At 44.2% G+C, this 64,237-nt stretch overlaps 2 protein-coding genes across 4 annotated transcripts in view; one reads left to right on the top strand and one right to left on the bottom strand.

The window, feature by feature from the left end:
- Nucleotides 1–6,958: 6,958 nt before the first annotated feature.
- TBC1D23 (TBC1 domain family member 23) lies at nt 6,959–43,758 on the bottom strand. 2 transcript variants are annotated; one of them, XM_075263666.1, is made up of 19 exons: nt 43,590–43,758; nt 26,747–26,858; nt 22,593–22,698; nt 21,014–21,218; nt 20,664–20,787; nt 19,561–19,685; nt 19,426–19,472; nt 18,158–18,261; nt 17,954–18,070; nt 15,254–15,346; nt 15,001–15,171; nt 13,429–13,471; nt 12,914–13,023; nt 12,608–12,750; nt 12,047–12,091; nt 9,398–9,486; nt 9,056–9,191; nt 8,751–8,945; nt 6,959–8,160 (listed from the first exon to the last, which is right to left on the bottom strand). In XM_075263666.1, the coding sequence occupies exons 1-19, from the start codon at nt 43,679–43,681 to the stop codon at nt 8,079–8,081; spliced, it is 2,139 nt and encodes a 712-aa protein (XP_075119767.1). In that variant the 5' UTR covers nt 43,682–43,758; the 3' UTR covers nt 6,959–8,078. The 2 variants fall into 2 exon arrangements, with proteins under 2 accessions (XP_075119767.1, XP_075119768.1); XM_075263667.1 differs by lacking the exon at nt 12,047–12,091.
- An 18,354-nt stretch (nt 43,759–62,112) lies between these two features.
- NIT2 (nitrilase family member 2) overlaps nt 62,113–64,237 on the top strand; it is a 21,636-nt gene continuing 19,511 nt past the window's right edge. For both annotated transcript variants that reach the window (XR_012715037.1, XM_075263688.1), the window contains exon 1: nt 62,113–62,182. Coding sequence is in view for 1 of the 2 variants with exons in the window: in XM_075263688.1 (XP_075119789.1) it covers nt 62,158–62,182 (25 nt within the window). In the remaining variant the exon portion in view is untranslated. The remainder of the gene's footprint in view (nt 62,183–64,237) is intronic.

The following is a 64,237-nucleotide window of genomic DNA, read 5'->3' as shown; positions in this document are numbered from 1 at the left end:
ACTGGTCCTATAACTTGCCTATTATTTTCAGGCTACGTGTGGGCCCGTTGTCGCGGGTGCAGAGGTCCTCCACCTGTGGAGCCCTCTCCCAGAGATATGATGGCATGGGTCAAGGAGATGGTGAGTTTGGGCATCGCTTGGGTAAATAGTTTTTCCCTTGCTTGTACTCTCCTTTTTGTTTTGCAGGATGATTCCCTCAAAGGGATCCATTGCACCTTGTCTCAGCTCACCAGGAGACCATGCTCTGAGCTCCGTTCCTCGTCTCTCCCCCCCCCCTTGTAACACCTGCGGGTGGCAGAGGATGATTCCTCCGAGGACGACTCAGTTATTCCAGCAGAACTGCGTTCCATTATGAACAAACGGGCAGGCTGCTGAAGTCCATCCGGTCTACAGTGGGCCGAGATGTTGACGGGGAAGCCTCCACGTCTGCCTCTGGGGGACATATTGCCTTCCATGCGGACGCCACGCTGACCGACCTTATGGTGCAGCAGTGGAAACAGCCAGAGAAAGGACATTCGCTTTCCAGGATCTTCAAGTGGGATTCCTGGGGGCCTCCCCCGAAGGTGGATTTGGCCGTAGCAAAGCTGTCCCGCAGAACCTGGTGCCCTTGGAAGATGGTTCAAATCTTCAGGGGCAGGTAACCATCCGGACCGCCATGAGAGTCCTGGGCCTGATGTCATCCTCGGCCAGGGCGGTGCCTTGGGCTTTATGGCATTTGCGTCCCCTGCAGATGGAAATGTTGAGAACCTGGAACAGGTCTCCACGGGGATTGCACAAGAAGATCTGCCTTTCTCCCGCTACCCGTCTTTCCCTCAGATGGTGGATACACCTGAAAGACGGAAGGTCCACGGTCCCGACAGTGTGGACCCTGTTGACAACAGATGCATCCCAGTGGGGATGGGGAGCCCATTGTCAAGACAAAACTGTACAAGGACGATGGAGATGTCCGGTGCTGGGGTCATCCAATCTCAAGGAACTCAGAGCAGTGTACCTGGCCCTAGTACACTTTGCCCCAGAATTGAAAGGCAAGTCTGTCAAAAACCGGTCAGACAATATGACGGTGGTAGTCTATATAAACAAACAAGGGGGCACCAGGTCACCAACCTTGCTGAGAGATGAATCTCATATTTGCCTGGGCGGAGAAGAATCTGGTCCAGTTATCCGCTGTTCACATAAAGGGCTCCCTGAACATAGTAGCGGATCAGCTGAGTCAGGGTATTACCGTATCAGGAGAATGGTCTCTCAATCCAGACGTATTTCAACAGATCGTCCAGAGATGGGGTCTCCCGGAGGTCGATCTTATGGCTACCCGACTCAACGCCAAGGTGGGGACCTTCTGCTCTCTGTACCAGGAGGACAATCCCTTGGCGGTGGATGCCCTGTCCATCCCATGGAGGTTCAGGCTGTTTTACATATTCCCTCCAATTCCAATCATACCGAAGGTATTGATAAAAATAAGACAGGACCAAGCCTCGGGAATAGCCATAATCCCGTTCTGGCCAAAAAGGGCTTGGTTTGCTCAGCTCATACAAATGAGTCAGGGCATATATTGGTGGCTTCCCCCACTCCCAGACCTGGTAACCCAAGGAGAGCTGAGATGCCAGGATCTGAGGAGACTCAACCTGACAGCCTGGAGGTTGACCAGTCCCTATTGAGGAATAGAGGACTGTCACAAGCCGTCTTGAAGACCCTATCCAGCGCCAGAGCAGATTCGACTAACAGGAACTACCGTCGAATAAGTAACATCTTTAATGCCTGGTGTCTGCAGCATCAAGTGGACTCCACCGATCCCCCTACGGAGGCGATCCTGGACTTCCTTCACGACGGACTAGACAGAGGTCTTGCTGTGGCCACACTCAAAGTACACGTAGCGGCCCTGTCCGCCTATCTGGGGAGGCGTTTGTCTCAAGATTCCTTAGTGAGCACCTTTATTAAAGGGGCAACTAGGCTGAGACCGGTGGTAAACACCCCCGTCCACCAATGGGACCTTATTCCGGTCCTGAACGCCCTATGTGGCCAGCCATTTGAACCTCTGGAAGAGGTCTCCCTCAAGTCGCTAACCGGCAAAATGGCGCTGCTATTGGCAGTCACACCTGCCAAACGCGTTAGTGAACTACAAGCTTTGTCCACTGAGGAGCCATATACCACCTTTTTCTCTGACCATGTACAGCTTAGGTTCCTCCCTGGGTTTCGTCCCAAGGTGCCATCTGCTGTAAACAGGAACCAACTGATTTCCCTTCCAGTATTTTTTTCCTTTCCCTTCTTCTGCTGAAGAAGAAAGATGGCACAAGCTGGATGTGGTTAGATGCTTGCAGATCTACTTGCAGCGCACTCGCCCCTTTAGGTGGACTGAAAACCTGTTGGTCAGCTACACGGGGAAAAACAAGGGCGCCAAAGCCGCCAAAGCTACAATATCACGGTGGGTTACCGAGACTATTAGAGTCGCCTATACCGCCCAAGGGCTGTCGGCTCCATCTTTCCTTCATGCCCATTCAACCAGGGCAGTGTCCACTTCACGGGCAGAAAGAAGTGCTTTGTCTGTGGACCAAATATATGCAGCTGCCTCTTGGGCATCTGAATCCACCTTCATTCGGCATTACCGCCTGAAGGACCAAGTGGCAGATTCCACTGCCTTTGCCCAGACCAGTTTAAGTTCGGTCATGGGTTTGTCCCACCCATCTTGGGGACCTGCTTGCTATATCCCCACATTGTGCCGCTGTTGAGGACGACAGGGAACGAGTGATTATGAAGATAATCTTGTTTCCCTTAGTCCTAACAGCGGCACAAGATTTCCCACCCTGGGAATCATATCTTATGTATAAAACTGTATATAAATGTAATGGAGGTACTTTTGTATTTACACGCAGAGGGGAGGTTCTTGTGCCCTCTTATAGGGCCAGCCACGCATTTGATTGGCTAATTAAATATCCGCCTGTCCTACCAGCACACAGGGGCAGAAATACCCCACATTGTGCCGCTGTTAGGACTAAGGGAAACAAGATTATCTTCATAATCACTCGTTGTAGTAGTAGAAGGAGCTGCCCAGTTTGCCATGAGTAAAGTAAAGTAAAGTGGCTGAAAGAGTGTTCAGTGCTGCCGGCGGTGTTGTAACATCCAGGCGGACCAAACTGTCCAGCACTAGCATAGAAATTTTATTTTTTTTAATTAAAATAATTGAAGTATGGATCTCATCCAGCCGGACGTCATCTCCTGCAGCCCAGTCCACACGTTATTCCAAACCACACTGTCACTCGTGCTACCACCACTCAGCCAGGCATCTCCTGTGGCCTGACCCATCACATTGTACAGTACTATACCACAAATTGATGGTGGAATAAAAAAAGCAGTTAAATTAAAACATGTTCCTACGTCGAAAAAAACCCCAAAACTGTACCATTGTATCTTTCAAATCCAACACGATTTTGATGTTACATCAGCTCCATGTTTGAAAACCCAATTCATCAATTTTCAACTTGGCTCACAGCCATAAATGTTTTTTTCATGAAAAAGGCCAAATTTTAGATAAAATATATGCTTTATGCAATATAACCGCCATATGTGTATTTTAAAAAAACAAACAAAAAAACGGGCAAGTAACTTTCTCTGAAAAAAGGGCCATTTTTGGAGTTTTAAATGTTAAATTCGTAAAAGTGAGTGTCAGCGCAGTGTATGGTTAAATTCGGAGTTTGTATCCACTGCTTACCATCCGTTTTTCCATAGACAGAAACGTCATATTCATGTTGATACAACCTTGTCTGGGTTTGCCTTCGGCTGCTTTCACACAGTCAGGGCTCGTTCACATCTGCGCCCCGGTCTCCGCTTTCAGGTTTCTGTTTCCTGCCCGAAACTGGACAGGAGACGGAAACCTGCAGGCATTTTTCAAACCCATTCAAATGAAAGGATTTGAAAAGTGTCCAACCATGAGCGCCGTTGAGCATTTTATGCTCTCTGCAGCGAAAGTTTTTTATTAACTGGACACAAAGTCAGACACGCAGGACTTTGTGTCTGGTTTAAAAAAAAACGGTTTAGCCGCAGAGAACATAAAACGCTCACCGGCGCTCACGGTCTGACAGGTTTCTGTCTTCTGACTGCAGAAGATGGAAACCTGAGAACAGAGACCGGACGGACGCTGGTGTGAACCCAGCGTCAGTGATTGTTATCAGTAATTGGGTGTCAAAACTAGGAGTTGGTTAAAAACACAGAGCAGGTACAAATATTTCTATTATACCCAATTCACTGACGAAACACTAACCGTGTGAAAGCAGCCTTAGGGTGAATTCACACTACGTAAACGGCAGCTTATTCTGAACGTAAAACACGTTCAGAATCAGCGGCGTATAAAGCAGTTCCATTCATTTCTATGGGAGCCGGCATACAAGCGCTCCCCATAGAAATGAATGGGCTGCTTTTTTCACTACGAGCAGTCCCATTGAAGTGAATGGAAAGTGCCGGCGTGTACGGCTAGCTCTGCTCATGCGCTCGCATGCCGGCTCCCATAGAAATGAATGGGAACTGCTTTATACGCCGCTGATTCTGAACGTGTTTTACGTTCAGAATAAGCTGCCGTTTACGTAGTGTGAATTCACGGTTAGAGAGCTAGAAATTGGATGGAGATGTTCCTAGGAGCCCTGACACTGTTCTACACTATGTTATATAGATAGGTTCCTAGAATATCTGACAGTGTTCTACACTATGTTTTATTGATAGGTTCCTAAGAGCCCTGACAGTGTTCTACACTATGCTTTATAGATAGGTTCCTAGGAGCCCTGACAGTAATCTACACTATGTTTTATAGATAGGGTCCTAGGAGCCCTGACAGTGTTCTACACTATGTTTTATATATAGGTTCCTAGGAGCCATGACACTGTTCTACACTATGTTATATAGATAGGTTCCTAGGAGCCCTGACAGTGTTCTACACTATGTTTTATTGATAGGTTCCTAAGAGCCCTGACAGTAATCTACACTATGTTTTATAGATAGGTTCCTAGGAGCCCTGACAGTAATCTACACTATGTTTTATAGATAGGTTCCTAGGAGCCCTGACAGTGTTCTACACTATGTTTTATAGATAGATTCCTAGGAGCCCTGACAGTGTTCTACACTATGTTATATAGATAGGTTCCTAGAATATCTGACAGTGTTCTACGCTATGTTTTATAGATAGGCTCCTGATATCCTTGACAGTGTTCTACACTATGTTTTATTGATAGGTTCCTAGGAGCCCTGACAGTAATCTACACTGTTTTATAGATAGGTTCCTAGGAGCCCTGACACTGTTCTACACTATGTTTTATAGATAGGTTCCTAGAATATCTGACAGTGTTCTACACTATGTTTTTATAGATAGGCTCCTGATATCCCTGACAGTGTTATACACTATGTTTTATAGATAGGTTCCTAGGAGCCCTGACAGTGGTCTACACTATGTTTTATAGATAGGTTCCTAGGAGCCCTGACAGTGGTCTACACTATGTTTTATAGATAGGTTCCTAGCAGCCCTGACAGTGTTCTACAGTATGTTTTATAGATAGGTTCCTAGAATATCTGACAGTGTTATACACTCAGTGGTGTAACTAAATTGCAGTTATCAAGAATATGGTGAGTGAGCAGCACAGTACCTGGCATGTAGAGAATACTGAGACAGTGGTAATATGCTCCACAATGGCTTCACACAGTATTTTATGCTCCAGAGAGGCACCCAAACAGCATTATATGCTCCACAGTGGCATCCCATACAGTATAATATGCTCCACAGTGCACCTCCCCCCCCCCTCTTACCCAGAGCCATTGCTATTATTATACACTGGGGTCTCCCACTTTCTGCATTTTTGTTTCATTCTTCTGAATGCAGTCGTCAGGAATTCATGTGCTCGATGCAGAAAGAACCGCACAAAATTATTAATGTGTGAATATACTCTTATATGTGAAGATATTGGATTCATTTTACTCCACCCTAATGGGGATACAGTAACATCTTTACACAGTGCCGACCACTGAGCCACAATGCTGACCACTGAGCCACCGTACTGACCACTGAGCCACCGTGCTGACCACCGAGACACCGTGCTGACCACTGAGCCACCGTGCTGCCCTGGATTAACAATAACCCAAAAAACTGAGAAGGTAAATTGGGTACAAGAAAAGCAAGACTGAAAAAGCAACATGATCTGAAGGAAGGAATGGAGGAAAGAAAGCTCTATGTGCTATGGGTAATGCTCTGGGGCAGGGGTGGGCAATTAATTTTCCCATGGGGCCACATGAGAAATAGTAATGGTTCTAGAGGGCCATGTGCGCCATGGCAAATTTAGCTCCACCCACTTCTCGGCGCATTGTCAATCATTTTTCCATGTGCCCCACAAAGTAAAATCCTCCTACAGTCACCCTAACATTATACACCCCCACTTTATAACGTTTCCCTCCAAATGTCCCACAATAAGTCCCTCTCCTGGTGCCCCAGTATAAACTAGCAGAAACTAGAGGGGACATTAAAGGTTTAATATCCTCCTCCAGTTTAATGTCACCCTCCATCTGCCCCATAGTTTAATGACCCCCTCCATGTGCATTCAGCGTAACTGCCCCCTCTACATCTGCCCCTAGTCCCCCCCTCTTGCTCACACATGCTGTCTCTTCTCATCCAGCAGCCTCCATTGCCAGCAGCAAGCACACAGTCCCGTGTAGCTCCGCCCACTAACGAGTCATAGCCTATCCTGGTGATAGGCTGTGATGACATCATCACAGGTCCTTGAAAAAACTTCCACTAGCTATGCAGGCCGCAGCTAGAAGGGCAGATTTCCAATGATCACATGACTGATGACTGTCCTCCACAATTCTTTAGCTCTCAAATTTTCACTTTAGCAATTATAGTAAGAGACAAAAGCATAAAAATACTAGACAATGTATATATGAGAGGGATCTCAAAACCCTTAATAAAAGCGACAGACTCTACAATGCAGGATTTAGAGGTTTTCCTTAAAATGTTTTATTATTCGGTCACCGATTAAGATTTTGTTAAAAGCAGAATGTACACAGACAAGATTTGTTATCATTCAATACGAGGACTCTGTACTTATAGATGTAGCATCGGTCCTGATGCAACCTCGAATTTCAACGTCTGGATCATGTGATTAATAAAAAAAAAAAAAAAAAAAAAAGATATTTTTTCACCAGCCATCCAGGGAAGATGCAGGAGGCTCCCGTGTGCTTAATAATACAGATGCTTGACCATGCTCGCTGCTTCCACTTATTCCCTCCTTATAGTCTTTAAAGGGATTGTCCATGATTAGAAAAACATGGCTGCTGTCTTTCAGAAAAAGCACGATACTTGTCTATAGGCTGTGTCTTGTTGTGCAGATCACCTTACTGATGTGACTGGAGCTGAGCTGCAATACTGCACACAACCTGGAACAAGGGTGGCGCTGTTTCTGCAACATGATCCTGGACGACCCCTTTAAATGATCATTTTCAATCGGTTTGTCCCAAAGCACATTGCACATGTTCCCCACTATAACTTGCTTATATAATGACTATAATAAATTGAACAGACACAGATAACTCGGTATACAGCGCTAGCCCTGTGTAAGATACAAACAGTTTGTTTTATGTAGAAAATGGTGCTTAGTACAGCTCATAGGACACATTGTTAGTGCACTGCGGTCAAGAGGAATTTGGTTTAGATGAGATTCGGCTTCTGGTGTGTAACACAGTCCTCTCTGGACACCGTCAGCTCGAAATACTGGTGCAGGCCGCGCTCTCTGTGCTTACCATGGCAGGTATGCTATCCTGAGTGTTATCCCCTAAGCATTGCAACACTTGTCTCGCATGTCATAAGTCCTGTTTCTGAACCTGTAGCCGATGCAGTCGTCTGTGTTTCACCTTCTCTCCTCTGCAAACAGTCGTCTTCAGTACAGTAATGTTCATTGGTCAGAATTAATCTTATACCAAAAAAATAATAATAATGCAAAAGGAGTGTTATATGAAAGAGAATCCGGAGAAAAATTAAATAAACTATTTTATTATCTTGCCAACAAATAGAAAATGTCTTTTCTCTTCCAGGCGTCTGTCACAGTGGGAAGGTGTTAACTCTCCAGGGCGTCGAGGACTTTAATGATCTGTTGCTTAATGGCTTTGGTTGCATCTCCTGCATTTGGAATTAAATACCTGGGAGGGAAGATCAGAAATAAGTCAGCGGGTAAAGCCAAGCTGGCCATACATGTTAGGGAACCATTGTCTGGCTCGCCTGTGTTAGAAGTCTAAGACCCTCTCCGACCCCGAGAATGAAGGGGCCCTTTCACTGTTCCTCTTCACCCAATGGTACCTCAGCTATCAGCTGGGCAGGGATCTGCAGTAGAAACCCATTAACTGGAATACGGCTCTGCTGCAGGTCGCCAACATAGCTAGCGGCTGGGACCACTATGCAGGGGAAAACTGTGAAGGGGTTGCAGTTCTCTCTCAGGATCAAAGGTGTTCCCCTAGGTGGAACATAATGTGAAAATATATCCAATCCATATGCAATGACTTCATAAAGTAGGGTAAGGTTAAGGTTCCCATACAAATCTAATGAATGTCAGCCCAACCATGTAATGTGCAAGAAGCTGTTCCAACAGATGTGGAGGAGACAAAGGTTGGGCATGTGGAATATCAACATGCCGAATGTGGTGTGCTCCTATAGGATAGGGCGCCACCAGAGAACACATGCACGCTTGTACAAGAGGAAGCAATCATCCATTAGTAAATAATTTAGCACTTACCTCTCTACCGCTAATATTTCCACCCCTGAGGCACTGCTATTCCCAAACTTAAACGTAATCAGCTCAGGATGCTTCTTTTTTGACGTAATCTTGACTACAGAGCTGAGCGCCTGTCGCGACTGTATATAAGCAAATCCCTTCCTAGACGGGATCTCCCGCAAACAATACATATGGGTGGCAGTGACCAGGAGGTGACTGTAAAGGAATAGTGGAAAAAGTTATTACGTTACCATATTGCAGAGAAATGATCTATTCTGATACCATAAATGCTACGGCAGATAAAGATAGAAGGCTTAACGGCAGACCTAGGAAACATATGGCCATTTTCTTTAACTTCGTGGCAGGGAAAATGATGTTTGATGTCAGGTTTGTTAATCCAGGTCTGAATGTTAACAATTTCCTTGCGGTCATCGTCGGACATGGAGGAGCTGTCAATCTCGTCTGGAAGAATGGAATGATAAATGATCTATCTACGGTATCTCTATTTATATATATACCGTACATATATATATACCATATATATATATATATATATATATATATATATATATATACACACGCACATACGGTATACATTGTATACACATACATATATTATGCACACACAAATAAATCCCACACCAAAAATCTACTTAAATGTTACATACCTGTGTCATACTCTTCTTCATCCCCGATACTAAACACTGGTTTTACACCCCGGTACGGCTTCCCTACTCTGTCGCTGCTGCTGACATGTCTGCAGGATTCATAGAAGGAAACAATATGGAACAGATTTAATATAACAATAAAAGAACCTGGATCTGAGCATTCCTGGTGATGAGCGAGGCATCGTGTAGAAGTTATTTGTTAGGAAGCAGTCATATAAGCGTTAACCGGTTATGTCACTTGAAAGTCCATGCAAGCACAGTTGCATGCCTGACCGATACAAGCAAAAGCAATACATTTCAGTTGGTAAGTAAGATGGTTACCTGTTGTAGTCTGAGGAGATCCCAATGGCGAACCCAGTACTGGATTTTATGTCCCTTGTATATAATCGCAATATTATAAAGGCAAGAAAGTAATAACAATAGGGTTTCTGCAGAGCCGGGTTCTCCAGGGATGGAGCAACATTTTGTTCCTTCCTGGACAAGCAGATATACAGGAGGCAACTGAGCAGAATTACTGTACCAGCATGTCTGACCAAGGCAAATACAGAATCTATCAGTTATGGCCACTTGTATATAGTGGAAAGGACAGTGAGCGGAGCAGCAATGCTTGCTCCAGAAGAATGACATTCAATAGGTTTCATTTATTTGTGCATGGTCTTTAATCCATTATGCACCTATATTATAGTACAGGATTTGCTGGAAGCTCAGCTTATATAATATGCAAAAGGAGCCATACAACCCAAATCATTCCATGGCATATGTGTAACACGTACCATACATGTATGTGCGTGTGTGGTCTAAACATTGGGCCCTCCAACAATTCTACGAACAAGGGACTGGTCTACTGATGTTGGAATCAGGGACAACCTGCCTATGAGGGGAATCTGTGGATGTCTTGTCTCTTGATTTCAGCCAATTCTACTCTCACAAATCCATAACATGGCTTAAAGAGTTTACAAAAAGATTCCCTGTTTTCTTCCAGAAACTCTGCCAATCTTGTTCACATGATGTGCCTCGAATAGCAGATCAGACCCTGTTACTTTAATGGTAATGAACAACCTCCCTGTTCCTGGGAAAATTCCCCTTTGTCTGACCCAGTACAACCACAATAAAGAAGTATTCCTCTATTATACACCAATGGTATATTCAAAGGATATAGCATAAGTGTCTGATGGCTTTCATATTTATGTCCAGAATGGGGGTACTATGACCCCTTGTCCACAAAATGTCGCCTTTCACTTCTTTCTGAATTCCAAAAAACAAAACCCTTGCTTGATTGTTTCTAATAGAAGTGTATGGAGAGAGCTGTACATGTGCGGCCATCTCTCCATTCTCAGCAGCTGTGGCCCCAGGTTGGACAGGAGGTCAGGGGATACTATATGACTTGAGTTTTTTAGGCTTTGCCTCTAATTTTTACTTCTCTTTGAGATGGTGGTGGAGACTAGTTGCTATGATGGCTGACAAACTGCACTCAGAAAGTAGAGGAGAATCTGCTCATCTAACTCATTCTGGAGACAGGTGTCCTAATGGGACATTTTTATATCTATTGTGGTTAACCCATCAATGTCGGAGATGGGAATACTCCTTTAAAGGGGATTTCCAGCCTTTACAGTTAATGATTACCTAGCCTTAGGATAGGTCATCAATTAAAGATAGGCAGGGGTTCGACACCCAGGTCCCCGGCCGATCAGCTGTTTGAAGTGGCTGAAGCATTTGGGTGAGCGCTGCCCCTCTTCATTACTTACCGAGTACAGCAGCATACATTTGAATTGAACTGAGCTGTGATCAGACCATGTGATCAATGAATGTTATGTCACAAGATCTGTGAAATGAGAATGGCGATCAGAAAGCACCACTGCTGAATCAAACATCTGATCAGCGGGGGTCCCGTGTGTCGGACCCTAGGGATCTTCAAGTGATGACCTATCCTAAGGTCCCAAAAAAGCCCTTTAAGATTCTTTTCACAACCCAGATACCTAACAGCTGATGACCATGTAACAAACCTCTGCAAACAATGCTCTGTAAGAGAAAATTCTAGAACAAGATGACTTCTTATGAGGACAACATACATCAGCAAACAACATGGCTATCCATAAATGTACCGTAAGTGATGTAACTATAGCAAGCAAATGCGTACAAAATATTTATATAAATGGTGAATATCAAATATTTTGTAGCTTCAAATGGGGGAAAGAACAGTAATCTGTCTAATGTCCATGCCTACCGGAGGGGTGTGCGGGGAAATGGCGTCTATCAACATCTATAATTTACTATTCCAGAGTGAAATGTTATGGACAGAGAGCAGATCAGCTGCAGATGGAGGAGAACATTAGTGCTTTGTGCAGTTAGGAGAAAAGTGGCAAGTAAGTTCCTCTACTCTTCAGTAATGGAGAGAAGCATCAGTGACACTGACCGGCCACAAGGGGGCAGGATATATTCCACAAAGATGACATGACTACAACGCAAAATTACTAAATTTGTTTATGGATATCTGTGCAACTTTAGATTGTAGACTAATGTACAGCAATGGAATCAAGATGGCGGAGAAGAAGGCGTGGCTTGTGGCACGTGTCAGCGTGACTGATGCTTGCATAGTGTGAGACACTGTGCTTAGAAGAAGTGGTGGAATCACAGCTCACTACGGCTTACCGCTCCAAACTCGCCCTCTCTGGCCAGGGAAGATTGAAAGTCATTCTACAGTAAATTGAGGCACAGGACACAAACCGAAAAGGGTTACATTAACAAGAGTCATGTGACACATTAGCCGACAGTTCAATATGGCTGGCGATCAAAACTAATCAGTAAATAGCAGATAGGGCAGCAGGCCTAATTGGATACGTTTATTTTCAATGTATATAGTATATTCCACTTCTGGAGAAGACGGATATCATCCTCTATACAGAATACATATGGACAGTCACTTATCTCATAGCCATATATAAGAAACCAATATGAGAAAACCAATATAGGTAGAAAAGCATATACCAATATAATGTATTATGTGGAGGCTATTGTTCCAGTCTATAAGCTGGATGTCCTTACAAAACTTTTTTTTACCAACAACTTATCTATTTCCCCACTGTGGGACTATTAAAGGATTATCTTATCTTATAATATTAGTTACATTTTATATGAATGATGAGAAAAATCCTAAAAAAAATCATTATACAATGCAGGAACCATGAGCGGTAACAGAAATCGACAACTCACCTATCTACTGGGGTTGATGTATTCTCAATGAAGCTGATCACTTTCTCCTTTACATTCACAGACTTGGTTTTTAATGCCACTGTCATTTTATTATAAAAAGACTTCACCCCCTTCCCATCACCAAATCCATTGGAGGCATCGCCCTGAAAAATCAATCCAGCCAGTGGTTAAGGCGCTCAATCTGAAGATATAGTCACCAATTCATCACAATGTTACAAGGCTACTGTCCACTATACAGAATATAAGGAGAGTGAAGAGGTCATGAAAAAGTTTAGTAAGAAATTGTATGATGACAGTTGTACTTACATCTGTATAGGGGCTCAAAGTGCTCCGTGACCCCGACGTACTAACAATCCAATGTCCATAGCCGGTATCTGGTCCTTCTACATTAATGTCTGCCAGATGCTGCTGTAACACTGTATAAAGAGCAAAGATACCAAGCTAAAGTATACTCCAAATTAAGGCTGGATTCACACTAGCGCCGCCGTCCGCCCCAGGGTTTCCGTCCTAAACCTGGGGAAACTGGACAGGGGACGGCTTGCTGGCAGTCAGCTTTTAAACCCAATCATTTGAATGGGTTTTTAAACGTGACCTCTGGTGTCCGTATATGGCCTCTCCACCTGGAAACTGTTTTTTGCAGGGACACAAAGTCCTACGTGCAGGACTTTGTGTCCGTGAAAAAAAAAAACCCCAAACCAAACAAATTCCAGGCACAGAGGCCCCATACGGACACCTTCACTGTATGACGGAATCTAGGTGGACACCTAAACAGTTACATGTACATTTTTCACCACAGACGGCTATGCTACATAGTAACTTACCCATAAATCCTCCTTTGGCAATACTTATATACTCCTTGTTTTTCTATTAAAATATAAGCAGACAATATAAATAATATTAAATTTTATCCATCAGCACAAAAAGTGTTCAGGTCGCCATAATAAAGTACATTTCAGAGCCAGAAAAGGGAAGCAACAAACCTTTTCTTCATATAAGACAGTAAAAGTTTCTTATAATCGCCTGCACTTTCTGCGAGTCAGTGACCATCCAAAGAGTAACTGTTTATATACAGATCTCTGCTTCTCAGCAAAGCGTACTATACCAAATATGGGGTTCTTAGTATTGTAAGCCGATGGCTGGTCAGGTAATGGAGGGGGTGTACAGCTCACCCAGACTACTCAGGTGGGTGAGATGAGAAATCCCCAGGAGTGTTTGTTCTCAGCAGACAACTTTCGTCTGCTGAGCATTTTGGTAAATGCTAAGTATTGGGCTGGATTTTTAGGAATGACAGGTAGGTTGGTAGTGGGACCTGTCATTCCACCCCCCTCCAGTCCACACTTTGGGGATGTTCCGGCAGCGACTCAGCTGCAGAGAGTCTCCTCGTCAAGGAGGCTTAAGAAGTTGCTCCAGCAGCAACACTTTGGCTGGAGAGATGACAGAGAGGTCATATTTTTGGAGCTGTGTCCTGACTGATTCTACTGGCTTTTGGATTTCTGTTATCCTAGGTGAGGTAACCTATTCTATGTTTAGTTAGAGCCTAGCCGGGCAGGTATTTATTTTTGTATTGTTTCCTTTTGTTGCTGCACTACCTTTTTGAGCGAAAATAAACTCTACCTTTGTTTTGGACTAAAAGAATCTGGACTTGTGTGTCTATGCCACCCCACCTAGCAGCCCCAGACCCTGACAGTATATATACTGATTAAAGTGTATACGCCCACTAGCCACTTCATAGTGAGCACTGTATAAGGGTACCTACTCTATTGTGGGTGGCGCTGCATGGCGACTACCAGTATTGCAGCTCAGCACAATCAGTGACCACACTAATCTAGTTATATGTTCTTCTGGATTACTGTGTTACACTAGGTTAACAGTAGCAACATGAGAGCCAGACCACAAAAACAGCAATTACATGGAGACCTAAGACCCCATGGACTATAATGGGGTCCGCAAAGTGTTCACCGTTTCAAAACTGAAAGCGGTGGCGGAATACAGTCCTCCATACAGGACTTCTCTGACTGACAAGGTCTGTAGAGTGCTGTGGAATATGATGGTGCTATACAAGTAAGCAAAATAATGAATATTCCTCCAATTATCCAATGGAGACTCCAAGGTAGGTGTGAACCTTTTGTTTTTTCTTACGGAGTTCAAGCAAACTGATATTCACTATTAGCCACTCCACTTAAAGTCTATCCATAGGATACTTAGACTGAGCACCAAATGGGAGCATATAACTTCCAAATATGCAATCTACAAATCCACATAGTAAATAGCGGATCAACAATGAACAGATGACCTATATACCACTATGGATAATGTGCTTATGCAATGTAACCCCTAAACATCACATGCTCCATTAGATTACAGTCTACACAGAGAAGACAAAGAGAGCAAACCTGTAAGAAATGGGCAAGAACCATATTCATGTACATGTCTTCTTCTTCCCTGCCGCTGCCCATGAAACATAAGTGTTCTCCTCCAGCCACCGAGCCGGACTCAATGGATTGCTTCTGTGCTTCAAGAAGAGACTTCACCGACAGCGCAAACTCTCCGGGATTCTGTAACATCTACAGAACATATCAGAGGTCACAACATGGCTACATAGACTGCAATAGTAACAGCAACTGGTAATCTGTGTTTTCTGCATACCAAGTCAGAGTCCAAGTGAAACGCTGTAGAGAGATGTCCAGAATTGTACTGCTCTGCAGGCCGGCAGTCTACCACAAAGAACCGCACCCCATCCTAAAGGAGCAAGAGAACAAGTGATGAAGAAGGGTCCAGTAGGACCTGCGATACATTCACCTGTAACTCCTTATTATTTAGGTTTTACCATCTACCGTACTGTTAGGGCTCTTTCACACGGGCAAAATGGTCAGGATTTTGATGCGGAATCCGCATCAAAATCCTGCCGCCTCCCATTGAAATCAATGGGAGCTCGTCATTTCCTTTTTCCACGAATGGTTTGTTCCCACTCGCGGAAAAAAAGAAGCGAGCTGCCCTTTCTTTAGGTGGATTCCGCGGCTGATTCAGCCGCGGCGTCTGCCACGCAACACCACCCTGCGGACTAGGCTCATTCATTTGGGCCTAATCTGGAGCAGAAAGACGCAATGGGATGCCAGTGTATTGTACCGGCATCCCGTTGCGGCAGCCACGACGGAATGTGTATGTGTGGAATCTTGTGTGAACTAGCCCTTACATGCATTTAAAATACATTCCTAAACATCTTTCACACTGACACTCAGGCTCTTATTTTACAATGCATTGGTGTCAGACTTGATGATGGGTGTCAGAGATGCGGTTTGGAGCTGCTGATCTCATTCACATGCTATGGGATTGCTCCCAGCTAAATGTGTATTGAACTTAGGCCTTAGGAAGGTGTTCTCGATGCACTTACCAATGGACCCTAAGCTATGCCTGCTGGGATATACTAACAATGTGATACCGGACACACGGTAAATTGGCCAGTGGCTGACTTATATGTTGCATATGAATGGACTGTGCTTCAATGGATCCAACTCTCTCACCTATAAAGTAAGATTTTATAAAGTGAACGTGCTAGTAATGGAAAGGCAGTCTTCCAAAAGAGAAGAGCCTATGCCAGATTTTAAAAGCTGTGGGCACCCTGGCTCAGTACAACAGAATGTTTAGTGTTCAGTAGACTGCTTCCTCTATATTGTGCGAGTAGTTCTATACAGGTGCAGACTCCCTGGACTTCTTGTCATTCTCCTATGTGCCATAGCGGTCATGTATTAATGTATCTCTATTGGAAGCCCCTATGCCAGATGCCACTTCCGTGCCCTGCACGACAGATATATTTATATGAATCACCTTCTAACAGTTAGTACAGAGTGAGGGTTGGGGTAGAGAGAGTTTGTGTTACAGTTTTTTTTGCAACACATATGAAAGTGTGCCTTCAATTCTAAACCAATGTTTGATAAATTAATAATACAGGAGAATATAAGAAACTTTGTAATACAATTTATTAAAGAAATCTGTTTTCTTCTCCCTTTGTCAGGCAGAGTTAATGGTTTTTACATATTAGTCTATGGAGAGGGGAGGAGGCAGTATTCTCAGTTCTCCAGAGCATTGTGTAGTTGACTACACCAAAATGGTGCTCAGACATGCACAGTACCGCTCTGAACGGAGCAGAACTGCGCATGCACGAGATTTGAACTGCAAGAGCGCGATCTGGGCGGCAGAATATCCAGGGAGCAGGCGGAGCACACGCAGTGGAGGGGGATGAAAGATGTCAAGTGGTGGTGGTGGGGTGCTCGGAGGCCCTGGGAAACGCCCAGGGTGCTATGTAGGGTTCATCTGCATACGCTATTATAGCGATTTATGAAGAAACAGTGGTGTCAATTGAATATGTAAAGGCAGTAGTAGAATAGCGTTTTTAAAGGCTATTCAGACATGTGTTTAGGTAAAATTGAATTTTCTCAATGATAGACTCCCTTTAATTTAAGACTCATTCACATGACTGTAGTTTTTATCTGCAATTGCAGAATGAAAGTATGGACCAATTCATTCCTATGGGCCCATACACACGACGGCAATTTTTGCAGCCAGGTGTTTTTTTTCTCTGCTGTATTTAAGGACTGCAAATTTTTAACTAGGTCCTATTTTTGGCTGCATCTGCGGAACATACAAAAGTAGGTAATCATACACGTGTTCTTGCAGATCAGTGATTGCGGATGGCATATGGACATGTTTTGTGTGTCAGTAAAAACCACTACAGTAGTGTGCAGGAGGCCTTACTGAGCAAGACTGGTCCAAGTAGTATCAGACAGTAAAGACAGTGGGTGACCCAGTAAGCACCACAATTGCACAATTGGGGGATTGCTGTTGCAAGTAGTTGCTGCTTTTTTTTTTTTTTGAATAAAAAAAAACTTTTTTAGCCCTTATTTTTTAAAATGTATCCCAATGCGAATCCCTTTGTCTCATGAGAAATATTCTTTAAATACACACCTCCCATTTACAGATATCAGGAGCTTCACCAGTTCATGCACTGGGGACTAGTACAAGCTAATCGTACACAAGGCGAGGAGCTTTGTACTTTGTCCCTCTCGCTCGCCACTAGTACACAATGAAGTAACAACTTGCAATCTAGTGTAGATCAATACAGTTATAAACAAGGATGGCCCTAAACGGAGAGCGAAACTGCCCACTGCACCGGAGGAACAGAGGACAAGCTGTCTCAAGCTGGAATCTTAAAGAGAGGCCTGTTACCAAAGACAGGCCTCTCCTTACAACATTCTGCTGAAGACTGCCAGGATCACTTTAACTTTCTTCTGCTTGTGGCCTACACCGCAGACGTACGCTCCAGTTACCGGATCAATAGCACTTACTCACCTCTTGCTGATTCGCTTGAAGTATTTCTGATACAGAAATCGCCAAGCAAAGAGCCTGACTGAGATCGGAGTCGTCTTTAAGAGCGATCAGGCTGCTGCCAAACAGACTCTGGTTGTCCTACAATATTAAGATACACGAGCAGGTAAAAGACAAGTATTTCACAGACTGAAGCTTAATAATTATTTCACAGTCCATGTCATTTACCTTACGGAAGGATGCCGGAGTCTTGATATAGTAATGATGAGCTAAACTGAACAGATCTTCTATGTCCGCAACCTCTAGGTTTGTAGGTGGGCTTTCCAGGAACTCTAAAATAAAAGTCACAAAAGGCATTTTCGTTGCGATTCTATTCACATGTATGGTTATGCATTTCTGCTTTGATCTATTGAGGATTATGATTGTGGTGATAGTAGTTAGTTCGAGCCCATAGACCACCCACCACCAATACTACATATCTCTATTACAGCCTACTAAACCAGCTATTGAAGCCGAAATATTCTGCTTGACAAATTCAATGTCAACTTCCTCCGTGTGACCCATGGTGAAATGTTCACACGGCAGAAAACGAAGCGGAATTCCTCTTTATTTTCGCCCGCAGTTGGATGCTGATGCAGTTCATTGGCATTTCGTCGTGGCTTCCCGCTGCTGACTAGGCCCAGATGAAAGAGTCTCGAGCTACGGACTCCGTGGCCGAATCAGACGCAGAGTCTACGGCAAGATCGAACACGACGCTTCTTTTTTCTGTGTCCAGCAGTGATCTATGCCTCCCGATGAAAACAACGGGAAGCAGATTCTGGGCAGAATCTGTGCTGGACTCGGGGGTGAAATCCACAGCAAATTCTGCTGTGAGCACAAAGGAAAGGTTCATATCTGCGTCATAGACTCCATCACTCAGTCTGCCAAAAATAGTCAGAAAAAAATAAAAATGAAAAAAAAAACCTTCATTGAAGACTTTTTCTCTCTGCTGCTTTAAGCTTCAAAAGACCATAGAGCCCTGCGGTAGTTCCCCTGGGCAGCAAAAAGGTCGGGGGGCATGGCTACACATGGAAAGACTAAAGATCATAAATAGAGATGAGCGAGTACTGTTCGGATCAGCCGATCCGAACAGCACGCTCCATAGAAATGAATGGATGCACCTGGTACTTCCGCTTTGACGGCGGCCGGCTGCTTAATCCCCCGCGTGTCGGCTACGTCCATTCATTTCTATGCGAGCGTGCTGTTCGGATCGGCTGATCCAAACAGTACTCACTCATCTCTAATCATAAACCAATGCTACAGCCCCTTCATTCTTTGGATCAGTAAAGATCCCAGAGAATAAATTCCACCACCCCCATACGTGCCATCACATTACATAGGAATACCTATTTAACCCCGTAACATTTAATATACCCTTTACATTTGTTGCAATTCAGGATTATAAACCCTAAATCCACAAAATAAAGAAATCCTCCATAGCAAGCTCACAATCTTACTTATAAGTTCTTCTTTAGACTTCATTTCTTCTGCCAAAACAATCTCTCTGAAAATACAGATAAAAGCCATTAGTGTAGGATCAATAGCGATAGCGCGCTGTGGCAGTGCGGCTCACACCTCCCCCATGTACTCACTTTACATTGACAAGCATGATCAGCATCAAGAAGTACATGAAGAATGGATCTGCCTGCTGTAAATAACCATCCCAAATGGCCTGGGTGACTTCTACCGAGCAGTGATATGCAAAGAGGCTTCCAAACTGAAAAACCACAAAACGTACAGGCCATTAGCCACGGATCAAGGTGTATGAGGAGTCGATGCTCATTCCTGAGCAGGGTACAGTCACTATCCTATATATAGGTTGCACCATAAGCTATGGCGACAATAGGAAACAAGACCCCTTTACATTAATACCGTCATCAGACACATATACTGTATACTGTGGTGCAATTCAACACAATGTTGGTAGGTTTTCTTAAAGCACACTAACTACATGCATTAATCAATAGTAACACTACTCCTGGACATCACATGACTTGTATCCTGCATTTTTTGCCTTTAATCTTTAATTCCCCCTCACCTGTTGTGAGGAGACTTGTGATACCTTGTATACAGTGCATACAGACAGTAGAGGAGAATCTGCTTCCTAACTCACTCAAAATGATTTTGTTTATCTATCACCATCATATTCCACATCACTTTACAAATCAGAGGGTACATGAAAAGACTATATCCGGCATTACAGTGTAACTCCCATTGTATGGTATAGTCATTATTTTGTGAGGGCCCTGGTCGCAAGAGTTTACAATCACTACAGAGAAGTACTATGAATAAAGCAATTGGGGCGAAACGGAAACTTCCTATTTATCGTCAGCAGCCCCTGTCTGTGCCTCTCCTTCTCCACCACTCGGATCCTGTTCACTCTTTCCCTGCAGGGTATAATGTAAAGCTGTAATTCGACCAAGTAAGGGTGAGTGCAGATTAGGGACTATTAGCCAAGTAGGTGGTAACACCACACAACAAACAGCATACGCTGTATCGGAAGAAACCACTTGGCACATAGTGTTTATGCAAATTAGGGTCTAACAGGAATTTTATCTATTAAATAGTTGAATGGATTTGGAAAACAAAATACCAAAATGCTCGGGGTGATAACACCGATCAGATTGTGTATGACTTTGGGCTTTTCAGACCTGGAGATGGATCTTTAAATACATGTGTAAAAACAAAAACTTACCCAATTAAGTGCATAAAGATCTGGAGTGATTTTCTTTGTGTCTAGGAAAGAACACAGTTCTGGTTCGTGATACTGGAGGAGAAGTCGGAATAGGTGGAATGGTTTTCCTTTTTTGTAACAATCCCTAAATCAGAAAGTAATATATAACTATAAGATTATTTCGTTACTGCAGTAGGACAAACGTCACAGGTAATATACATTCATCTTCTACAAACACACCATCCTAGTATATAGTATAAAAGGTCCATGATATACTGATATAGAATAATTGTTTTATTACTTGACACCATTCCATTGTTTCCTAGGCCCTGCGTCAAAATTATACCGTATCTAAAAACGGATCTACATACCTTGGAATATATTTATTCATGATTGCATAGAAGCAATTATAGAGGTCACTCCGTGACATGTTCAGGTCCACCAGCGGTTTCAGTAGGTACAGCCAGCTGAAGTTCTCATGATACTTGACATTGCGAGATTTACAATAAAAAGTAACTACAGATTCCATGTCCTGAAGAATGATAGGTTTCCTCTCTTCGGGTACTGTGAGCTGCTCTGGAATAGTAAAATGGTAATGAATGAAGTTTAACAACCATTTCCTCTACACTGTCTACCAATAAGTATTTGAACACCTGTGGTCCGAGCGGCAATTACAGCCTCAACCCTCCGGGGCTTTCCACAAGTCCTTGTATGACGGCTCGTGGTATTTTACTCCATTAGGCTTGGAGAAGACAGGTAAGTTCTTTCACCGATTTTGGACGGCCCCTTAATTCAGCGATCCAACTCGATAGCGTTCAAGTCTGGGCTCTGGGTGGGTAGGCCAGTCCATTCGGATAACCTGATTGACACTGTACCAAGCCATGATAGACCTGGCTACATGACAGCTGGCATTGTCATCCTGGAAGTAACATTGGTCCGTCCCATAGAACCGCCATAATCTAGGAAGAACACCGTTATCTAAGATAAGTGCAATAGGCGTTGGCGTAGAGTTTACCATGTACTGGGACCAAGGATCCAAGTCCATACCAGGAGAAACACCCCCAGACCATAACGCCACCTCTGCAGAACTTTACTGGGTGTCCAAATACTTATTGATAGACAGTGTAGTACAGAAAAAAGAAACAAAAATTAAAGTGTAACTAAAGTTTTATATTTTTGGGCAGTATTTATGTCATTAATACATTTGGTAATATACTTTATTGACACATTTTGGCTGTGAAATCCTGCATTTTTTCTCCCTTTGCCATGCTCTTCTATTGAGATTTGTTCTCTGCTTCTGACTGTATACGATGTAGAGGGCTGTGTAAAATGAAGAGAAAATAAGTGTACGGAAGGGTCCTTTGAATGGCTATATCTTGGGGATTATATAATTGAAAACATATGAAAGAGTAAATTGAGAATTCATTCTACCTGTATGATTTCCACAGATATCACTGGTTGAAAACACAGTCGGAATTGGGATATGTATACCTCTAGCTGCATATACTGTATATAGCCCAATCCTGACTGTGATATCTCTGGAAATCTTACAGGTAGAACTACATCCTTAGTGTCATATGAAAGATGAGAATCTCCTCTTTCATATGACACCAAAAGTTTCTACACAGCCCCTTACTCTATACACACGGAGTAACAGGAGCCAGTTCTCACTAGAGACAGTAAGAAGCAAGGGAAAGAGTGAAAAAATGCAAGATTTCACAGAAAGGAGACAAAAGTCTATTATAAAATGTACTAATGACACAAATACTGCCAGAGAATCAAAAGTTGTCTGAAACTATAATTATGCTTTAAAAGAACATCTTAGTTGACAATTCAAGTCTAAAAATCTCTCTATGACCTTTAACCCTGTCAGGAGCAAAGTCCTTATCTCGCATCTGTCACCTCATCCAGCCAATTTTTTTTTTTCCTTCACCCAAACACAGGTCTTACCTATAAGATTTTGACAATCCTGATGGATGACAGACTGTTCTGGAAGATCTAAAGACCCGTCCCATGCTGCCAAGCTGTCGCCTTTTCCTGCAACATTTAACGCGATCTGAAATAAAGAAGAAATAAAACTATGAACGTTCTCTTTCTGACACAGTTTGGGGCAGATTCAGGAACATCAGCATTTTCAATGTCAGTCTTCATATCCCTAACATCAGCAGAGGGTGCAGTTTAAGATTCATCATAAACCAAGTGACCCTCTATTGGGCATAGTGCCTGCACAGAAACCTATGTATTTAAGGAACCATTTACAGCCATCTACCAGCCCATAAAATACCTTCTGCTAGGAAAGTGGAAATAAGGGGGTGCAAAAGTGATTAAAAAAAAAAAAGCAATGATTTGCACACATTTGCTACAAAGGAATGTGATTGGACCTCAGGAGTGACGCATAAACGCGAGCATCACGACACCGTGTGACCCACAGTCTGTCCTCCACATTAGGCCTCATCGGTTCCTTGGTGTCATTCAGAAGGCTGGAATAGGCCTGAAGAGGACAAGATCCAGCACTGGGGCACAGGGGAAGTCAACAACACAGTTTTTTTTTATATTTGCTCACTCCCATCTGTTAATTATATTCTGGGGTCTGAAGAAACTCCAAAATATAATAATAGCAGCTCCGGTTTGGACATGTTCGATCCAAACCAAACCGCCACGCAGACTTCACAAGATGCTATTGGGCCCCGGCCTGCAACCTATTTCTTGCTTATTATAAGCAGACCTGTGGACTTGGCTTTTTAACCCCTTCCCGCCGATGGCACTTTTTGACTTCCTGACCAAGCTCGATTTTTCAAAACTGACATGTCACATTATGTGGCAATAACTTTGGAATGCTTTAACTTACCAAAGTGACTTTAAGATTGTTTTTTTCGTAACACATTGTACTTCATGTTAGTAGTAAATTTTGGTTGATATGTTTCGTGTTTAATTATGAAAAAATAGGAAATTTGGTGGAAATTTTGAAAAATATGCATTTTATAAAGTTTGAAATGATGTGCATTGCATACAGATAGTCAGACGGCCAAAATTATATCATAAATCTCATGTCCCAGATTTCTGCTTTATGTCGGCATCAAACTTTAGTCACCCTTTTATTTTTTACGGACATTATAAGGTTTACAAGTGAAACAACAATATTCAAAATTTTCAAGAAATTTCCAAAACCCATTTTTTAAGGGACTAACCCAGTTATGAAGGGGTTTTGAAAAGACTCTTGTATTAAAGCCCCCCATAAATCACCCCATTTTCAAAACTGCACCCCTTAGATAAGCCAAAACAACATATACCTAGTAATTTAACCCTATAAGTGCTTAACAGGAATTAATACAAAATGGAGGTGAAATTTTCAAATTTGATTTTATTTTACTAATATTTTCGTTTAGCCCTAGAATTTGCACATTCACAAGGGGTTAAAGGACAAAACGCATCCCACAATTTGTTAGGCAAGTTCTCCCGACTACCATAGTACCCCACTTGTGAGTGTAAACTAATATATGAACGCACAGCGAGACGCAGGAGGGAAGGCGCGCCAAGGAGCTTTTAGAGGGCAGATCTGGCTGTGAGCAGTTTCAGGAACCAAATCGCATTTACAAAGCCCTTGAGGAGTCAAAACAGTGGAAACCTCTAGAAAGTGACTCCATTTTGAAAACTGCACCCCTAAAAGAATTTATCAAGTGATGTAGTGAGCATTACTATAGTAGCTGTGCGGAGTAAATTGGGTACACCAAATCCCATTCTATTTTCCCACTAGCGCCTATGACATGGATGGGGAAGAGGGGCATTCTGGGGGATCAGCACTGGTGTCTTCTCTCTCATAAGTTCTAAATATGGGGGGTCCCCTGAAAACGCTCGCACAGCTTACACATTTCCTTCTAGTCGCAGCCACTTATGTCCTAATGATTTGGCGACTTTTGGGGATTTTGTCTTCACATTGTACAAGCTAGATTTTTATTTTCTGGCAATGTGGCCATATGAGGGCTTGGTGTTTGCGGTATTAGATGTACTTCTCAATGCCACCATTTTGGGGCCTGTAACTTATTGACTACATTTTATTAACTCTTTCTGGGTGGGATGTAAAAGGAAACATCAATTCTGCATTGCTTTTTAGCATTTATTTTTTTCCCGTGCAGCGTACAGCATAAGTAACATGTTACCTTTATTCTGCGGGTCGGTACGGTTACGGCGATACCTCATTTATATGATTTTTTAATGCGTTGCTATTTATGCAGAATAAAATTCAATTTAGGGAAAAAAAATCTATTATTTTTGCATCGCCATCTTCTGAAAGGCATAACGTTTTTATTTTTCGCTAGACAGAGCTGGTTGAGGGCTTATTTTTTGCGGGAAGACCTCTTCTTTTTATTGGTACCATTTTGGTTTTCATCTGACCATTTGATTACTTTTTATTGAACATTTTGTAAGGGAAAGGTGGTGAATAATCATTATTTTGTGCGGTTTTCTATGTTTTTTTTTTTTTACGCCATTCGGGTTAAATAATGTTTTAATTTTATTGTTCAGGTTATTACGGACGCGGCAATACCAAATATGTAATGTTTTTTCTATTTTTCTTTATTTTACATAAAACATTTTATATGGGGAAAAAGAGATTTTTGGGTCTTTATTTATTTCTATTTTATTTTAAACTTATTTAAACTTTTTTATTTTTACTTTTTTCCAACTTTTTTTTTCTGTCCCCATGGGGGATTGAAGCAGTGATTGGCTGATCACCGCTTCACTACATGTACCCTGCAATACACGTTACATGTGTATTGCAGAGTATAGGAAGTGTCAGCCTGTGTGGACGCACAGGCTGACAGCTTCCTTTACGGCAGGATCAACCAGGTACGAGGACGGGGACGGCATGGGGCAGACCCGGGGTCACTGATCAGACCCCGGGCTGCCCCCTACGAACACCGGCACCCCCCGAAACCGGTGCCGATCGGCACCATTTTGTAACGAAACCCTGGAGTGCCGGCAGTCATGTTGACCACCGGCATATCAGGGGTTAACACCCGCGATCGGACCCGGTTCCGACCGCGGGTGTTACGGGGCATTGTCAGCCGTGTATTACGGCTGACACCCGCTGTGCATGGTGCGCACACAGGTTCTGTGTGCGCACCATGCAGCCGCAGTAATAGTACGGCGGTTTGCGGGAAGCCCTTCCCGGCAGTGCCGTACTATTACGGCGCATGTCGGGAAGGGGTTAAAAAGGGTGTTGCTCATTAAAAGGGGCAAAAATAGTCACTGTTAAACTCATCACTCGTAAATGAGGTAAAATGCCCAATTAATCGCGATTTGATTTGGTCATAAGTTCTCAGCCCTGGAGTAAATTAGATTTTTCTATACAGCACAATGAAAACAAAAAAATATGTTTTCGTAAAATGGAGTCGATTGTCAAAGTATACAAAAGCATACCCTACACAGCGGCATATCCCACAGCCTGCAGTTAGGGATAGACATCAGATAATTCTTCCCACCTATACCACTAATGCAAAGCTCAAAATGTAATGTGATCAGAGCCCAAGCTGAACACTATTGTTTTTGAAATGTAAAATAAAAAAGGTTGTCTGAGAGCTGTAACTCAGATCAGTGAGGGTGCAACATAGTTACATAGTAGATGAGGTTGGATAAAGACATTAGTCCATCAAGTCCAACCTATAACCCTACAATCCCTACAGTGTTGATCCAGGGGAAGGCAAAAAACCCCATGAGGCAACCAGACAACTGGACTCTGTAGAGATTGGCTGCCAGAAACCGTATACAAGGTATATAGCCGGAGCAGTTCTGTTCTTATTGAAGTAAATGGGTACAGAGTCGCAGTTCCTGGCGCCAACCGCTAGTGTGTACATCTCTGTATACTGTATACAGCTTCTGGCTCCATACTCCAGCTCTGCTCCTATTTACTTCAATATGAAGATATCGGTTTCCGGCCGTATACCTTGTATATGGCTTCTGACAGCTGATCGGTGCAGACCCCCCCTTCCTTCCCAAACGGATACTGATGACCGATCCTGTGGTCATCCATTAAACACAAGTCTCAAACAGTCCCTTTAAACTTTAAATGCAACGCTGGACTGAATAGAAGGATATAATGCTCTTACCTTCCATACTTTTGCCCTGAGGTCTGAAGGGACAGGCCGTCCTTGTATAATGTTTCTTACGGTCTCTAAGTCACAACCTCCGGCATCAATAGCCTCAGCGAGATCTGTCTCCCTACAAATGAAGAAAACACAGCATTAGATACCAATCCTATAATGCAAAAAGGGGTCGCAAAATTAAAGGAATAGCTGAAATACTATAGATGATAGGAGCCAGAAGGATCAATGATGTAAGCAACAATAGAAAAGGACTGAAAAAGTCCTACCTGGCTACTAGAGATTGTCCAACGCTAACCATATCTGGTACTAACGCTGGAAAATCTACATGTACAGAGAATTTCCTATGAAAACACATCCAAATGTAAAGCACCATGGAATTAATGGTGCTATATAAATACATAATAATAATAATAATAATAATTTATGGTATATGCACTAAGAAGGTCACAGTAGAGTGAAAGATAGGGATTTGATCCCAGAGACCCCCCAACCACCACTGGCCAATAAGGGTCTACACCTCTCCTGTCATTGCTATCATTCTGTGTACAATGCTGTGATTCACAAGGGGAAGTTCACACAGATTTTTTCGCTGGCAAATTTTTAAGTGGGAATCTGCCTTATAAAACGAATCGCAATTCTCCCATTCATTTCAATGGGAGTCAGAGGCAGATTTTTTTCTTCTAGCTGATTTTTTTCATTAGCAGGGGGATTCTGCTTGTAAAGGTCAGTAAAATGAATGGGAGGCAGAAAAAAAAACTACTTGCAAAAAAAAAAAAAAGCTCCAACAAACCACTATTGGGAGCCATTTTTGAGCCGGACCTTGAGATGGATTCCACCCAAAATATCCGCCTGCAAAAATCTCTGAGTGAACATATCCTAAGCGTCGACCAATGAATACGAAGGCAAATACAATAGGTTTACATGAAAACAGAAGACGCTTTCTAGCAGCAATATCTATCGTCCTTCTGGCGATACGGAGAGAGAAGAAATCAATAGCAGCTTCAGGTTTCATCCTTGAAGTGAACATATGAATTATTGCACTATGGATGTCATCTCCTAATGTAGGGGGAAAGTGCACCGCCAGCAGAAGAGGATGGAGCCAGCGCCGAATTATACCGCGCACGTCAGAGGAAGATAAAGCATCTCGCTTATCCATCAATATCGTAGAACATATATCCCCGCATAGCCTGGGCTCATACTGATCCTGCTGCAAGGATCCAGTATGATCATACACAGAGGGGGTCACGCTGCTTGTAATCCGGTCTATAAACCAGATCACTTCCAAAGAACGCACAAGCTGGAGCACTACCGTTTTTTGCAGGCATTTCCCAATAAGAACGTCATCTGCAGGATTTTATTTGAAGGGTATATATTTGGGGGGGGGGGGGGCACGTAACCTCAGCATTTACTGAATTCATTAATATCCCTATGGCCGCAGTCTGCTAACACCTTTACCTGTTGTAATGGCGGCATAGCTAGAGGCAACTACAATACATGTACAAAACTGACGAAGGAGTGACTGGTGGGGATCTGTTCCTCGGACTTCCAAACATCATCAGGACAAGGAGCAGCATCATTCGGCGGAGCACTAAATCTCCTCCTCTGTGGACATTCATACAGTGGGGCAAAAAAGTATTTAGTCAGTCACCAATAGTGCAAGTTCCACCACTTAAAAAGATGAGAGGCGTCTGTAATTTACATCATAGGTAGACCTCAACTATGAGAGACAAAATGAGAAAACAATCCAGAAAATCACATTGTCTGATTTTGTAAGAATTTTTTTTTCAAATTATGGTGGAAAATAAGTATTTGGTCACCTACAAACAATCAAGATTTCTGGCTCTCACAGACCTGTAACTTCTTCTTTAAGAGTCTCCTCTTTCCTCCACTCATTACCTGTAGTAATGGCACATGTTTAAACTTGTTATCAGTATAAAAAGACACCTGTGCACACCCTCAAACAGCCAGACTCCAAACTCCACTATGGTGAAGACCAAAGAGCTGTCAAAGGACACCAGAAACAAAATTGTAGCCCTGCACCAGGCTGGGAAGACTGAATCTGCAATAGGCAACCAGCTTGGATTGAAGAAATCAACTGTGGGAGCAATAATTAGAAAATGGAAGACATACAAGACCACTGATAATATCCCTCGATCTGGGGCTCCACGCAAAATCTCACCCCGTGGGGTCAAAATGATCACAAGAACGGTGAGCAAAAATCCCAGAACAACGCGGGGGGACCTAGTGAATGAACTGCAGAGAGCTGGGACCAATGTAACAAAGCCTACCATCAGTAACACACTACGCCGCTAGGGACTCAGATCCTGCAGTGCCAGACGTGTCCCACTGCTTAAGCCAGTACATGGCCGGGCCCGTCTGAAGTTTGCTAGAGAGCATTTGGATGATCCAGAAGAGTATTGGGAGAATGTCCTATGGTCTGATGAAACCAAACTGGAACTGTTTGGTAGAAACACAACTTTATGTGTTTGGAGGAAAAAGAATACTGAGTTGCATCCATCAAACACCATACCTACTGTAAAGCATGGAGGTGGAAACATCATGCTTTGGGGCTGTTTCTCTGTAAAGGGGCCAGGACGACTGATCCGGGTACATGAAAGAATGAATGGGGCCATGTATCGTGAGATTTTGAGTGCAAACCTCCTTCCATCAGCAAGGGCATTGAAGATGAAACGTGGCTGGGTCTTTCAACATAACAATGATCCAAAGCACACTGCCAGGGCAACGGAGGAGTGGCTTTGTAAGAAGCATTTCAAGGTCCTGGAGTGGCCTAGTCAGTCTCCAGATCTCAACCCTATAGAAAACCTTTGGAGGGAGTTGAAAGTCCGTGTTGCCAAGCGACAGCCCCAAAACATCACTGCTCTAGAGGAGATCTGCATGGAGGAATGGGCTAACATACCAACAACAGTGTGTGCCAACCTTGTGAAGACTTACAGAAAACATTTGACCTCTGTCATTGCCAACAAAGGAGATATAACAAAGTATTGAGATGACATTTTGTTACTGACCAAATACTTATTTTCCACCAGAATTTGCAAATAAATTCTTACAAAATCAGACAATGTGATTGTCTGGATTTGTTTTCTCATTTTGTCTCTCATAGTTGAGGTCTACCCATGATGTAAATTACAGACGCCTCTCATCTTTTTAAGTGGTGGAACTTGCACTATTGGTGACTGACTAAATACTTTTTTGCCCCACTGTATGTGTCCAATTATGATGTTTCGCCTCATTCACCTGAATGGACTGACTTGTAGTACCAGGCACAGCCACAAATTCATCGATTGTGCTGTTTTGGGTACTAAAGGGGGTTACAATGTCTGCTTATTCGTTCTAGTGATCGGAGGATTTCTTGGGGGTCTAACATCCACCAATCACCATAATTGCCTCCATGCCCATCCTACTCCTACTATATATATATATATATATATATATATATATATATATATATATATATATATATATATATATATATATATTAGAGATGAGCGAACAGTGTTCTATCGAACACATGTTCGATCGGATATCAGGGTGTTCGCCATGTTCGAATCGAATCGAACACCACGTGGTAAAGTGCGCCAAAATTCGATTCCCCTCCCACCTTCCCTGGCGCCTTTTTTGCACCAATAACAGCGCAGGGGAGGTGGGACAGGAACTACGACACTGGGGGCATTGAAAAAAATTGGAAAAAGTCATTGGCTGCCGAAATCAGGTGACCTCCATTTTAGACGAATAGTGGATTTCAAATCCGGGTCATATGAGAATGTGAACTTTGTGACTATGAGACAGGGATAGCTGTACAGGCAGGGATAGCTAGGGATAACCTTTATTTAGGGGGGAATGTTATTAAAAATAACTTTTTGGGGCTCTATCGGGTGTGTAATTATGATTTTTGTGAGATAAACTTTTTCCCATAGGGATGCATTGGCCAGCGCTGATTGGCCGAATTCCGTACTCTGGCCAATCAGCGCTGGCCAATGCACTCTATTAGCTTGATGAAGCAGAGTGTGCACAAGGGTTCAAGCGCACCCTCGGCTCTGATGTAGCAGAGCTGAGGCTGCACAAGGGTTCAAGCGCACCCTCGGCTCTGATGTAGGAGAGCCGAGGGTGCACTTGAACCCTTGTGCACCCTCAGCTCTGCTACATCAGAGCCGAGGGTGCGCTTGAACCCTTGTGCACACTCTGCTTCATCAAGCTAATAGAATGCATTGGCCAGCGCTGATTGGCCAATGTATTCTATTAGCCTGATGAAGTAGAGCTGAATGTGTGTGCTAAGCACACACATTCAGCTCTACTTCATCGGGCTAATAGAATGCATTGGCCAGCGCTGATTGGCCAGAGTACGGAACTCGACCAATCAGCGCTGGCTCTGCTGGAGGAGGCGGAGTCTAAGATCGCTCCACACCAGTCTCCATTCAGGTCCGACCTTAGACTCCGCCTCCTCCGGCAGAGCCAGCGCTGATTGGCCGAAGGCTGGCCAATGCATTCCTATGCGAATGCAGAGACTTAGCAGTGCTGAGTCAGTTTTGCTCAACTACACATCTGATGCACACTCGGCACTGCTACATCAGATGTAGCAATCTGATGTAGCAGAGCCGAGGGTGCACTAGAACCCCTGTGCAAACTCAGTTCACGCTAATAGAATGCATTGGCCAGCGCTGATTGGCCAATGCATTCTATTAGCCCGATGAAGTAGAGCTGAATGTGTGTGTTAAGCACACACATTCAGCACTGCTTCATCACGCCAATACAATGCATTAGCCAGTGCTGATTGGCCAGAGTACGGAATTCGGCCAATCAGCGCTGGCTCTGCTGGAGGAGGCGGAGTCTAAGATCGCTCCACACCAGTCTCCATTCAGGTCCGACCTTAGACTCCGCCTCCTCCAGCAGAGCCAGCGCTGATTGGCCGAATTCCGTACTCTGGCCAATCAGCACTGGCTAATGCATTGTATTGGCGTGATGAAGCAGTGCTGAATGTGTGTGCTTAGCACACACATTCAGCTCTACTTCATCGGGCTAATAGAATGCATTGGCCAATCAGCGCTGGCCAATGCATTCTATTAGCGTGAACTGAGTTTGCACAGGGGTTCTAGTGCACCCTCGGCTCTGCTACATCAGATTGCTACATCTGATGTAGCAGTGCCGAGTGTGCATCAGATGTGTAGTTGAGCAAAACTGACTCAGCACTGCTAAGTCTGCATTCGCATAGGAATGCATTGGCCAGCCTTCGGCCAATCAGCGCTGGCTCTGCCGGAGGAGGCGGAGTCTAAGGTCGGACCTGAATGGAGACTGGTGTGGAGCGATCTTAGACTCCGCCTCCTCCAGCAGAGCCAGCGCTGATTGGCCGAATTCCGTACTCTGGCCAATCAGCACTGGCTAATGCATTGTATTGGCGTGATGAAGCAGTGCTGAATGTGTGTGCTTAGCACACACATTCAGCTCTACTTCATCGGGCTAATAGAATGCATTGGCCAATCAGCGCTGGCCAATGCATTCTATTAGCGTGAACTGAGTTTGCACAGGGGTTCTAGTGCACCCTCGGCTCTGCTACATCAGATTGCTACATCTGATGTAGCAGTGCCGAGTGTGCATCAGATGTGTAGTTGAGCAAAACTGACTCAGCACTGCTAAGTCTGCATTCGCATAGGAATGCATTGGCCAGCCTTCGGCCAATCAGCGCTGGCTCTGCCGGAGGAGGCGGAGTCTAAGGTCGGACCTGAATGGAGACTGGTGTGGAGCGATCTTAGACTCCGCCTCCTCCAGCAGAGCCAGCGCTGATTGGTCGAGTTCCGTACTCTGGCCAATCAGCACTGGCCAATGCATTTCTATGGGGAAAAGTTAGCTTGCGAAAATCGCAAACTGACAGGGATTTCCATGAAATAAAGTGACTTTTATGCCCCCAGACATGCTTCCCCTGCTGTCCCAGTGTCATTCCAGGGTGTTGGTATCATTTCCTGGGGTGTCATAGTGGACTTGGTGACCCTCCAGACACGAATTTGGGTTTCCCCCTTAACGAGTTTATGTTCCCCATAGACTATAATGGGGTTCGAAACCCATTCGAACACTCGAACAGTGAGCGGCTGTTCGAATCGAATTTCGAACCTCGAACATTTTAGTGTTCGCTCATCTCTAATATATATATATATATATAGTAAATGACATGGCTTCACGACTGTTATGAATTTATGTTCACATACTATATTACACTGCTCTTGCAACAACTTATCTGAGGTTCTGATAAAGCCAGGTCTGTTAACTCTCTATGTAAACATTCAGATAACCCTCAGTGGATTGTGTACCTGCATTTGCATATTATCTGATCTGCTTCAGGCAACATGCTGATACACTGGATAGGATAGATAGATAACTGCCTTTAATCCAAATTGGCAGTTTGCTACTTTTACTAATTTGTCGCAACTTTCAAAAACAATGACACCTATGAAGGTAACCAGAACAGCGTTCTCCTCAAGCAGAGCTGAGGGGGATCATCAACACCAACAACACGCTCATTATATGGCGCCACAGCGAGTTGCTGAGATGCCGGAAAAAATCATAGGCACGGGATGAGGAACAAGTTTAGCGGCAGGACAGCTTGAGAGCTGCTGAAACGCCGGAGCGGGCAAACCATCGACGGCAGTAATTTGCTGAATATAGGCAGATCATCGACATCAACAACATACAGACGAAGTTGTGGGCAGAGGCTAATATACTATATACCTACATCGAACCCTTCTTCCCAGTATCTTTGTCCTCCTAGATTATGCCATCACTACAATGTACGGCCAGGTTCACATCTCATTTCTGCATTACATTTAGCATGTAGGGTGATGCTAAACATGTCCAAAGGCTTTATCAGCGGGAGATCCGAATGTCCGACATTTCAGCCTCAGACCTCCCACTGACGAAGGCCCAAAGGGAGCAAAATATCCGTGATCTGTGCCTTGTCCAATACGTAACATATTATATATTACTAACACACTGCCAAGTAACTTTTCAAGATGTTTCATGGATAATCAATAAGTAGTACCGGAGAAATATTTTACGTTGTACATGTACAGTGTGAGGGTACACCCCTTGTGAGTGACAATAATTACCCTGGAATTCTATTCTGGGATCCTCCGTTATAATGAGATCACAACCTGCATCACCAAGTAACTAATCAGCCTCTTAATCCCATAAGTGGATTCAAAAGGATGAGAAGGAGATGTGAGTGGCCATGATAACCTTAGCAAGCAAGACAGCTCTCCAAGGCCTGAGCATTGCTCATGTGATGTTTGGTTTCATCAGTCCACCCGTGAGGTCATTACATCCATCTATATTACATTATACAATATCTTCACATTTAAGAACACATCTGTCAGGTGTCATATTTATTCTTTGCTTCGGCCCTTGCATCCATGTGGTTACTACTTTGACGTGAACCACCTACTGTATCCAAATACTGTACAGACTAAATACACCCCTACATCAATCACCTGTGGGATGTGCCGAAAAATACAAGTGAAGTCCATGGAGGCCCCACCTTGCAACTTACAGGACTCAGCCACTAAACCCATAGAGTTCTGTACTGTAATCTTCTCTATTTACTTCCTAGTGATAAATATCGGCCCCGATCACGTGATGATCCGTCTCGTGGCTTAGTCTTCTGCTTTTGTGAAAAACACAGTTGCAGTTGTTGATGTAGTTTTTAGAGACAAAACCGGTAGTGGTTTCAGCGGAAAGAATTAGAATTACTTAACATTTCCTAGTCTCCTGGATAATATTCCGGCTTTGAGGCTGAAATCAAATACATTTTTGTTTTTTGGTTGTTTTTTTTCACCAAAGTGTAACTAAACTTTCAGGCAAGTTTTGATTTTCTACCAATATCTGTCAATAATAAATGTTGTAATATAGTTTATAGTTTAGGTTCCTTTTGTGAAATCCTGATTCTCTTTATTCTTCCACTTGCTTTTGTATTGAGAGCGGTTTCTGCCTTTCACCCATTAACTGGGTACGGGCCTGGGGTACGGGCCTGGGGTACGGGCCTTGTAACATGTAGAGAAAACGAGGGTCGGCAGGGTCACTTCAAACACTTATATTTTGGGATATTTATATTCTATATATTATACAGCCACATATAAATATCCCAATCACAACTATGTTTCCCTTCAGTGATATCTATAAAAATAATGTAGATAGCATTGCAACAAGTGTATCTCCTCTTTCATACAACACAAAAGCAGGTTTCTACGTTTTATAACACCTCAGTTAATACTGTTTGAGGCCGGGGCCCCACGTCGTAAAGACAAAAGCGTTTTACAGTCAGTGAATCCCATCCACACAATGCAGAAAAATACGTGCAGCAAGTCAATTATACCTACAGAAACGCTGGCGGTTTCCCTATAGGTATAATGGAAGCAGAAAGTTTCCAGAGCAAATCTCTGCGGACTGTGAAAAACATTGCAAAAAAAAAAATGCAATGCGTTTCGTGGGGACCTTAGCCCGAAGTGACCCTCCCCCACCCTCAATATCTCTACAGGTTACACAGCACCTACTCCATAGACAGTAACAGTCTACAAAGGCCCAAATCAGCACTAATAATTGATTACTGCAATGTCAGTCACTTTGTGCTACAGGATTTGGTGCAGAATCTAGAGATTTGTTGAAGGGGTTTTTTTTGTAGACAACTGGAATAAGCCTGGGGGGCGGGGTTGGTGTAAAAAAAAAAAAAAAAAAAAAAAAAAAAAGTAAAAAAAACCTGATACTCACCTACCCCATTTGGGTGACATCATTCCTTCCAGTTCTGGCACTAGCAGGGCTGATGATGTCATCGGTACCTAACGTGACCACGGAGGCCAGTGATTGGCTGCTGCGGTCACTTGTGTCTCTGCACTTCTTGAATGGATGATTATAGGACAGTATGGGACGTGGGGACTCCTAGTATTATAGTTATCTCTGACATTAGAAGTCCCACCTTTGGCGTGATGTTTAGGCTGATATATATATATATATATATATATATATATATATCAGGAAGGAAGTGGTGACAACTCGGGCACCTTGAATGAAATGTAACCACGTAATGGCCAGGCACACTTTATACCTGAAGGCCCTTGTATACATCACCATTTTACCCGGGCTGAGCTCCTGTGGTCTCCAGTAATGTGTCTGCCCCGGCCTAGGATGTGGTTTCTCTTCTCCACATCCCCTAGCAGAAGACGTTTAGGATGTGAAGGATAAGACGTGATTGAACAGCTTCCCTTCTTACTATACAGGAGCTTCCTTTCATGAAAAATAAATCCCATGACGTCTCTGCGTCATTTCCCCCATAGAAACATCTCAGATTTTCATCTTTACAATGGATGAAGCACAATGCAGACAATAGCCCTGGCCCCAGGCGCTGTGTGACTATACAATACACACCTGCTCTGTATCAGAGGTGCTGTGCCTCGCAGGTATCAGCCAATATCTCCCAATAACTTCAAGGACTTTATCCAGTGTTGTAATAAGATATACCGTAATATTACTCAGCTATAGAGACCTTTGGACTGCAGTCAATTTACCCGACACCTACGTTGCTTCTGACGCTGTCATACACCCATAGTGTCTGCAACCTCCTGACTAAGCAGCACATCCACGCCTTGTGGATCTGCTGGAACTGATGTGTCCTGCCAATAAACGTTACCGCACCAAGCTGGAATTTAGGGAATTTCTGTCTGCCAGATAATGCTAATCCTCCAACTTTATGACTGACAGATATAGTACCGAGAACTGGAGAACAATTAGGAGGTCCATATAGAGGCGCAGATCTATACCTTCGCTCCATGGGGATTTTGCCACAGTCTAGCTGAGATAAAGATCTGTTCCTCTACATGAGCCTCCTACTTGTACTTCACTTCTTGGCACTAATTCTTCCAGTCATAAAGTTGGAAGATTAGCTGGCATGGCTAGAACTAGACCTTGGCACTTCAAAAGAGCCACAGATAGTTGTGAGCTACTAAGGCTCTGTGCACAGGAGTTAGGCCCCAAGCACAGATGTATTTTTATGGAGCCAGGTAGGTGCCCTAGGACCAAGTGCAGACTATGGAGTAGGTTTGATTCCGGTCTGCCTTTGTGGCTCAGTCCATAATATATTGATACGCAGACTACACATGGCTGCCATCCTTGTGCCATTCATTCCATTTTCAATGGACCTACAATGAAAGATGTATCTATTGTATACATCTCACATATAGTGAAATATATAACTTTACTAGATGCCTCTGTATAAAATAATAGTCTTTTAAGCTATACAACATATGGCACCACAACAGAGGCCTAAGGGAACATTCTATCGCCCCACAGGATGATACACAACGCTAAAGCACTGTGGGAAAAACTGTGGCGGGAAAGCATCACGGTTCTTCCCGCAGCACTTTAAACAGAAAGTTAGCGGAATTTTCCTCCACAGACTTTCTGTTACCATTATATCAACGGGAAAGCCACTGGTCTCGATGGTGGTTTTGCAAATCGCAGTGTGTTCGCGCTGCGGTTTTAAACGCAAAGTGAGCATGGGATTCGCATGAATCCCATCCATTTTGCAGTTACTGTAAAACGCTGCGATTTTTTACTGTAAATTGCAGCGTTTCCGACCTGTGGGGCCCCGGCCTAAGAGTTCGGACAGCAGTCATGCAGCCTTAAGAATGCCCCACACTCACATCTAAATTGCCCAATATTTTTTTGGTAAAAAAAAATTAAAAAAAACTAACAAGGCTAGAGAGTTTGTACAGGGTGATTTATGTTTTGCCAAATATGAGGCTCATCGGACTCCTCTCTGGTGCTCACGGCGCCTACGCAGTTCTTCAGTAAAGCCGAGGATGTAGACTCAGACTTCACTACGCAGAACTGCGCCGGTGGGAGGAGTAACAGCGGCAGCGAGAGTGTAAAACGTTTTATTTATTTCTATTGTGGGCACAGATGTTTTTATTACATGGTGATTTGGGACACTAACTCCCGATCCATAAGGACCTGTGGGTGGTTTAGTGCCCCATATAAAGTCTGCACCACATATAGACAGACAGCATTCTTTATGTACCTACGTGTCAGCACTAACAACATTCCTGTCATAATACCATGTCTGTTTATATTGTCAGTAGTAAATGCCTATATTAATAAAACACATTAACATAATAGACAGATGCTGTAGTCACACATACCGTAATGAGAGACAGCTTACACTATACGGCTTAGCACACATGTGCATCAGACTCTTGTTGGAGACTGTCAAAATGTTCACCTGAAATCAGCAGATGAAGAAGTTGTGTATGGAAGACTTAACTCAGCTGGTTTCAGTTTTCGACAATGGTGTCCACTGGACTTGATTCGTAACTGCTAGGACAGCGGTCCAATTGTCCGTTGTTCTGGTCCTCCAATAGGCCAAAACAATGGTTATGCCAACGCTAGTGTGAACCTAATGGAACAGGTATCAGCCCCAACTACCCCAAATATATCTATGCATGTGGGAATTCAATTTCTACATGGGGGATCCTGGGAAAGAACAACAGGATTAAACTGGAAGCCAATATGTTATGGTTTCCCTTATATCAATGTGCTAGACAGAAACTGTCAGGTGAGGATGCAGGATACAGTGAGAGAAGATGAGCTACCATATAACCCTATATATCACAGAGCTCAGCTTCTCTCCTCTATCATATAATATACCGTACAGTGTTGGCCAAAAGTATTGGCACCCCTGCAATTCTGTCAGATAATACTCAGTTTCTTCCAGAAAATGATTGCAAGCACAAACTCTTTGGTATTAATATCTTCATTTATTTTGCTTGCAATGAAAAAACACAAAAGAGAATGAAAAAAAGTCAAATCATTGATCATTTTACACAAAACTCCAAACATGGGCCGGACAAAAGTATTGGCACCCTCAGCCTAATACTTGGTAGCACAACCTTTAGACACAGTAACTGCGCACAACCGCATCCGGTAACCATCAATGAGTTTCTTACAAGGCTCTGCTGGAATTTCAGACCATTCTTCTTTGGCAAACTGCTCCAGGTCCCCCCTGAGATGTGAAGGGGGCCTTCTCCAAACTGCCATCAAGAGATCTCTCCCCCACAGGTGTTCTATGGGATTCAGGGCTGGACTCATTGCTGCCACTTTACAAGTCTCCAGGGCTTTCTCTCAAACCATTTTCTAGTGCTGACCTGAAGTGTGTTTTGAGTCATTGTCCTGCTGGAAGACCCATGACCTCTGAGGGAGACCCAGCTTTCTCACACTGGGCCCTACATTATGCTGCAACATTTGTTGGTAGTCTTCAGACTTCATAATGCCATGCACACGGTCAAGCAGTCCAGTGCCAGAGGCAGCAAAGCAACCCCAAAACATCAGGGAACCTCCGCCATGTTTGACTGTAGGGACCATGTTCTTTTCTTTGAAGGCCTCTTTTTTTTCCTGTAAACTCTATGTTGAGGCCTTTTCCTACTTTTGTCTCATCTGACCAGAGAACATTCTTCCAAAACGTTTTTAGCTTTCTCAGGTAGGTTTTGGCAAACTCCAGCCTGGCTTTTTTATGTCTCTGGGTAAGAAGTGGGGTCTTCCTGGGTCTCCTACCATACAGTCCCTTTTCATTCAGATGCTGACGGATAGTACGGGGTGACACTGTTGTACCCTCGGACTGCAGGGCAGCTTGAACTTGTTTGGATGTTAGTCGAGGTTCTTTATCCACCATCTGCACAATCTTGCGTTGAAATCTCTCGTCAATTTTTCTTTTCCGTCCACATCTAGGGAGATTAGCCACAGTGCCATGGGCTTTAAACTTCTTGATGACACTGCACACGGTAGACACAGGAACATTCAGGTCTTTGGAGAACGACTTGTAGCCTTGAGATTGCTCATGCTTCCTCACAATTTTGCTTCTCAAGTCCTCAGACAGTTCTTTGGTCTTCTGTCTTTTCTCCATGCTCAATGTGGTACACACAAGGACACAGGTTGAGTCAACTTTAATCCATTTCAACTGGCTGCAAGTGTGATTTAGTTATTGCCACCACCTGTTAGGTGCCTCAGGGAAGTAACAGGTACTGTTAATTACACAAATTAGAGAAGTATCACATGATTTTTCAAACAGTGCCAATACTTTTGTCCACCCCCTTTTTATGTTTGGTGTGAAATTATATCCAATTTGGCTTTTTGACAATTCTTTTTGTGGTTTTCCATTGAAGACAAATTAAATGAAGATAATAATACCAAAGAATTAGTGATTGCAATCATTTTCTGGAAGAAAAGGAGTATTATCTGACAGAATTGCAGGCGTGCTTAAAGGTGCCACGATGCTCCAACATTATGTTGTAAAAATTCTGGCTCACGTTAGGTTCACACTAGCGGCCAGAGTCCATTCTGTCAGACCGGGTCCGGCCGTGAGTGTTTTATGCTCTCCGCCACAAAACCGTATTTTTTTTAAAATCGGACACAGAGTACTGCATGCCCGACTGTGTCCGGTTTAAAAAAAAACGGTTTCACGGCGGAGAGCATAAAACGCTCACCGCCGCACATATTTCAAACACATTCAAATGAATGGGTATGAAAGACTCCTGCAGCTTTCCGTCTTCCGCTCAGTTTTGTGCAGGAAACGGAAACCTGCAGAACGGAGACCGGGCGCAGATGTGAACGAGCCCTCAAACTAAGCCAACTAAAAGATGGCAGAAACTTAGACTAAACAATCTAAAGATACACCAAATTTATCATCCAGCATCAATCAGAAATCTGGAGTATTTTCAGACTGCCTGCCTATGTTTGCACTAACAGATAGTAAATCTTGGCCAATGCTTCTCATGTAGAATCCCTCCATAATATCATAAATGAAGGAGGACTTGGATATTTTTTGCAAATTCGTAACATCAAACTGGAAGCAGAGACAGAGTATGGGCTCGGAGCAGTCTATGAGCAGATCAGAGATCCATAATATAGTCATCTCACATTGTTTTAGGGCCCATGTACATAATGATTAACTTTCTAATTACCGCAATCACTAATGAATCTCAAAATTGGACAATGATTAAAGGTGACACCCATTACCCAGTAAGAGAAACAACATATTAGACTTTTGTTGGCAGAGCCAAACTTTGGCAGCTTTTTTTTGTCTTTACTCTTCCTGATCATGGCTACTGAAAAAGCACTAGCAAAGTGATAATGGGGTGAGGTTAAAGATCCATTCACACTACTGAGTTTTAGCTGCACTTCTTGCCTGGCTGATTATAGTACAGGACAGTATGTCATTGGAAGGCAGGGACACCTAGCATCATACATAACTATACTGCTAGGAGTCCCTTTCATAACAAATCTGACCAACACAAGGACTAAGTTTCATTGTTGAAATTCGGTTGTGTGACTGTGCCCCAAGATTAAATTCACACAACTGTTTGCATATTCAGACCGATGGAAAAATATGACAGATGTATGGTATTTGTGTGCTGCCCCTGCTTTCCATGGACCCATACACTTACGCCAGGGGCCAGCAACCTTCGGCACTCCAGCTGTTGAACAGCAGAGCAAGTATGCATGCTGGTAATTGTAGTTTGACAACAGCTGGAGTGCTGATGGTTGCCTACCCCTGGCTTAGGCCTTATTCACATAACCCTTCTGTTTTTGACAGATCAAACATTTGCAAAAAATGGTTCACGCGTATCTGGTTTTATCCACTCTTTTGCATCTGTTCTGGGTCCGTTTTGGCAAGTGTCATCTATTTGGATTTATTTATAACAGAAAATGTAAAAGTCCTCATGCGGACTCCCCCGAACGGAATACCAACACAGATGTCAACCAACCCTTAGTTCAGAGGTCAATCCATTAAAAACAGATACATTGATTTCTATTTGGTCCATGAACCTGTCAAAATGGATAAAGATAGGGAACATGTGTTTTTTTGCCCATCCAAAAAAAAAAAAAAAAAAAAATCAGACATGTGAACACACTTTCATTTCACGTGGCTGTTTTTCATGGTCATGTGATTAAGCCCTTAAAGGGGTCACCTGGTTTCTATCCTAATCATAGGCCATCAATATTAGATCTGTGGGGTCCCACACAAAGGAGAGCCACACTGCTCACTTGCTATACAAACTGTAGCGACGAATGTAGGCACTTCTGCGGCTCTTCAGCGCTGCCGCGGTACTGCTATTTTATGGGGGATCCCGGGTGTTGGACTCACACATATCTAATATTGATGCCCTATCTTAAGTATAGGCCATCAATCATAGAAACCGGATAACCCCTTTAAAAAAAAAAAAAAAATTGTCCCACAAACATTGGAAGACCTTTCTCCCACTTCACATTCAACCTAAGCGCAGCGAGGCTGAATGTGGGCAAGACCGGTGACCGGGCACATTGATGGGAGTGCCCGAGAGAGCCTAGGTACAGAACTTGGCCACGTCCGCCCCTCCCACTAAAGTGCGACAACCCCTTTAAAGGGAACAAAATCTTGAACATGCGCTGTACGCTCAACAGGACAACGAAACAAAGAAGGGGAGGAAAAGAAGTGATCTACAAGCAAGAAGAGGGCAGCGACGAAAGGTCCAGAAGGACATATGTGCTTGGAGCACGGGGGTAACGCCCCTTGTGCTCCCAGAAGACTCATTTGCAAAACAAGAAAAAAAAAGGGGGTTTTCATGAAAACGGCTGCAACGATCAGGAAAGAAAACGTATGGCTACATGAAGACAGGCTTAGTTGAAAATACAAAATCCCAATGATAGACTCCCTTTAATGAATCACCCAGGACTGTATAACGGGTAGGAATAAGATCATTACTAAGTATTGTGTCCAGGCTCACAGCGATTCGTAAAAATCACAGGTGTGTACAAAGCCCTAGAATTAAATTAAATGGCTAGTGTGCTATACATTAAAAAAAAAAAGGATAACATACTGAAACACCGCTGCATGCAGCCTTATCCCAGGTTCACATCTGCATTTGGTTTTCCGTTTGGGGGGGTCCACAGATCAGAAACCTAATCAGCTTAAAAAAAAAGCAGTTACTCTCAGAAACCCAATGACCCCATAGACTATAATGGGTTCCGCTGGGTTTCAGCCCAAACAGGGTGGAAAAATGTGGCGAGAAAAGTGCTGCTTGGCGGAATGGGGAATGGAATCCCTCAGCGAAGATCGGGCGCAGATGTGAACCTAGCCTTAGTGTGAATTCACACGTGGCAGATTTGTTGCAAAACATTTCTCCAAGAAAACCAGTTACAATCAGCCCCCCTAGCCCCAATCGCTGGCTCTCCAGTCCCCCTAGACCTAATCGCTCGCTCCGCCTGTGCCACTAGCCCCAATCGCTTGCTCTGCCAGTCCCCCTACCCACCATCGCTTGCTCCACCAGTCCCCCTAGACCCAATCGCTCGCTCCACCTGTGCCCCTAGCCCCTATCTTGCTCTGCCAGTCTCCCTAGACTCAATCGCTCACTCCGCCAGTCCCCCCCAGACCCAATCACTTGCTCTGCCAGTCCCCCTAGACCCAATCGCTCACTCTGCCAGTCCCAATTGCTCCCTACGCTAGTCCCCTAGACCCAATCCCTTGCACTACTAGACCTAGACTAATGCCCAGCACTCCTAATCCTGTGCTGCCAGCTCTCAGTGATCAGACTGAGCGTCCCAGTGATGTAAGTATCTATAGGAGTATGGCAGCCTGGAGGGGACATTCCTCAGGGCCGGGCATCTCTGGGGTCCCTGCCATCACATCCAGCAGGCACATCCTCTCACGGCTGACATCTCCGGGCTGCTCCCAGCAGCAGTTCTCTACGTCCGGGTCCCATGATCAGAGCTCGGCTGTCCCCACATCCCGGAACTATTCACACCCGACCATAGTCCCTCTCACCAGGTGTCGATCTCCTCTTCGTCTCCAGCTCCCGGGGAGGACAGCGGTGGGGAAGGAGAAGACAACGGAGACGATTCCCCGGGCTCAGCCATGTTTCAGTGTTGACGTTCCACGTCACTCAGCCGTAAAGCAGCGAAAAGAGCAGACCTGGGGCCGTAGAGAGCTATTGAGCTGTTACTACATGAAATACGGCACACGCTGGCCGGAGAGACGCCGTATGTACCTGTGAACGCGCGCAGTCATGCACCGTACGGATCCTCAGAGAGTTCATTCATTACAATATACTATATCGCCTTTTGATTTGGGCTATGGGGGACATATTGTAATCATACACTATGTGATATACATGTACAACTGAACCAAGTTGCATAACATGATACAATATAGCATAACTTTAAGGGAAAGTGGAGGAATTGTCCATTAAAAGCAGCAAGATTACAATCCATCATTGTTCAAAGGACCAGAACAATGGACAGACAAACTGCTGAAATAGAGATTACTTGCTTATGGGGCCTGGCGAAACACAATGACTATTTCAATGATATTGACTATTTCCACTGCAATGGAGACTCCGGCGCAAATTTAAACAGCTTTAGGCCAAGGCCATACCGAAACTGTAGCGGCAAATCTGTGGTCTTATGGCTCCTTCACTAATGTAAGCGAATGGAGGTGCATTGCAGCTATGGGGATGTTGCGATCGTGACTTCTAGTAATGAAAAAAATCAAACAATACTTGAATTTTTTTTTTGCTACTAGAAGATGCAACATCCCCTAGGGCCAGTGGTGTAACTAGGAATGGCGGGGCCCTGTGGCGAACTTTTGATATGCCCCCCCCCCCCAACCGACACCGATGTCGAAGACCTCGACCGACCCCCTACTCTGCACTCTATTATGCCCCATAGTGGCCCCTGCACACAGTATTATCCCCCATAGTGGCACCTGCACACAGTATTATCCCCCATAGTAGCTCCTGCACACAGTATTATCCCCCATAGTGGCCCCTGCACACAGTATTATCCCCCATAGTGGCCCCTGCACACAGTATTATACCCCATAGTGGCCCCTGCACACAGTATTATCCCCCATAGTGGCTCCTGCACACAGTATTATGTCCCTTACTGGCCTCTGCACACAGTATCATCCCCATTAGTGTCCCCTGCACACAGTATTATACCCCATAGTGGACACCCATAAACAATTATTATACTCTGGGGTCTTTTCAGACCCCAGAGTATAATAATCGGAGACTCGGGGGAATAAAAACATAGAAAATTACTGTTTGTTACCTGTCCCCGGCTCCTACGCTGTCTTCTCCGCTGCTGTCCTTCTGGAATGACGTCAGACGTCACATGACCCGGGACGCAGGCCGGGTTCATGTGACGTCAGAGACGCCAGAAAGGACGTCAGGAAGGAGGCCTGGCAGGATCGTGGAGAGGTATGTAACAGTGTTTGTTACGTTCCCTTACCTCTTCCGGTCCGCCGATCATTATACTTTGGGGGTCTGCAAAGACCCCCGAGTATAATGATAGTATTTGTGGGGCCCACGGTGTCACTTACCGATCCCGGCCCAGCCAGGATCGGCAAGTGAATAGGGCCCGTAACAGCCTATTAAAAAAAAAAAAAACCCGCAGCGGTAGCGGCTGTCACCGGGCCCCCTAATGGCCCGGGCCCTGTGGCAGCTGCCTCCGCTGCCTCTACGGTAGTTACGTCCCAGCCTAGGGCACAATACACCTCCATTTGCTTACATTGGAGTCACAGGACGGCATGGTGATCTGTGATCATGAGACCCTTTGACATCAATGGGCTTTTTCCTCGCCCTAGTTAGGGTAGGATACTTCTTTCTTCAGCTTCAGAATAAAACAGCGCTAAAAAAAGAATCTAGCTAACTCCCACTGAAATCAATGGGAGAAATTTCATGTGTTTTTGAAGCTGCTTTCAGAGCTGTTTTAAGGCAGAAATTAGTCATAAACAGCCGCAAAAGAAGCTGTCATATCAAGATAATAAAATCATGTCTACTTTCTGCCAGAAACAGTGCCACACGTGGGTTGTAATTGTTATTGCAACTCATCTCCAAAAACTTCTAGGCTGAAGGCACATGTTGAGTTTTTGTTGTTTCCTTAGGTCGGCGCCCCACGTGGAAAAAAATTGCAGCGTTTTACAGTCAGAGCAAAGTGGATTGAATTCATGGAATGCCATGCCCACTCTGTGGTATAAACCTGCGCGCGGACATTTTTTTGTGGCCGCTCACGCGAGCTCTTGTAGTAAGTGGTCACAAAAAAATAGCTGTGCGCAGGTGCAGTCAGCTCTGCCCAAGGGCTGCTGGCAGAGCCGACTTTGCAAAGCCTATGCTAGCTGTAACAGCCTGTTACCATACAGGCCCAAAGTCTGTGCTAGCAGTAACAGGTTGTTACTAGTAGCACAGGCTTTGGACCTGTATGGTAATTATTATTTTATTTTTATTTTTTATTTAGTCAATGTTCAATAAAATTACATTACGACCCGGCGGACACGTTTCGGAACTGGTCCTTACTCATAGCCTTAGGCCTTAGACCAGTTTCGAAATGCGTCAGCCGGGTCGTGATGTAATTTTATTGAACATGGACTAAATAAAAGCTAAGTTTTATTTATACATGCTGACTTGACATCTCTACATTTGGGGTGATTAATTTAGTGTTAGTAACTCCATGTGTCTCATATTAATAGAATTATCCCCATCATGTCCCTCACATTAACCCTTGTATGCTTCACATAAGGGTTACAGATATGTGAGATATAGGGGGCCACACGGTGGCTCAGTGGTTAGCCCTGCAGCGCTGGAGTCCTGGTGTTCAAATCTCGCCAAGGGCATAAAATCATCTGCAAGGAGTTTGTATGTTCTCCCCGTGTTTGCATGGATTTCCATCCCATATTCCAAAAAAGACATACTGATAGGGAAAAATGTACATTGTGAGCTCTGTGTGGGGCTCACAATCTACAAAAAAAAAAAAAAAAGATATGTGAGATATATGGGGGTACTAATAATGAAGATACTTAAATCTTTCTAGTGTCACATAATACCACCCATCTCTGAGGACATGAAAGGTCTAGGTATAGGACATGCTCCATAATTTGCAGCCGCAAAAACAATGGCCGTATGTACGGGACCATTTGAAATATAATAGTGCATACATTTTTCCACAATTGACGATAAAAATTATGGTCATGTGCATTACAATTTAGTAACTCCATGTGCCTTTTATTAATAACAGTTTACCCCATCATGTCCCTCACATTAACCCCTGTGTACTTCACATAAGAGTTACTGATATATGAGACATGGAGGTAATAGTTAAAGAGGACCTTTCATCAGATTGGGCCCAAGCAGTTTTATATACTGCTGGAAAGCTGACAGTGTGCTGAATTCAGCGCACTGTCGGCTTTCCCGATCTGTGCCCCGGGTAAAGCGCTATCGGTCCCGGTACCGTCAGAAGGGCGTTTCTGACACTTAGCCAGGGACACCCTTCTGCCCAGCAGTGCCTATCGTGCTGTACTGTGGAGCGGGGAGGAACAGTATTTAGTCCTGGTATAGTGGTCAACAGGTGATGTGACAGTATTTAGTCCTAGTATAGCGGTCAGTGGGTGACATGACTGTATTTAGTCCTGGTATAGCGATCAGCGGGTGATGTGACAGTATTTAGTCCTAGTATAGCGGTCAGTGGGTGACATGACTGTATTTAGTCCTGGTATAGCGATCAGCGGGTGATGTGACAGTATTTAGTCCTAGTATAGCGGTCAGCGGGTGACATGACAGTATTTAGTCCTGGTATAGCGATCAGCGGGTGACATGACAGTATTTAGTTCTGGTATAGCGATCAGTGGGTGACGTGACAGTAATTAGTCCTGGTATAGCGGTCAGCGGGTGATGTGACAGTATTTAGTCCTGGTATAGCGATCAGCGGGTGATGTGACAGTATTTAGTTCTGGTATAGCGATCAGCGGGTGACATGACAGTATTTAGTCCTAGTATAGTGATCAGCGGGTGATGTGACAGTATTTAGTCCTGGTATAGTGGTCAGCGGGTGACGTGACAGTATTTAGTCCTGGTATAGCGATCAGCGGGTGACATGACAGTATTTAGTTCTGGTATAGCGATCAGTGGGTGACGTGACAGTAATTAGTCCTGGTATAGCGGTCAGTGGGTGACATGACTGTATTTAGTCCTGGTATAGCGATCAGCGGGTGATGTGACAGTATTTAGTCCTGGTATAGCGATCAGCGGGTGACATGACAGTATTTAGTCCTGGTATAGCGATCAGCGGGTGACGTGACAGTATTTAGTCCTGATATAACGATCAGCAAGTGATATGACAGTATTTAGTCCTGGTATAGCGGTCAGCGGGTGACATGACAGTATTTAGTTCTGGTATAGCGATCAGCGGGTGATGTGACAGTATTTAGTCCTGGTATAGCGATCAGCGGGTGATGTGACAGTATTTAGTCCTGGTATAGCGATCAGCGGGTGACATGACAGTATTTAGTCCTGGTATAGCGATCAGCGGGTGACGTGACAGTATTTAGTCCTGGTATAACGATCAGCAAGTGATGTGACAGTATTTAGTCCTGGTATAGCGATCAGCGGGTGACGTGACAGTAATTAGTCCTGGTATAGCGGTCAGCGGGTGATGTGACAGTAATTAGTCCTGGTATAGCGATCAGCGGGTGATGTGACAGTATTTAGTCCTGGTATAGTGATCAGCGGGTGATGTGACAGCATTTAGTCCTGGTATAGCGATCAGCGGGTGATGTGACAGCATTTAGTCCTGGTATAGCGATCAGCGGGTGATGTGACAGTATTTAGTCCTGGTATAGCGGTCAGTGGGTGACATGACAGTATTTAGTTCTGGTATAGCGATCAGCGGGTGACGTGACAGTAATTAGTCCTGGTATAGCGGTCAGCAGGTGATGTGACAGTATTTAGTCCTGGTATAGCAATCAGCGGGTGACGTGACAGTATTTAGTCCTGGTATAGTGGTCAGCAGGTGACGTGACAGTATTTAGTCCTGGTATAGTGATCAGTGGGTGATAAGATAAGATAATCCTTTAATAGTCCCACATTGGGGAAATTTCAGCATGTTACAGCAGCATAGTAATACAGGTACAGGATAATACAGAGTAATATATTACAGACGTAGACACACATAAGCTGAGAAGAGAAGATGTCCATAGCAGCTAAGGAAAAACGGAAGAGAAAGAGGAAGACCTCATGGTCATCGTCATAATCATTAGTTCTCTGTGTGGAGTGATCTTCGCTTGCTTTGATGTAGATTATACAGCCTGGTCGCGGTTGGAAGGAAGAACCTGCGATAGCTCCTTCTCACACTTGGGATGAAGCAGACGGTCACTTACAGTGCTGCCAAGCCAAGTGATGTGACAGTATTTAGTCCTGGTATAGTGGTTAGTGGGTGATGTGACAGTATTTAGTCCTGGTATAGTGGTCAGCAGGTGACATGACAGTATTTAGTCCTGGTATAGCGGTCAGTGGGTGATGTGATAGTATTTAGTCCTGGTATAGCGATCAGCGGGTGATTTGACAGTATTTAGTCCTGGTATAGCGGTCAGTGGGTGACGTGATAGTATTTAGTCCTGGTATAGCGATCAGCGGGTGATGTGACAGTATTTAGTCCTGATATAGTGGTCAGCGGGTGATTTGACAGTCTTTAGTCCTAGTATAGCGGTCAGTGGATGACGTGACTGTATTTAGTCCTGGTATAGCAGTCAGCGGGTGATGTGATAGTATTTAGTCCTGATATAGCTGTCAGTGGGTGATGTGACAGTATTTAGTCCTGGTATAGCGGTCAGCGGGTGATGTGACAGTATTTAGTCCTGGTATAGCGATCAGCGGGTGACATGACAGTATTTAGTCCTAGTATAGCGATCAGCGGGTGATGTGACAGTATTTAGTCCTGGTATAGCGGTCAGCCGGTGACGTGACAGTATTTAGTCCTGGTATAGCGATCAGCGGGTGACATGACAGTATTTAGTTCTGGTACAGCGATCAGTGGGTGACGTGACAGTAATTAGTCCTGGTATAGCGGTCAGTGGGTGACATGACTGTATTTAGTCCTGGTATAGCGATCAGCGGGTGATGTGACAGTATTTAGTCCTGGTATAGCGGTCAGCGGGTGACATGACAGTATTTAGTTCTGGTATAGCGATCAGCAGGTGATGTGACAGTATTTAGTCCTGGTATAGCGGTCAGCGGGTGACGTGACAGTATTTAGTCCTGGTATAACGATCAGCAAGTGATGTGACAGTATTTAGTCCTGGTATAGCGGTCAGCGGGTGATGTGACAGCATTTAGTCCTGGTATAGCGATCAGTGGGGGATGTGACAGTATTTAGTCCTGGTATAGCGGTCAGTGGGTGACGTGACAGTATTTAGTCCTGGTATAGCGATCAGCGGGTGACATGACAGTATTTAGTTCTGGTATAGCGATCAGTGGGTGACGTGACAGTAATTAGTCCTGATATAATGGTCAGTTGGTGATGTGACAGTATTTAGTCCTGGTATAGCGATCAGCGGGTGATGTGACAGTATTTAGTCCTGGTATAGCGATCAGCAGATGATGTGACAGTATTTAGTCCTGGTATAACGATCAGCGGGTGACGTGATAGTATTTAGTCCTGGTATAGCGCAGTGGGTGACGTGACAGTAGTTAGTCCTGGTATAGCAGCCAGCTGGTGACGTGACAGTATTTAGTCCTGGTATAGCGGTCAGCGGGTGACATGACAGTATTTAGTCCTGGTATAGTGGTCAGCAGGTGACATGACAGTATTTAGTCCTAGTATAGCGGTCAGCGGGTGACATGACAGTATTTAGTCCTGGTATAGCAGTCAGCGGGTGATGTGACAGTATTTAGTCCTGATATAGAGGTCAGTTGGTGATGTGACAGTATTTAGTCCTGGTATAGCGATCAGCGGGTGATGTGACAGTATTTAGTCCTAGTATAGCGGTCAGCAGGTGACATGACAGTATTTAGTCCTGGTATAGCAGTCAGCGGGTGATGTGACAGTATTTAGTCCTGATATAGAGGTCAGTTGGTGATGTGACAGTATTTAGTCCTGGTATAGCGATCAGCGGGTGATGTGACAGTATTTAGTCCTGGTATAGCGGTCAGCGGGTGACGTGACAGTATTTAGTCCTGGTATAACGATCAGCAAGTGATGTGACAGTATTTAGTCCTGGTATAGCGGTCAGCGGGTGATGTGACAGCATTTAGTCCTGGTATAGCGATCAGTGGGGGATGTGACAGTATTTAGTCCTGGTATAGCGGTCAGTGGGTGACGTGACAGTATTTAGTCCTGGTATAGCGATCAGCGGGTGACATGACAGTATTTAGTTCTGGTATAGCGATCAGTGGGTGACGTGACAGTAATTAGTCCTGATATAATGGTCAGTTGGTGATGTGACAGTATTTAGTCCTGGTATAGCGATCAGCGGGTGATGTGACAGTATTTAGTCCTGGTATAGCGATCAGCAGATGATGTGACAGTATTTAGTCCTGGTATAACGATCAGCGGGTGACGTGATAGTATTTAGTCCTGGTATAGCGCAGTGGGTGACGTGACAGTAGTTAGTCCTGGTATAGCAGCCAGCTGGTGACGTGACAGTATTTAGTCCTGGTATAGCGGTCAGCGGGTGACATGACAGTATTTAGTCCTGGTATAGTGGTCAGCAGGTGACATGACAGTATTTAGTCCTAGTATAGCGGTCAGCGGGTGACATGACAGTATTTAGTCCTGGTATAGCAGTCAGCGGGTGATGTGACAGTATTTAGTCCTGATATAGAGGTCAGTTGGTGATGTGACAGTATTTAGTCCTGGTATAGCGATCAGCGGGTGATGTGACAGTATTTAGTCCTAGTATAGCGGTCAGCAGGTGACATGACAGTATTTAGTCCTGGTATAGCAGTCAGCGGGTGATGTGACAGTATTTAGTCCTGATATAGAGGTCAGTTGGTGATGTGACAGTATTTAGTCCTGGTATAGCGATCAGCGGGTGATGTGACAGTATTTAGTCCTGGTATAGCGGTCAGCGGGTGACATGACAGTATTTAGTCCTGGTATAGTGGTCAGCAGGTGACGTGACAGTATTTAGTCCTAGTATAGCGGTCAGCGGGTGATGTGACAGTATTTAGTCCTGGTATAGCGGTCAGCGGGTGATGTGACAGTATTTAGTCCTGGTGTAGCGGTCAGTGGGGGATGTGACAGTATTTAGTCTTGGTGTAGCGGTCAGTGGGTGATGTGACAGTATTTAGTCCTGGTATAGTGGTCAGTGGGTGATGTGACAATATTTAGTCCTGGTATAGTGGTCAGTGGGTGATGTGACAGTATTTAGTCCTAGTATAGTGGTCAGCAGGTGACATGACAGTATTTAGTCCTGGTATAGCAGTCTGCGGGTGATGTGACAGTATTTAGTCCTGATATAGTGGTCAGTGGGTGACATGACAGTATTTAGTCCTGGTATAGCGGTCAGTGGGTGACATGACAGTATTTAGTCCTGATATAGTGGTCAGTTGGTGATGTGACAGTATTTAGTCTTGGTATAGCGATCAGCGGGTGATGTGACAGTATTTAGTCCTGGTATAGTGGTCAGTGGGTGATGTGACAGTATTTAGTCCTGGTATAGCGGTCAGTGTGTGACATGACTGTATTTAGTCCTGGTATAGCGATCAGCGGGTGATGTGACAGTATTTAGTCCTGGTATAGTGGTCAGCGGGTGACATGACAGTATTTAGTTCTGGTATAGCGATCAGCGGGTGATGTGACAGTATTTAGTCCTAGTATAGTGGTCAGTGAGTGACATGACAGTATTTAGTCCTGGTATAGCAGCCAGCTGGTGCCGTGACAGTATTTAGTCCTAGTATAGTGGTCAGCGGGTGATGTGACAGTATTTAGTCCTGGTATAGTGGTCAGCAGGTGACATGACAGTATTTAGTCCTGGTATAGCAGTCAGCGAGTGATGTGACAGTATTTAGTCCTGATATAGTGGTCAGCAGGTGACATGACAGTATTTAGTCCTGGTATAGCGATCAGCAGATGATGTGACAGTATTTAGTCCTGGTATAGCGATCAGTGGGGGATGTGACAGTATTTAGTCCTGTATAGTGGTTAGCGGGTGATGTGACAGTATTTAGTCCTGGTATAGCGGTCAGTGGGTGATGTGACAGTATTTAGTCCTGGTATAGCGGTCAGTGGGTGATGTGACAGTACTTAGTCCTGGTATAGTGTTCAGCGGGTGATGTGACAGTATTTAGTCCTGGTATAGCGGTCAGTGGGTGATGTGACAGTATTTAGTCCTGGTATAGCGGTCAATGGGTGATGTGACAGTAGTTAGTCCTGGTATAGCGCAGTGGGTGACGTGACAGTAGTTAGTCCTGGTATAGCGCAGTGGGTGACGTGACAGTAGTTAGTCCTGGTATAGCGCAGTGGGTGACGTGACAGTAGTTAGTCCTGGTATGGCGGTCATATTTGATAACTCAATGTATATAAATATTTTTTAGTGTGGGGAAGGGCATCTGCCTTGTTGTTTCTGCACCTGATCCTTAAAGATAAGGCTCACAAGCAATTAGTTTGCCTAGGCAAAAAAAAAAACCTTACACATTTACAAACGACCACTTATAAAACATTAAGAACACCCCTGTAAGTACCAGCTATAGGCACTGCAGCATGTTGAATTAACAGAATGTGACTATGTTGTATGTGCAAATGGGGCCCCATTTTGTTTTAAAACCGTCCCTGACCCCTCCAATTTTCAATGTCACAGTCTATAGTGACCCTATTGTGCAGGAATAACTTCTGCATAGGTCTTACAGAACATCACCAGTCATTGTCCACGTGGATGCTGTAAAGCAGATGACTAAATGCTGTTAAATGCAGCTCAGACAAAGTGGCTGCCCCCATAACCGTGTACAGGAAATAGAAAAGAAAAAAAAACACAAACAATCAGAAATTGATGAAATGATAAGAAATATAGGAAATACATCCCGTTCAAGTACCATGTGGCCAAACTTTGGCTTGAAGTATTCTTGTAGGTCTATGACAGTTTGGCCACTAGGGGGCTCTATAATCCTATTAATATTATAAATGTGAAAGTTTGTGGGTTTGTGTGTTTGGATGTTTGCATGTTCGGATGTTTGTTCCTCAATCACGGAAAAACTGCTCGACCGATTCGGCTGAAATGTTCCACAAACATAGTTAATACACCCGATTAAACAATAGGCTACTTTTCGTCACAATAGCGCACATATGTTTGTGCCAGGACCCCCACAAAACCCAAACTCACACCACCATCTCTGCAATCTCACACACTTTGGACCATAACAAGCCACAAAATTCATATTGCCCTCTACAGCCTCACCCCTAACCCCACACAATCACATATACATATACTTTACCGCTTTGCCCCTCACCTTAACGATACTCCAGGAGGCTCTCTTTAACGCTCCGGAGCAGCCACGTTTGCCGACCCCCACAGCTCTGACAATCCGCGACACCCCCCACCCATGTCAATACCCCTAGGCGGTCTAAAAAATGCAAAAAAAATTTTTAAAAAAGTAAGAAAAATATAAAAAAAATAATAAAAAGGATTAAAAATTCAAACCACCCCCTTTTCCCTAGAACACATATAAAAGTACTTAAAAAGTGTGAAACACATACATGTTAGGTATCCCCACATCCGAAATCGCCCGCTCTACAAAGCTATACAAATATTTTTCCTGTTCGGTAAACGCTGTAGCGGGAAAAATGGTCAAAAGTGCCAAACCGCTGTTTTTTCACTGTTTTGATTCTGATAAAAATTTGAATAAAAAGTGATCAAAGCAATAACATTTCCCGAAAATGATAGAACTACAAAGTACACCAGGCCCCGCAAAAAAAGACGCCCTAAACATCCCCGTACACGCACGTATAAAAAGTTACGGCTGTCGGAATATGGCGACTTTTCAAAAAAAGATTTTTAAACACAGTTTTGGATTTTTTTTAAGGGGTCAAAATGTAAATAAAACCATATAAATTTGGTATCCCCAGAATCGTAAGGAAACACAGAATACAGGGGACATGTCATTTTGGTTGCACAGTGAACGCCGTAAAACCAAAGCCCGTAAGAAAGTCGCAGAAATGCATTTTTTCTTCAAATCCACCCCATTCTGAATTTTTTCCCTGCTTCCCAGTACATTATATAGAATAATTAATGGTGGCATCATGAAGAAAAATTTGTCCCAGGAAAAATTAAGACCTCATATGACTCTGGGAGCGGAGAAATAAAAAAGTTATGGGGTTTAGAGGGAGGGGAGTCAAAAATGAAAATCAAAAAATTCCATCGGCGGGAAAGGGTTAACTTCAAATACTTCTGTCCCAAAGTCACTATGTAAAGTTTCTCACAACACCGTATAGCAGCTCAAATACAAATTAACTTCAACACAAAAGTCTCACGTATTGTCTGAATTACAACAAAAACAAGATACAAAGTTACATTTCATATCCCATACCTTATACACAGTACGAAAACCTTACCCACGCCTGTATATACCCACTTCTACAATCACTGCAGACGAAGTCGCGGGTACCAGCTAGTACTATTATAAGGAGGGATAAATTGTAGCCCTGGTATTCTCATTTATAAGATCTGACTTTTGTTCAGCCTTGGTGCATGTATAGTAGAAAAATTTCTGCAAATCCGCTGTGAATCTGCCGCACATTTCACATGTCTACATTGTAAGGTGATAAAACTCAGAATTGACATACTGCGAATATAAAATCTACACAGAACTGGGTTCTGAACAACTGAAGATTTTTTGTGAGGAGATTTCCAGTGAGGCAGATTTATTAGGGCTGAGTTCACATCTGCGTTAGAGACTCCATTGCAGAGACCGCCGAAACAAGGCAGAACAAAAAAAACCTGCATAAAGGACTTTTGTCTCTGTTGCTTTGTTTCAAACCAGCAGAAACCTGACAGACCCCATTATAGTCAATAGGGTCCGCCAGGCTCCATTAGCAGTCATAATGATGGCCATCTTCTGCTCATCTCTCAGCAGTTTGCTACAATGTACGTCCAATCTTATAGAGTAGACCGGTTCCATCCCTGTATATACATAAACTCTTGGAACCAGTAGGATCGGTTACGATGCACATAGCTCAAAGGATGCAAGTGGTACACTGATGGTTTAAGGGAAATTATCACTAAATGAAGTAATAACGGGGCAGAGTTATTATGCCTTGTATAAGCTTTCTGGTGTCCAAGGAATAACAAGTTTGAATTGTGACTGTTTTAAATCTGCACCGCCTTTGCCACTTTCCCCAAAAAAGGGTCTGGTGAAAGCAGCCCCACAAGATTTACTATCATTTATGCCAGGTAGCCTTTACACCAGCTCATACCTGGCGTAAATGAATAGCGAAATGTATGCCATCTATGATTAGGTGTACATATACCTCCCCCCGGGGTATAGCCTATAGACTTCAATATGCCCCAATGTTTCTAAAAATGTCCCTGTAGGCTAAATCTCATGAAGTCAAATGTCATAACTGGGAGGTGTTCATGCAATCCTGACTCCAACCCCATCCCTCCTGGTTTAAAGGGATTCTACCATTAAAACATTTTCTTTTCTGGTTGACACATAGGAATAGCCTTAAGAAAGGCTCTTCTTCTCCTAACTTGTAGGCTTTGGGCAGAGCCGACTGCGCATGCCTGCGGCCACAAGAAAAATGGCCGCTTACACAGTAAGTAAGCGGCCATTTTCTTGTGGCCTGTGGAAATGCGCAGTCGGCTCTGCCCAAGGCCCAAAGGTTTCACTGCCTGCACTGGAAGAAGACACGTGAAGAGGAGGTTCCTGAAGAAGATACAGGCGTACCATTTGCATACTGAAGAAAACTGGGATTTCTATGGAACAGCGGCGCAGAGAAGTCATCTAAAGATAGAAGAATAGCCTTTCTTAAGGCTATTCCTACGTGTCAACTAGAAAAAAAAGGGTTTTAATGGTAGAATCTCTTTAACTTGACATCCTCTTGTTGAAGTACATCCCCAGCAGCCTCCAGTAGGTCTATGCATATGCACCATTGACATGTACTGTACAAGCAAGTGCAGCGCAGAATAATGTACTGTGCAGAAAATAATCACAGTGCTGAGGCTGAGTAAAGTATAACTTGCTGCATTGCACATGTCTGCTTATTACATGTCATCACCACATGAACAAGATTTGGTATAGGTATTTGGGGAGATTGGTGCCATTTAAGCCATGGGGGACTGAGGTTCTTATTCTGGACACATTCAATATGACTCTTCAGTTGTATTTCACATATACTAGGCAGGTTCTTATAACATGATTTCTGAGATCTGGCTTCATAAAATATACCATAAAGCAGCATGTTAGGAACATTACCCTACATGGACTAAGGAATGGTGGCAGATCTGGGGAGGGGATTTTGTGAGATCTGGCAATTTCCCTTTAAGGGTAAGTTCACACGGGGTTTTTTGGACCGGAACCTGAGGTGGTGGCTGCCTCAGGTTCCGGTCCAAAATATGAGTCTCTGTGACTGGATTCCAGTGCACTGCACCGGCATCCAGTTGCGCACTCCGCTTCGGATTAGGCCCAAAGGAATGGGCCTAGTCGGGAGGGAGTGTCTTCAGGCGGATGTCGTGAGGCGACTCAGCCTGAAGAATGAGCATCTCACTTCTTTTCTGGGAGCCAGAACAAACTGGCTCCCGGAGAAAAGAACTGACCGGCTTCCATTGAAATCAATGGGAGCCATGTTTTTGGTCAGGATTTCGAGGCGGATATGGCCTCAAAATCCTGACCATAAAACTTTATGTGAACTTACGCTAAAAGTTTACAGATAACTTACTAACCAATTCACCACAGAAATGAATACGACAATTACATAAAGCATAGGAGAGTTTTTACAAATTTGTACAATGCACCAGACCCGAGAGGTCCGCTTCTATCGACACAATGGGTAATTTGCACTTTACAGAGTTATGGTGTTATTATCTATATACAGATACTAAGATTGTATATACAAGTCAATGTAGTGCCCATTAGCAGACAAAAAACACGTCTGTTTTTTCAGTCCTCAAAAATAAATGCCTGTTCAGACTTTTCCATTACTAGTCAAAATACAAGTCCACATATAGCAGAAAGCTTTGTATGATCGGCCATTAATCCACAACCAAGGCCTTCAGCTGGCGCTCAATCTCTTCATCTGAGATGTTGTTTGCTTTAGTTGAGGATGCGCTGGGAAGACCTTTAGCTGCTGATGGTGCCTTTGCACCTAAAAGGGTAATAACAAGAAGGTTTCAGGTTAAAAGTTGCACACTAGAAGTACAGGGATGAAATTTGGCATGGGACTATGAAAGATGTAAGACGAGAGGGCTGTGAAATCTGGCACAGATAATATATAAGTATTGCTGCAATGAAGCTGTAATGATTGTAGCCTGGGTCTGATATATTAAGACATTAAGTGCATTGCGTGCACTGGCCTGAATCCATGCCTCCACTAAAGAAACACTGGCCTCCGAATAATTCTGGTCTATCTTGGCAGGTTGTGTGCACCAGAACTGAAATCTGCATCAACCAGAACAGTTGTAAATTTTACCTTTAGTGCAAGTTATAGTAAATTATCAGGCCGAGGCGTTCTCACCCCAGCTCCCCAGACCCACTCCATGCAATTTTTTTTCTAAATAGAAAGTGAATCAGGAAATTATAAAAAGTTGCAATTTTTGTGCAACAACAGCACACACCAATAATTGTGTTAGATTTCTGGTGTAAATAATAAATTTGGTGGTATTTGATAGCCCCTGCCAATTGTTCGTTTTTGCCACAACTACTTTTTGAGAAAGAGGCAACGGCAGCGCAGATTATATAAAGTTGAATATTGATTCCAGGTTTATAGCGTCAGGGAGTTGTATGAAATCTGGTACAAAGGAGAGGTAGGCCACCAGCTAGATTGTAGTTTTATCAGCCTCCAAACAATGTGTAGGGATATATCCCAGTGACCATGAGGAATGGAAATGCCAAGATTTCACACATTTCTAGGGAATGACAGCTTCATCCACTATTGGATGGCTATTCATAATTATTACAGCTCAGCTCCCATTTGAGTATATGAAATCTGAGCTGCAGCATTGGCACTACATAGTGGGCAGAGGAGTCTGCCTCTGGCTCAAACCACTGTATAGCTCCAGAGCCTGGCAGGAGCTAAAAACAACCGATAGGTGTAGGCCACGGGTCAGATCCCCACCAATCAGATATTGATGCCATCTCCTGAGGATGAGTCGTCAATATTAAGTGCCCAGAAAATAATCTCCTCGTTGTATCCATCACAGCACTACTGGAAGTACAAGCTCGAAGATTCCTAGAAAGATGCTACTAGCTGTATGTAGTGCTGCAATACTAGACAGTTACTGTAAGTTACAGAGTTTAGTACATACCTTTCCTGAGATTTCAATTCCAATCTCATCCAACACCTGGTTCACGATGTCCTGGCTTTCCTCCTCATCCTCAGGAGGCATCAAAGATGTCATCTAGTGTATCATTTACTGCAAAGAAAACCTCACATTAGGGCTGGGTCATATGACAGAGAACTAAAATCTTTTTTTTTATCCAAACTACCGGTCACAGCAAGTTACAGACTATCCAAAGGACCCCCACCGATCATAAGAACTGGGGGCTTTATCTTGGATGGTAGGACAGTGCAGACTGCTCCATTCATTTCCATTCATTTACCTGTCACTGCCAGAGGCAACTGAAACACAGCACTTGACTATCTACCGCTATTCCACTGAAATGAAGGTCATGGCAAGCACTGTCTAACCGGCCGCCACATTCAAAACTGGAGTGATAAAGGACCCCAGGTTTTGTGATGAGTGGTATTCAGACCCCTCACAGATCAGCAAGTTACTCTCTAGTCTTGGGATAAGGGGTAACTTGCTGTGACTGGAATACCCGTTTAAGGATGATTCTAAACTTTACTCTCCATTTTCTACATAAATTGGAGTTTTTGGTTCTCAAGTGGGCCATTGTGGATAAATTACACGACTACTTATACGAAGCCACGTTTGAAGTAAGAACAGATAACAATCCACTGACATACTTCTTGTCAACCGCTAAACTTGATGCTACAGGACATTGCTGGTTACTGGGGTAAAACTACCGGGATAGTAGCAGTAGCGGCTGCCACAGGGCCAGGGACATTAGGGGGCCCGGCGACGGCCGCTACCGCTGTTTTTTTTTTTTTTTTTAAATAGCTACTTCATCCGGTAATGGGCCCTATTTACTTTCTGATCCTGCCCACGGCAGACCCCTGAGTATAATGATCGGAGGCCCAGGGGAGGTAAGGGAACATAAAAAACAGTGTTACTCTCCAGGCAGGCTTCAGGCCTACTTGAGTGACGTCCCTTATGCGTCACGAGTCTCACGACGCAGGCCTGGGTCACATGACGTCATGTATGTCATTGAAGATGGCCAACAACAGCAGGGAGCGCAGGGATAGGTAAGTAACGGTGTTTTTTATGTTTGTATCCTCCCCTGGGTTTCCGATTATTATACTCTGGGATCTTCTTCTTGCACATGCTGGCAGCCATTTTTTTGTGGCCGCTTACGTGAGCATGTGCAGTATGCTCTGTACTCCATAGAACTACAGGAGCGTACTGCGCATGCTCGCATAAGCGACCACAAAAAAAATGGCTGTTGGCATGTGTACTTGGCTGCGCAGGTGTACAAGTGTGACCCCAGCATCGGAAGAAGAAGATGAAGAGGCCGTTGCTGACGACGGAGGCGGCGCTGGAGAGAGTTCTCTGGCAGCATTGGGGATGCCCCCAGAGCTGTTTGAGCGCTGAGGCCCACCCCCAGTGCTGCGAGAGAACTCATTTGCATACCGATGAAAAACAGATTTTTAACCGAACGGCGGGGCGAAGAAGACATCTAAAGGTAGGAGAAGAATAGCCTTTCTTAAGGCTATTCCGACTTGTCAACTAGAAAAAAAAGTTTTTAATGGTAGAATCAGGGGCGTAACTACCTTGGTAGCAGCGGAGGCCACAGGGCCCAGGCCCGGTGACAGCTGCTACCGCTGCAGATTTTTTTTTTTTTAAATAGGCTTTTACCTGCTGGAGTAACTCCAGCACGTAACAGGCCCTATTTACTGCAGTGACGGGGGCTGCCTGAAGATGGAGAGGAGCTGCCTCCTCTACCAGTCCATCTTTTAACAGCAGTAAAGTCAGCAATTGCTGCCTTTACTACTGCACCCAAGCAGGGGCCGCCTGCTGTCCGGGCCCCTGCCTCCCAGCACTTGCATAGTGTCAGCGGGCAGGAGAAACTTCTATCTCCTGCCCGCTGTCCCCAAGCCCTGTGCCAGCATCTATACTAGTAGATTGAAGGACCTGAGATATGATGTCATCAAAGATCCTTTAATCTACTAACATAAACTCAGTGTCTTTTGTGGGTGGAGCTTCCCAGATTGTACAGGTCAGTGTACAATGGGGGGAATGGGTTATAGGCAGTGAGGAAGAGGAGTACATGGGTGTGCAGGGTGTGTGTGAGAAAGTCTGCACCCCCATTCCTTCCTATCTCACATACAGCCTGCACACCTATGTACCCCTCCTACTCACATTCTGCACCCCCCATTCTGCCCTATGTGAGCAAGAGGAGGGAATGGGTGGTGTAGGCTGTGTGTGAGCAAGAGGGTGACCTGGGGGCGCAGGCTGTGTGTGAGAAAGAAGGGGGAATGGGGGTGCAGGCTGTGGGTGAGCAAGAGTGTGGTGGAATGGGGGGGTTCCCCCCTCCAGATCACCCTCTTGCTTGCATACAGCTTGCACGCCCATATACTCCTCTTGGAGGGGGCCCCATGTCAAAAGTTCCCCACAGGGCCCCGCCATTCCTAGTTATGCCACTGGGTAGAATCCCTTTAAGGCTATTCCTACTAGAGATGAGCGAACACTATTTGAAACAGCCGTTTCGAATAGCACGCTCCTATAGAAATGAATGGAAGTGGCTGACACGCAGACTTTGCCGGCGGCCGGTCACTTAACCCCCCGCGTGCTGTTTGGAATAGTGCTCGCTCATCTCTAATTCCTACGTGTGAGAGAGAAAAAAATTCGATGTTATTGATAGAATCCCTTTAATGACTCAGAAACTGCGACAAATAAATGTTCCTAGAACTTTCTAAAACTGGAGCTACAGGAGATAAAGTAATGACTATGGAAGGAGAAACTCAGGTCATTGAAGTACACTACAGTCAGTGACACATGGCTGGTAAACTTGCATTGAATAGCCAGGCAAATGGATATAGAATATCACTGCCCTTTATAGTTTAGGGCCCTTGAAAACTATGTTGTAAAAATATTGACAAAACAATAAACGCCAGTGTGAAACCTGACAAATATCCTGTGAGACTGAAGATGGGGAAGCTCTGTCGCTTAGCAACACACAGGCGGCGGGAAAAAACTACACTTCCCACAATCCTTGCGCAGAGAGCGGACACGCCCACTTCCGGTCTCGGCGGCTGACTGACATGTGAGTGTCGCTGCTGCGGGGGGCAGTATGCAGACAGCTAGAGCCATGGCCAGTAAGTACAGGGTCAATGTCACCCTATTGAAGTATATGGGAGTCCTCTGCTCACCCAGCACTACAGTATATGGGAGTCCTCTGCTCACCCGGCACCTCACGTGCAGATAAAGGGGCGCACTGAGGACCTAAACTTCTCCGCTCACTTGTCTGTTCTGTATCTACTTTGTAATGTGAATAATATGGCAGCATGTTATATTATAGAGCTGTCACATGATCTACAGCAGGAGCTTTATCTGTCACTCTCCAGCTGTTGTGAGTTACAGCTCCCTCTAGACCTCAAGGCATGCTGGGAGTTGTAGTGTCACAACAGCTGGAAAGCCTCAGGGTGCAGAGCCCATAGAGTTTTTAAGGATACCCTTCCCATTTCCCCAGTAAATACTTATATTCTGTAGAATTTAACCGTTCTGGAGCATCTTGTCAATTGATTTGTAAATTTCCAGTAGGAGTAACAGAGGAATGCTACAGAGCAGGATTCTAAGAGAAGACGCTCTATAATATGGGGAATACCAGTATTCCTAGACGTGTCAGGAGAGGGGACGGGTCCGCTGTCAGGTCTATAGGGCCAAGTCAGACTTCATACACACGATGCAGCGTGCAGTTCTAGTGTCCTCTGATGTGCTGGTATTTTTAGAGCGTGTCCTATTCCGTTGTCACAGATCCGAGACACCCAATTAAATCTATGTAAATGGTGGACACTGGAATATCAGCCAAGTATCTGCTGTTAATAATAATAATAATAATGAACAGAAGCCACTTGGATTGAACACTTGGTTGTGTGCACGAAGCCTAATAAAGGGCGGTCATGAGCAGAGGGATCTGTATTTCACTCTGTGACGGTCATTGGTCTATATCGGGGGTAGGAAACCTTTTTGGTACGGCGTGACGGTATAAATAAATAAAATGAGAATGAGGTAACCAGTGTGCCGTAGGTTGTCAGTCCCTACATAAAAGTCATAATAACAGGATTTGTAGCTGTAATATAAATTATAGATTACCTCTGTATTACAGCTGTGTGAACCTGGTCAGATATGTGTTCTGTTAGAAGCTTCCAGTGCGGGTAAATAATTGACACAATAGTTCAGTATACAGTACTGCGTTATTTTATATGTAGAATGCCAGACCACCTATACACAGGAGGATGCTTGATTCTTTGCCATATACACAGTATGATGCCTCATTGTTGGCCTCTCTATACACAGTATGATGCCTCATTGTTGGCCTCTCTATACACAGTATGATGCCTGATTGTTGGCCCCTCTATACACAGTATGATGCCTCATTGTTGGCCCCTCTATACACAGTATGATGCCTCATTGTTGGCCCCTCTATACACAGTATGATGCCTCATTGTTGGCCTCTCTATACACAGTATGATGCCTCATTGTTGGCCCCTCTATACACAGTATGATGCCTCATTGTTGGCCCCTCTATACACAGTATGATGCCTCATTGTTGGCCCCTCTATACACAGTATGATGCCTCATTGTTGGCCCCTCTATACACAGTATGATGCCTCATTGTTGGCCCCTCTATACACAGTATGATGCCTCATTGTTGGCCTCTCTATACACAGTATGATGCCTCATTGTTGGCCCCTCTATACACAGTATGATGCCTCATTGTTGGCCTCTCTATACACAGTATGATGCCTCATTGTTGGCCCCTCTATACACAGTATGATGCCTCATTGTTGGCCCCTCTATACACAGTATGATGCCTCATTGTTGGCCCCTCTATACACAGTATGATGCCTCATTGTTGGCCCCTCTATACACAGTATGATGCCTCATTGTTGGCCCCTCTATACACAGTATGATGCCTCATTGTTGGCCCCCTATACACAGTATGATGCCTCATTTTTGGCCCCTATACACAGTATGATGCCTCATTGTTGGCCCCCTATACACAGTATGATGCCTCATTTTTGGCCCCTATACACAGTATGATGCCTCATTGTTGGCCCCCTATACACAGTATGATGCCTCATTTTTGGCCCCTATACACAGTATGTTGGTGTGGTTAGTGTATTGTACCCTGGTGGTCAGCTGTTCTC

The sequence above is a fragment of the Leptodactylus fuscus genome, chromosome 2, assembly GCF_031893055.1.
Source record: "Leptodactylus fuscus isolate aLepFus1 chromosome 2, aLepFus1.hap2, whole genome shotgun sequence".
In the NCBI taxonomy this organism is placed as follows: Eukaryota; Metazoa; Chordata; class Amphibia; order Anura; family Leptodactylidae; genus Leptodactylus; species Leptodactylus fuscus.
This window is presented reverse-complemented; position numbering and strand designations above follow the sequence as displayed.

Bases quoted from the DNA above. Each gene is read 5' to 3' on its own strand.
- TBC1D23 (XM_075263666.1), bottom strand. From the start codon at position 43,681: ATGGCTGAGCCCGGGGAATCGTCTCCGTTGTCTTCTCCTTCCCCACCG. The intron at 13,024-13,428 runs GTAAGTTACTAT...CTCTTTATACAG, and splicing joins TGCCAAAGGAGGATTTATGG to TGTTACAGCAGCATCTGGCA. The intron at 8,946-9,055 runs GTCTGCCGTTAA...ATTCCTTTACAG, and splicing joins AATGGCCATATGTTTCCTAG to TCACCTCCTGGTCACTGCCA.